This window comes from Parambassis ranga, unplaced genomic scaffold (assembly GCF_900634625.1).
Source record: "Parambassis ranga unplaced genomic scaffold, fParRan2.1 scaffold_22_arrow_ctg1, whole genome shotgun sequence".
In the NCBI taxonomy this organism is placed as follows: Eukaryota; Metazoa; Chordata; class Actinopteri; family Ambassidae; genus Parambassis; species Parambassis ranga.
This window is the reverse complement of record NW_021144778.1, coordinates 3,384,405-3,456,493: the sequence shown is the minus strand read 5'-3', so window position 1 is coordinate 3,456,493 and position 72,089 is coordinate 3,384,405. Positions and strand designations below refer to the sequence as shown.

The 72,089-nt window shown below is 44.6% G+C and overlaps 6 non-coding genes across 6 annotated transcripts; 3 read left to right on the top strand and 3 right to left on the bottom strand.

Annotated features, from left to right (window-relative positions):
- The first annotated feature begins 21,213 nt into the window (after nt 1-21,213).
- Nucleotides 21,214-21,286, top strand: trnav-cac (transfer RNA valine (anticodon CAC)). The gene has a single exon. It is a non-coding gene; the product is annotated as a tRNA-Val (tRNA).
- Nucleotides 21,287-26,249: 4,963 nt separating this feature from the next.
- Nucleotides 26,250-26,322, bottom strand: trnaa-agc (transfer RNA alanine (anticodon AGC)). Its single transcript has one exon. It is a non-coding gene; the product is annotated as a tRNA-Ala (tRNA).
- A 5,319-nt stretch (nt 26,323-31,641) lies between these two features.
- On the top strand, nt 31,642-31,723 carry trnas-aga (transfer RNA serine (anticodon AGA)). Its single transcript has one exon. It is a non-coding gene; the product is annotated as a tRNA-Ser (tRNA).
- Nucleotides 31,724-32,245: 522 nt separating this feature from the next.
- On the top strand, nt 32,246-32,328 carry trnal-cag (transfer RNA leucine (anticodon CAG)). The gene has a single exon. It is a non-coding gene; the product is annotated as a tRNA-Leu (tRNA).
- Nucleotides 32,329-36,941: 4,613 nt separating this feature from the next.
- trnaq-uug (transfer RNA glutamine (anticodon UUG)) lies at nt 36,942-37,013 on the bottom strand. Its single transcript has one exon. It is a non-coding gene; the product is annotated as a tRNA-Gln (tRNA).
- Nucleotides 37,014-43,311: 6,298 nt separating this feature from the next.
- Nucleotides 43,312-43,383, bottom strand: trnap-ugg (transfer RNA proline (anticodon UGG)). The gene has a single exon. It is a non-coding gene; the product is annotated as a tRNA-Pro (tRNA).
- Nucleotides 43,384-72,089: the final 28,706 nt, after the last annotated feature.

The window sequence follows — 72,089 nt, the reverse complement described above, 5'->3', positions numbered from 1 at the left end:
AACAAGACATTTTTCTCTTATTCAAATGTTCCTTCTGTGCAGCGACTGTCTGGATAATGGGGGACAGCTACATCCGACGTGGTGGCGAGAGAGCTGCAGCCACAGTGGGAAACGCCCTTGGGGTCAACAGGACCACCATCTACTGGCTTGGGTGTGGTGGTCTCAGGTGGAGTGATTTCCTCTCCTTCTTCTCCAGGTCCCTACGAGGAAGAGCAGTTCCAGACGTCCTCCTCATCCACTGTGGCGGGTCTCAAGTGTCAGGCTTGTCGCAGCGATGAAGGAGGACCTGCACCACCTCCACCTGCAGCATCCAGCTATGAAAATCATCTTCTCTGGGCTCACTCAGAGGTGCAGGTGGAGGGGTGTTGCCAGTCCTGGTAACATAGACAAGGCCCGCAGGTTCGTGAACAGTGTTATGGCTGCATATGTCTGTTCAGTTGGTGCACACTTTGTGCATCACACTGACGTAAAGTATGACTCCAGGGCTGTTTTTGCGAGATGGCGGACGATAGGGGACATGACATTTTTTTAAAGAGTTTGGCCACGGCCATTAAAGCCCAACTTCAACAGCAGGAAGTGTTCTGTCTGACAGTTTGCCTGCAGTTTAACTTGAGTCAAAGGACTTTCAGGCCTCAAAACAGCCCACAGTGTCATATTTTTTTAGCCATAACGCTGTTCATTTCTGTTTACCAGTTGTGCTCTTCCTCACTCCCACACTCTCTCCCATTCCCTCTGTCCTTCTCTCATACAACGCTAACATACCACTCATATATGCATACACTGTTTTTGTTCATTGTTATATATGTTAGGTGGCTGTGTGTTCTTATGTATGTGTTCAGGATGTTTTAGGTGGACATGGCAAATGCAGAGGAAAGACAAAAGAACAGGTCTGGCCTTAGACAGCTGGTTGGAGCCTGCATAAACGGGGCACGGCCGGTTGAATGAGGTCCGACAGATCAGGCTTTTCTCCCGTCGACACCTGTTGTGTTCAGGTCTGGGGCTACTTGGTTTTGTTCATTGCTGTGTTCCATATGTTCAGATGTGTTCTCATGTATTTTATGTGCTGCACTAACATATGTTCAGAATGTTCAAGATGTTTTAGGTTTCTGGGTGTTCTGGGAGAGTGAGACAAAGAGAGAAGAAAGTGAGGTAAATGTGAAGTTATTTTATGTTTGTGTGTTATTAGACAATGCTGTGCCTTGTACTCGTTAACTTGATTCCAGTTTTGATGTTGTATTCAGTCCCAGAGGAGGCTTCTCAGATGGATCGTCACAGTTTGTTAAAGGGGAAAAAACATAAAGATAAGTATTTTATATTAAAAGTTATTCACCAGATCACTTACACAGAACTGTGCACTGATGCAATTGTTTGTTTTGTCTTTGCTGAACAGGAAGCTGAGCAAAGGATACCAGGGACCCAGGCAGCTACACTGTGGAGCAGGAATACCAGCTGGACTTCCTCTTTGGTCCAGGTACATGTGTAAATGTGACAGGAGGTTGTTTCATGCTCAAAATGTCCCATACACACAGTAACATTCATTTCTTTAAATGTTGACATGCATATTTATAGGACTTGAGGAGTCCCTGAAGATTGATCCAGGCCTCGGAGACCTCATCAGCAGCTGTTGCTCATAAACAGCCAGTAAGTTTGCAGACTGTCATGGCAGTTGTGATAAATGTGAGACATTTTGTGCTGTTATAATACTGTTAGTGATTTGAGTTTTTTGTGTGTCTTTCTAGAAAAACCTGAAGACCACCGTCCTTCTCTCTTCTGTCTTCTTTCTGTCCTGTCTGCCTCTTCTCCTCCTTTACCCAGCCGGCTCTCAGCAGGATGGTCCCCCGTTATGAGCCAGGTCCTGCTCAAGGTTTACTTCCTGTTAAAGGGGAGTGTTTCCTTGTCGCTCTTTGCTTGGGGGTCAGGCTCTGGGATTCTCTGACGGGCCTAGGTGCCTCATGACTAAAGTTAAATTGTAATAGTAATTCTATATATTATACCAATAAAATTATAATTTGAACATTGTACTTGTCTCTTTTTGAATATGAATGTGTGTTTCAGGGAAATGTTTGATCTCCAGTAATCATAATGTTGTGGTTTAAAACATAAACCTATATATTTGGTAAGATGTTAGTCAGAAACATTATCTCTCAGTGATCATCCAGTATTCTGTTAAGTTTAAAGAATCTCCATTCAAATGAAGCCAGGTGACACATGAAAAATTGACATTTATCAGATCCTCAAATGATGAAAAAATGTACTGAAGCCTATTGAGAGGACAGTGTGCACGACGCCCAGAAGATCTCCAGTTGGTGTTTACTGCAAATCCTGTCTGAGACATGGGAAGATCATGAAGCAGCATCAGTGGATTCATGACAAGACGGTGGTCCCCCTGGGAAGCACATGGATGGCTCAGCCAGCACAGTCAGAGGTTGGATATTGGTCAGATATGCAGGTGCAAACACTCTATTAAACACTAGTTTAATACTAAACAATAACCCTGATAGGAAACAATAGTTTGGTGGAAATAAAGGCAGTCTGGCATACCTTGATGCAGAATCTGTATTACAGTAAGACATGATTAGCTGTAAATCCGGTTACAGTCCATTTTTATAAAGACATTTTCTTACATTCACACTGTTGTGGATATTATGGCTTTGTTTTGTTATTGTGAACACTCATACAGACCACTGTCAATTTCAAATCTGAATCTACATCTGACAGCTTTTTATGTCTTTTTAAACAGTGGAAGAAAACAATGAGGGACACTGGACCAGGCAGAAAGTCCAGGGGACAGGGAGGTCACATGACTGCAGGGAAGTGTGGAACTATATATGGTTATGTATGCACTGACATGATATAAGAGCACATATGTACTCATTGTATATGCTTAGGAAGGAGGTTTACATTACTGGAGCCCTTTTGTTATGGTGAAGGTGGACGTAAGATAAAGTATCCAACAGAGAAGGGATATACAGTGTTTCACAGTCATAAATAACAGTTAGACCAAGTATTATAATTGGTAGGTGGGAATAACAGGGCAACATGTCCCAATATGGGAATACCAACGAAGGTCTTGGAAAACTGTATATCTATTATGCAAATGTACCTCCACTTTTCAATAAAACGAGCCTGTGTCCAGGAGAGGACAGAACACTTATGGAGGAGAGTGAAGCAGACTGAAAGGCCTGGGCTCACTAAGTGTTCTCCCTTTGCAAAGGCGAAACTATACACTAAGTGTATTGTCTTTCACTCAATGTTCTGATCACAGAAGACGGACGGTGACGATCCGGGGTGACCAGGGAAGGTCACGACAGAAGACAGCAGAATTCCATCTGGTGAGAGAACGTATAAGGATTGAGGTGAATGTTGTGTCTCGTTGCATTTGATCAGATGTTGTTGGCATGTTTCCTTTACAGTGTTCATCAAAACAAGGAGACGGTCTGACAGCAAGACCACACTGAAGGAGCCAGTGAACCACTGCAGAATCAACAGAGGCAGCATGACAGTGAGACCTGAGGTAACATGTCTGCTGGATCACTGGCATACATCAGGTACAGATTACATTACAGGATGAGATTTATTTGGTAGCAGCACAGAAACACAGGGATGGCTCAGGCAGCACAGAGGTTGGATGCAGTCAGGTGTAAAGTTGGTCTATGTTTGAAATACAGGCTTTGTGCTGTTTTTATATGGAGTCTGCATGTTGGCGTGTTTCACCATGTTCATTACTACACATGAAAACTCATAGGAAACAGTGGTAACATTGGCAGCAGTGTTAGACCCAGGCAGTCTGACAGGCCTTTATACATAATCATCATAACAACTGTAAAGAACTCATAAGAACTTGTACTGCATCATATTTAATCACCATGTCCATCTCTGTGACCTTTCTTGACCTGATGGCAGCTAGAGCTGCAAAGGGAAACAGCCACATGAGACTAGCAGTCTATACAATGTTAACAGGCAGGATGAATGCTGAAATCGTCGCTGTACTAAACAGACATACCTTACATGTGTGAGACATTCTGAGAGGGAGAGCTCCTGTTCTACAGCCTACTCCACAACTGAGGCTAGCTAGGTACGATACTGACGAGTGTTGACCTCGTTTAGCTGGTCAGAAAAATAACAGAATGTAACTTACAGCGACAGATTCACAGTAGATGTCCTCAATAATCTTAATCCACTGTAATAGAATACAAGGACCTTATTCATCACACAGTACATAACTTTCTCACAGTATTTCATTGTTTACTGTAATTTTCCACAACAAATGTGGAACAGCTCCAGAATGAACACTTTATAAACAATCTGAAATCTTCACTGACACTGATGTGGACAGACTGAGAGTGTCTCTACCTGTGCTAGAGCACTGACAAAATGCCAAAGTGATCAAACATCAGGCAGAAAGAATGAGAGCAGAGAACTGGTCTGTGGTCAGCACCAGCAGAACCTCTCCTTTATAGGGGCTGTCTTGATCACTGCCTCTCATTTACACCTGTGTCTGTTCCATTTGCACAACAGCAGCTGAAACTGATTCACAATCAGTGTTGAACTGGACAGGCTGATTTCAAAGTGCTGCTTCGGACAGTTTGTCAGTGAGGGTGTCAGTGTCAGACACTCTCTGTCTCCCAACAACCACAGCTGCACATAAAAGCCTGGACTGAGATATAACTGACTGAGGCATGAAGAAGACTTTAAGCTTAATTAGGCGGGCAGGGCTGTTACAATGGTGACAGGCTGACACACAGAGGCATACAAAGCAGCCATATTTGTAGTCTTTATCAGACTTTAAGCACTATATCTGTCATATTTATCATCCTTCAGCTGTATACTACTTTTCCACATTCAAATCACACAGCCTGTGCTTCTTATAAGCTTAAGATATTATTCTAGCCTCAGACCCTTCATATGGTATATTTCCAGGCTATTCTTTATGGATTCTTACTGTTCTTGTTTTTAGCATCCTCTACTTTGCAAAATAAAAGAGCTCCATCCGTGCAGATTGGCAGCATGTCGTTTCTGTCTGCATGGTTGTGTGTTTACATTTCACCACTGCTGTCTGCACACAGAGGAAGGATGTGCATACACACAGACATGTGTGCAGACACACACAGACACGTGTGCGCACATACTCTCACCGTCGGACATGCTAGTTGGATAAACTGAACTCTATGACTACACTAAGCTATGCAACGGTACTGATGCATGTGTTTTTATTTTATTTTTGCCATTGAGATATGCTATTTACATCCCGCTCTGTAAGCATTGATGCGACTATAGTGATGTGTTGCTCGTGAACGATTCGTTCGATATGAACGAATCTTTTATATGAATCGGGGTAACGAGTCCCCTCAGTGAGTGATTCGTTCTTTCGCTACATGGCAGGCAGCCGCATAAAGCTCAGTTGGCAGGACAGGAAACAGATATGATTCGTTCCTGAGTCGCGGTAGCCCCCGGATCTTCGTTCTGTTGTCACGTGACGGCCAAGCCACTCAGGCTGTGTGCCAATTGGCCAGCAGCAAATGATCAGCAAAGGAACTTGCGACTCGTTCACAGATCGTTCATACGAATCGTTCATACGAATCGTTCATACGAATCGTTCCGGATTGCTCATTTGTCACGCGAGAGCTGAAGCTCAGCTGCGGGGCTGTGGACTCAGAAACAAACAAGGAAATGAATGTCTGATATCTGACGCTCCTCAATTTGTCACGTGACACCAGGCAAACGCTATGTATTCATGAAATTATAATTAATGGTCTTTGCTTGTTGTTGATGTGTAGTGTTATTGTGTATATAATGTAAAGTGTGTTTGTAAATAAATGCTTTCTAAAATGACATCATGTTTTGTGTTATACTCTGCCATTAAATAATAAATATAATAGTACATTATCCAGTCATGAAATCATATGTAACCAAGGCTGCTCAGGCTGCACGGATCAGAGCTGTAGATTCGTTCTCCTCCTCGTTCTCGCTCATCGTTCATTTGTCACGTGATAGGCTGCTCAGGCTGCACGGATCAGAGCTGTAGATTCGTTCTCCTCCTCGTTCTCGTTCATCGTTCATTTGTCACGTGACAAGCTCCACAGGCTGCACAGATTCGTTCTCGTTCACAGCTCATGTGTGTGTGAAGCAGTACACTCTCGTTCATTTGTCACGTGACAGCTACCTAGTCACTGTGGCACTGTTAAACAACACTGGCAGGGAGGATGCAGGACAGAAGTCACTGTACCGTGGTGTGTATTTGCCCTCTTATGTTTTCACATGCTTTGAATTGCTTGTGGTAGTTATACTTATTATACTTTGTCCCATATCAATGCGCGGCACTATACTACAGAGGGACACGGCGCCACCGGCTGTAAAAATGAACGAAATGAACGAAATGACTCACAATAAGATTCGTTCACGTGAGGGTTCGAGAGTAACTGATTTGAGTCAGTAAGAAGAGTCGAACCTCCCAACACTATGCGACTAGCGGCAGCTTTGTGCATGGTTGGACGCAGAGTGCTGTGGGTCTCTGCTGCAGCTGACGCTACAGTGAGAGTGACCGGTTGTGAATGCGTTGAGGCGGGGGAGGAGCTCACGGCCACTGCTTGTCGAGGACTGACTGCAGAATGATTTCAAGTCACCAGAGAGAGTCACTAGTTGCTTTTGATTAAAAAAAGTTTGGAAAGCGCCAAATGTAGTGAGAGAGACGTCAAGTTGCCAACACTCATCTCTATGCTGTGGTAAAAACACCTCCCTGCATTACTTGATGCGCATGTCCACAACCGAACAGAACACGCGCCCTGAACTGGATTTTTTTCCTGAACCGTCCCACCCCTAATATGTATGTATATATATTATAAACAAGATATATATATATAAACAATGTAAATACTATAATATAACATATGAAGACAACAATATATAACAATATAAAGATTATAAACAATATATATATTATAAAGAAGCAAATGCATTTTTCAAACAATATTCCTCGAAACCTGAGCACTGAGCACCTGAGAACTCACACACACACACACACTTTGAGCTAGTTTGGTCTTTGTAAGAGCTAAAAACAACATACTTAAATAACATATTTATTGGTGTTTGTGTGTAAATTCGTAGTCTGCAGTTAGTTAAGTTAAAATGCCCGCAGCCTCTTATTAAGGGAGGCTGAAGATAGGTCCTATTACTGTGCAATAGGACCAGTTCTGGGACATCAGTCAAAAATGGACCTCATGGCAGAGTTTGAACATGCTGTGCAGGGAATGGAGTGGGCTGAGGTGGTCTCCACTCTTGAGGCAGCCTTACATGACCTCCTCTACCCATCCCCTCCTCTTCCTTCTGCTGCCCCTTGCTGCATCCTATGCCCAACCTCAGGGACAAGCTTATGTGTTTGAGCAGCAAACTCCACCAGCTGGCAGAGACAGCTAGCCAGGGACAGGTAAGACACTGAGCACAGATCAGGGATTTATGTCATCAAAAGTATGAGCCAAATCGTCATCTTTGGCCTCCAAAATTAAAATTGGAAAAAGCTATGTAATTAAAAATTTAGTGATCAGCACAAGCTCACCCAACACCCTGCTGTGTCGAAAAAACACAGTCATCTTTTGCTGCCCTCCTGTTATTGTGGATGGCCATCTGGAGGAAGAGGGCAGGAAGACACTGCAACCACCCCCACCAGAAGTCACTACAGCAGATTTGATTGCTCACCCTGAGCAATTTGAGTATATTACCACATCTGGACATGTCACAGCTGTAAGTTTCTTATGATGGCCTCCTGCCAATCTCACTGAAGCATTACCTTAATATTGATTTTGCATCCATATGACTTCACATCATATCTGGCATCATCATATATTTTAAGTTTAACCCTTGTCTGTCACATTTAGCTGCATCCTGTGAGGGAGTATAAAGGGCAGCAGGGTGGAGGTGTGCCCATGAGGCGACTAAAGCTGAGGGAGGTAGGGAGCTGATGATACTTTAACATATTTAACTCATTTCCACTTTGGTAAAGTGTTGATGTTGATAAACATTCTTAGTGATTCAGTTTATTTTCAGTAAAGAGGTTAAAGCGAGGCAACTGGACTTAGAGATTCTGGAAGATGTTCTGCTGCTCCTCCAGCTTCATCAGTTGCTTCATCACCTGTTCAGAACTAAACAACCTCTTTCATTATAGGGCACACAGGAAGTTACTGTGCTGTTTTGGAGGGAGGCAGTCATGACCCCACTGTCAATTGGGGTCCCCATCACCATCACCCAACTTAAGGGGAAGTACAGCCCGGACTACGGCTACTTCCTCCAAAGCACCCACTTCACTGAAGTGAAGGTGAGTGTACTCACTGTAGGAAGTAAGCTATGTGTGGCTTTCCAAAGCAATTAATATTCATATTTCCTTTCTTCAGCATTCCTTGGAACCCATAGCAGTGGAGGTGGAGGGACTCCGCACTAAAGACAATGGAGACATTGCCATCTTAAGCCTCCAAAACATAGTTTGTTGTTCCTCAGGCAGTGTGGACTAAAGACCTGCCCGAGGAACTGGAGGAGTTCCCAAAAACTCTTTTTTGGAATGAAATCCTTCATACTCTCCACCCTCTGTACCTTTCCGTTGCTGTTGGACTTTCCCCCAACCCACTTCTTTTTCCCCCAATTAATTAACATAATAACTACATAATAATTACAAACATAATTTGTATATAGTTTCTGTTAATAATAAAATGATTGTTGAGTATTACAAAATATAATAATAATTGGATAAAAATTGTTTGCTGGTTATGTCAATAAAAATGATTGTTGTTTCAATTAATGCATATGATTACATTTAAATTATTATTATTATTATTATTATTATTATAGGTCCTTCGTGTCCTTAATAAATAATAAATAATTCACTTTAGACTCTGCAAAGATGTTATAATGTGATGTCGCACTTCGCGTCATCGTGCTTCTACTGACGTGCGTCGAGGGTGAAGACCGTCGGAGTGAGAGCTACCTTCGATCAACCGGAAGTTTTGTGGGCCATTCAATGAACTAGAAAACTAGAAAATGCTACGACTTCAGAGGAGGACCACACTCTTATAAATGTGCTATATAAATAAAGCTGACATTGACATTGACAAGAGCCAACTGATGCAGGTTCATGGCCTTCATTCAAATAATGTTTATTATTATGACTAGCAAATGATCCAAATATAAAACTCAGCTACAAAGAAATATGTATAGAAAAAATATATATAAAAAAAACATCGAAAAGCATCTAAACTAGATCATTTAGGTGACGACATAATGAAGTCTCCAATTTCCCAGTGTCCGTGAACGTCTCATTCCACATGAACGCCACAGCAACGAACCTGCATCAGTTGGCTCTTGTCAATGTCAATGTCAATGTCAGCTTTATTTATATAGCACATTTATAAGAGCCCACCAAAGTGCTTAACATTAAAATACATAAAATAAACTCAAACTGATAAAATACATAAAAGAAATGAACTGCAGTAAAATACAATAAAACAAAGATACAACAATTTTTTGTCCCGGTGAGAAGGCGAGCCGCTGCGTTTTGGACCAGCTGCAGACGGTGAAGCTCTGACTGTCCAATTCCAATATACAGGGAGTTACAGTAGTTTAAGGGAGAGGTTATAAAAGCGTGGATGACTTTCTCTAAGTCACTCTGACTAAGGTATGGCTTTACCTTAGCAATAAGCCTTAGTTGAAAGAAGCTAGACTTGACCACTGAGCTCACCTGCTTGTCCAATTTAAAAGCACCATCCATAATCACCCCGAGATTCCTTGCATGAGTTTGTATGTTTGGCGCCAGTGGGCCAAGGGAGCTGGCAAGGACCTGGACTAGGTCGGGGCGACCAGACAACCTCAGTTTTGTTTTTGTTTAATTTTAGAAAGTTTAGGTCCATCCATTTCTTAATATCACTCATGCAGTTTAGCAGTGATTGGAGGGAATCTTTGGCAGAAACTCTAAGTGGCAAATACACCTGCTTATCGTCAGCAAAACAATGGAAGGGGATGCTGTGCTTCCTGAATATGGACCCCAGGGGTAGCATGTAGAGAGAGAACAACAGCGGGCCCAGAACCGACCCCTGGGGCACCCCGCAGGTCAGAGGGGCCACTGAAGAAGAAAACTGCCCTATCTGAACTGAAAAGGATCTGTCTGTTAGATACGATTCAAACCACTTTAGGGCAGTGCCTTTTATGCCAACATGGTGCTCTAAGCGAGCCAAGAGAATGGCACAGTTGCCAGAGTCACGGGTGAGCAAGAGATCATTAAAAACTTTTAAAAGAGCAGTTTCAGTGCTGTGGAGAGGCCTAAAACCAGATTGAAACGGTTCACAGACATTTGCTGTTTTTAAAAATTCTTGGATTTGAGTAAGAACAGCTTTCTCTAAAACCTTTGAGATAAAAGGGAGCTTGGAAATTGGTCTAAAATTTGTTAAAACCGAGGGGTCTAGGCCTTTTTTTTTTTAAAAAGAGGCTGCACCGTGGCATGTTTAAAAGAGGATGGAACAGATCCAGAGCTCAGACACAGATTTATAAATTGTAAGCTAAAAGTGTCAACTGTGCAGAAGACCTCTTTAAAAAGACAGGATGGAATGCTGTCAGATTGGCAAGTGGCAGGCCATAAATTTTTAACAATCTCAGTGAGGTGAGATAGTGAGACAGGCTCAAATTTGTCAAAGACAGCGGAGCTGGGAGAAAGAGCTGAGGGGTCCTGGGCAGACTGAGAGAGCGGGTGTCCAAATGCTAAAATTTTATCAATAAAAAATTGCTTAAAAGCCTCGCACAGAGTAGGACATACAGACAGCATCACATGGATTCACCAGAGAATCAAACACATTAAAAAGAACCTGAGGCTTATGAGCATTTGCAGACACAAGTGCGGAGAAATATTCTGTCTTTGCAGCTTTAACAGCCTGCTGGTATGATGTGAGATCGTTTTGTAGGAGATCCCACAAAATTTTAAGTTTGTCCTTTTTCCATCTCCTCTCTGCCTGCCTAGATGCGCGTCTGAGCACACGAGTGGACTCGTTGAGCCAAGGCTGTTTCTGCGGCCTTACAGGCTTGAGAGTCATGGGCGCGATTGAATCCAAAATCTCAGAGCAAAGTGAATCAAACATCATTACACAATCATCCACACTGTGGCTGCTAAGATCAAGGGAATATAGAAAGGAGTTTTTAAAAGCAGCGGTAAACCGCTGGGGAGTTGAGGGGTTAAAAACACGGAGACGGCAAACGGGCGCGGTGTTCATGGTGCTGGGTGCAGGCACAGAGAGGGAGAATAACACAGGTAGATGGTCAGATAAGAGGGAGTGTCCGATTTCAGTTATCTGTACATCCAGCCCATATGACAACACAAGATCCAGAGTGTGGCCTTTCTCTAGTGTCGGCACCAAAACGGACTGCGTGAGATTAAAAGAGTCAATGGCACTCAGAAAGTCTCTGACCAGAGGTCTGCTCTCACAGCAGACATGCACATTAAAATCACCAACAATCAGAAAGTGATCATATGACACCCGAGTGACACCCGACACAAAGTCCGCAAAGTCCCGAACAAAGTCTTTGTTAATTTTTGGTGGCTGATAGACCACCGCACAGAGAACAGTCACGGGGAGCTTTACCTCGAAGAGTTGCAGCTCAAAGCTGGAGTAGCTGACAGCCGGAGATTGTTGGCAGTGGAATGAGGATTTAAATATCGAAACCAGTCCTCCTCCTTTGCCAGTGGTACGTGGGGAGTTAAAGTAATTACATCCAGTGGGGAGCAGCTCCGAGAAAGGTACCAGTTCTCCTTCACGTAGCCAAGTTTCCGTCAGGAACATAAAATCCAGTTTACGCGAGGTAAAGAAGTCGTTCAGGAGAAAAGTTTTGTTGGTGACGGACCTCACATTCAGCAGCGCCAGATTTAAATTAAGAGTGCCAGTCGAGGGTGAAGCAAGCTTCAGTGAGCGGAAATTCTGATGATCCACACCACTTCTACCTGTTCGTGGCCGCCGGCTGGCAGGAGGCAGCAGCAGCTGAGCGGGGTCCACCAAACAGCCGACGCCGTCGTAGCTGTCGACCTCCGGGAACACCGGTTGGATCCATCGGGCCCTGATCGCCAGTGAGTGTAAAGCAGGATCATCCAGCAAAAGCAGATCACGACCAGGTACACGAGCAGATCTCAGGAGAGCCTCGATCCTCACCCGGACGCCACCGCGTTTCCCCCGTCTCCTTCGGCGTTTCTTGCGGGTGAGATACACAGGAGGGCGCCTCAGGAAGGCCAGTATTTCCTCAAGGAACAGAGGAGAGCTAGTCACGGGGTCAGTTTTAAGCTGATTGCAGAAGCATCCGACCTCAAGCAGAGTTTGCCGATCGTATGTGAGAAGCGAGAACACCTCTTGACAGCACAGGTAAAGCAGTATCCACATGAAAAACACAGAGCACAGCGACAGACGGCCAGCAGCAGAACACCCTAGCACCATCTTGCCACGTCACAGAGTGCTTCATGAACAAGGGTGAATGTTACACATGAATGTTGGCTGTAGTCACAGCTTGATGTTGTGACAACTTAACATGGTCTGACTCCATGTAAGAGTCCATGTACATGTACAACTCTTACACATGAAAAACTCAGGTGATGTAAAGAACACACAGGCATGGTCATAGCGCCTTCGATGTAATCATTAAAATCCTAAATAAGCTGTGTTTGATTACGCTACGGAGCCACACACACATTAAGCCAGATGCACCTTTCAAAATAAAAGCTTGCGTCACTGCATGGCCACCCCTAGACATTGCATGTATTTGTTTGTAGTGAGCTTATAGGCTACTTTGTAGGCAGGATGTTCAAACAGAATTTGTTCCAAAGGTTTTCTAATTACAAGGATCAAGGGTAAACCTGTGGTAAAATAACCATAGTGCTACAAGTCCTGCTGATAAGTCCTCAACCAATAACTATCTGTGTGCAATTTCCCCAACAAGTTCCACCTTGTAAGGTACAGATGGCAAAAGGTATATATATATATATATATATATATAGGTAAACCATGATTGCCTACTTGTGGTGAGTTTAGTGGATTTGAGAAAGAAAGAGAGAAAGAAACAGCAATTTAGTTGAGAACACAGATAGTTAAAAGTAGATTAGTAAAACACAAGACATAGGTAAGTGCAGTTTGTTGAGGTAAGATATAGTCAGAGGTAAGTGCAGTAGTTTCTTGAGGTAAGAATTCAAAAGTGTAGGAAGGGAAAAATGAATCCCCAAATGGTTCAGGAAATTGAAAGGTTTCTGAGACATAATGCTTGTCCTGTGGGCTCTTCGGCAAAGAGCCGGTTCATTATCCGGAGAAGGTGTGAAAATTACTTAATTAAGGGTAAGTGGTAACTATTGTTTTATTTTCTATTGTAAATTACAATTTCATTAAAAAAATAAACGGAATCATCATTAGATGAGCAGCTCCACTATATTCGCCGAAGACGAAAGCAGGGAGAACACCTTGCAAAAGTTGTTAAGTCACCTGAAGAAGCAAACCAGGTGTTCCAGGATTTGCATGCTAGTAAGCATGGTGGCCATTGTGGGATGGAGAAAACCTATGATGCTATTGCACGTAGATATTACTGGCCTGGTATGGAAAAAGACATACGTAATGGGTTACTTTTTTTTTTAATCTGTATTGGTAATTTTTAATTTTTTTTTTTTTATTCACCCCATACTTAAATTATTGTAGATATTTGAGTGTCCTGAATGCCAGGCCAGAAGAAACACTACGAAAATAAAGAAGGCATACATCCCCATTGAGGTGACTGCATTAAAACATTTAACATATTTCCAATTGAAGCCATGTCCATAACTAGACTTTTTTATGTTTAAGAGCCACTGGGACTACTGGGCATGGACCTTATTGGCAAGCTCACACCAACAAAGAAGGGCCACCAGTACATTTGCATTATGATAGATTACTTTACGAAGTGGACAGAGGCGTATCCACTGAAGACCAAAGGAGCAGTGGAGGTTGTTTACTGAATTATGGACTTCTTTTATAAATTTGGTGCCCCAAGAAGGCTTTTACCCGACCAAGGATGTGAATTTGTCAATCAGGTAACACCACTTGTCATGTTATCTGCCCCTATTTTCAATGATAAGTTTTGTCTCAGTATTATTATTGTTAATCCAGATAAACTATAAGATCTGTGACAAGCTGGGAATAAAGAGAAGCTTGTGTTCACCCTACCACCCCCAGACCAATGGCTTGGTAGAGACAATGACTGGGACCATTCAAAGGTATGGTTTTATAATGTTTGTGGATTTTGTGTTACTTTTTGCAATCCTGTAACTGTGTTTATCTTTGATCTTACAGGACTTTGAATAAACTAGTTGGGGAGAAACCTGAGACTTAGGACAGCCACCTGCAGTCTTCTTTGTTTGCCCTGAGAACAAAAAAAACTCAGTTCTCACCTTATTGTCTAATGTTTGGTAGGGAAGAAAGATATCCTACTGAGATTCCAGAAGAGTATGAGGTGTGTTCTCAATACATGTATGTGGTGCATGGTACAGTAATCCATCAATCTGGTTTACCAACATTGTGATATATTTCCTCTCAGGTAACTGATAGCATCGTGGAGAATGTGTTGGGGCATGAAACACTATCTGCAGGACTAAAAATACTTAAAAGAAATTATGCAGTCGCCCTGGAAAACACTGAGAGGGTCAGGGCTAAAGTGAAGCGGAAGAGGGAGGAGACAGGGCAGGAGGACAAGTTTGCTGTGGGAGATCAGGTCATGAGACAAAAACATCCGTCAGGAGCAAAGGAAGGGGGGTAAACCACTGCTAGGGCCCTTCACAATAATTAAAACTGAATATAAAAGTGCTGACCACAAGAACAAGGTGGTGCATAAAGTCAACATTGACCACCTTACCAAATACACACAGCCCACACCCCGCATCCCCCACAAATGGCCTTCTTCATCCACACTTTCAGCATCACCATCCACTATTTCCTCCCCATACAACACTACCCTCTACCTCTGCTCCACCGTCATCCAGCCCTGCTCCTCCTCTATCAGCAATGCAACCTGATTCAGTGGAAAGTGGTGATTATGGACTTTCAGTGTTTTGTCTGTGCTGAGGTCATTACAAGTATTTTTTTTATTTTCTTCCTACAGTAGTAAATGAAATTTGGGCTGGGAAAAGCCAGAGATTTTATGGAGCAAGATGGGCCCATATAAATTGTTTACACAAAACCTACAGGAACACCTTGGACCCGGTAAACTTGTGGAAAGAGAGGTAAGCAAAAAACGTGGCATTGGACAATGTTTATTTTATTTTTTTAGATCATCAACATTTCTTAATGTTTACTGCAATATCGTTATATACTCTTTGCAGGTGACCTGTGGCAGCTTTTTGACAATACTGTAACTCAGGGCCGTGGACAGTCCAGTGCCAAAGCAGAGGCTACTGTTCAAGTGCAAAGGTATCCTGCAGAACTGAACATTCCAAGGCAACAGGACCCTTTGCTCTACTGGCACACTCAGAAGCATCTATATCCGCACCCGTACAAACTGGCAATTCAGATTCTGTGCACACTAGCTTCTTCGGTCCCCTGTGAGAGGGTGTTTTCCAAGGCTGGGGAAGTTTATCAAAAAAGAGGAATCGCCTGAGCCCAAACACTTTGATATCACTATTGTTCCTAAATAAAAATCAATAAAAATGCCCCCTCCCCCAATCACCCAGTAACACAAGCACTTTCATAAAATGTATAAAAAATGTTAATATACATATAATAACTAACAACAATAATATTACAAATATTAATTAATGCACATTTATCTATACCACATTACCACACAATAGATGTATTTACTTTCTCTATATCTTTACAATACCTCATACAGAAATTCTGACAACCCTTAGAACACGTTCCATTGACAGTAAAAACTATGGACAGAGCTTCCGTGGGAGCTTCCGTTTGTTTCTGAAGAGCCATTCTGAGGCTCGGTGGGAGGTTCCAGGACATGCTGACCGCCACCATGTTGGCAGTGTCACGTCCGCCAAAACTACAAATATGGACAAAGAGGGGGAGGAAACTCGTGCTGTGATACGACAACTGTCTGTCACTCAAGCGGCAACGCCCATAATTATGTGTAATTTTAAGTCTGAATACAATTGAAAGGAGTGAGTTGTAAAAAAATTCACCCCCGATACAGTTGACACTAAAAGAGAACCTATCATCTGAGACCAGAGTGGTTTTTTGTACCAGGCTGTAAACATGTTCTTTTCTGCTGTGATGTCGGCCATTTTATCATGGGAGTCTATGGGAAATTACTCGCTTTGGAGTCAGGAATTCCAGCATGTGCAGCTAAAAGTCCATTTTCCATCCCTCAGCAGGTCAGAGGACAAGGAGAGAACAAAAGCTGAACTAGGAGACAAAGAAGCTAAAAAAAGAGATTCAAACAAAAGAGACTCATTATTTTCTACTAAAGGAACAAGAAAACACATCAGGTTTTCTAAAGGAGCAACAACAAGCAGCAGCCCTACTAACAAAAGGACAAATGTCCCTCTGTGTCTCATCTTCCCTCCTTTGTCCTTTGTCTCCTGATCAGCAAGTGGAAGCAGGTGAGCTCAGTCAGAGAGGAGGACTGGGAGTGTCTGGAGGAGCACAGGAGAAGAAGCAGCAACTACCAAGAGCCCTGAGCACAGTGTTCAATGAGCTTTTTACCACAATCATGTTGCTGCTGGTAACAAACACATGTGCTTAATGGGTAAGGTGGGAGGAGGCATGAAGAAGAAAGGCTTTACTATGAAGTCATCACTGTGATACATCACTGTGAGTTTAATGGAACTTATTGGAGTCTTAACTCATAATGAAAGAAGTGACAGAAACAGCAGGTGAAATTATAAACTACCAAAGTATTAAAGAAAAGGTCAAGGGACCCAAACCTGGACAGACTGCATGCTGAAGACACTGAAGGAACACGGAACAACAGGTGCAAACATAGAAAGCTCTGAAAGTGACAGTGACAAAGGACAGCACAAGACTTGGACACACAAGAGTTAACAAGACACAGGTGACAACAATCATGGCGGAGCAGCTAACCAACAAGGAGGGAAACACAAGAGGAAGGAAAGAGTCCTTTCACAATAAAACAGGATATCCAACAAAACAACAAAGTACATGCAGCAGGAAGATGGAGGACTTAAAGGGAAACAAAGCTGACACAGCTGGCGTCATGACATTAGTAACAGTTCAAATGCAGTAAACATGCTGCAGACATGTGTTCATAGATGAAGTCAAACATCAAATGTGCTGTCCCATTCACCTAAATGTTACTAAGAAGAGGACTTCCTGCTGCTACTTAAACATGATGGTCTGCTGTGGGTCATGTCTTTGTTCTGCACGTGTACAGCTAACATCTCCAGTGTTACACAAACACATCATGTGCTGCTTGACTTGTTCCATTCATGGTAGGAAAGCATGTGGAAGTCACACATGTCAAATCTGTGCTAGTCTCCCTTCATTCAGCCCATATGAAGACAAAGAGTCTGCAGGTCCACGAAGTTATAATTAACTATCATTAAATAACAAGAACTTATGATGCAGCCAGCACATTTATACCATGAAGACCCCTTTAAAATAATACACCTCAAAAACTGGTGTTTTCATCTGCCAAAAAGTGACTGTGGCCCCACAGTGAGTCCAGGGGCTTATTTCTGCCTCAAAAGGACTTGATTTCACTCTGGTCTGTGATATTTGACTGACTCCTGGCCTTTGTTCCTCTCCCACAGCCCCCCACACTCTTAGCTTATCACAACATCAAACCACTTCACACCCACACAGTGACACTCATCCCCCACCCCCACCCCTGTCCTTCACAGCAGCCCAGGTGAGAACAGAACTCAGGAAAACCAAGACAAGGAAGGCAGCTGGACCAGATGCCATTAGCTCCAGGCTCCTTAAGTCCTGCGCAGACCAGCTGTGTGGAGTTATGGAGCACATCTTCAATCTGAGCCTCAAGCTGGGGGTGGTACCACAGCTCTGGAAGACCTCCTGTGTGGTACCAGTGCCTAAAACACCGCACCCCAAAGACCTCAGCAGCTACAGACCAGTGGCTCTGACATCCCACCTCATGAAGACACTGGAGAGACTGGTCCTGAGACACCTCCGCTCCACAGTGGGCTCCTCAATGGATCCACTGCAGTTCGCCTACAGGCCTAATGTTGGAGTGGAGGACGCTGTCACCTTCCTGCTACACCGAGCTCTTTCTCACCTGGAGAAGCCCGGCAGCACTGTGAGAATCACCTTCTTTGATTTTTCCAGTGCTTTAAACACCATCCAGCCGGCGATCCTGAAGGACAAACTGGAGCAGACAGGGGTGGACCACCTGCTGTCAGAGTGGGTCAGGGACTACCTCACAAACCGACCACAGTTTGTGAGAGCCCAGAACTGTGTGTCTGACCTGCTCACCTGTAACACGGGTGCCCCTCAGGGGACTGTCCTGGCCCCCTTTCTCTTCACCCTCTACACGTCGGACTTCAGACACAACACTGACGGCTGTGTGCTGCAGAAGTTCTCTGATGACACTGCGATTGTTGGTCTCATCAGAGATGACGATGACGCGGAGTACAGAGGACTGACGCAGAACTTTGTTGACTGGTGTCAGCGAAACCACCTCCTGATCAATGCAGGGAAAACCAAGGAGATGGTGGTGGACTTTCGCAGACGACACTCAGCCCCCCCCTTACCGGTGAACATCCAGGGAATGGACATTGAGCAGGTGGACTCTTATAAAATACCTGGGTGTTCACCTCAACAACAAACTTGACTGGACTCACAACACAGACGCACTGTACAGGAAGGGCCAGAGCAGGCTCTACCTGCTGAGGAGACTGCGGTCTTTTGGAGTGAAAGGGGCACTCCTGAAGACCTTTTATGACTCTGTGGTGGCATCAGTCATCATGTATGGTGTGGTCTGCTGGAACAGCAGCATCACTGAGAGGGAGAGGAAGAAGCTGGACAGAGTCATCAGGAAGTCCAGCTCTGTCCTGGGCTGCTCTCTGGACTCAGTGCAGGAGGTGGGTGACAGGAGGGTCCTGGCAAAACTAACATCCATGCTGGACAATGAGTCCCACCCCCTGCAGGACACCCTGTCAGCCCTGCAGAGCAGCTTCAGTGGCAGACTGCTCCACCCTCGGTGTGTGAAGGAGAGATACAGAAGGTCTTTCCTTCCTGCTGCTGTCAGACTGTATAATAAACACTTCTGATAGGTGCAATACTCAATACAATAAATTATCTATTTAGTTTTTGATGCACTCTGTACAGTTTATATACCATTTCTACCTCCACTCACCTGTGCAATAACTGTTAAATATGTAAACTGTTTATAATGTATATATCTTTTATTGGTAGCCTATTTTATAATGTATATATCTTTTTCCTAACTTATCCCTTGCTGTCTGTATGCCGTTGCAAAAATGCAATTTCCCCATTGTGGGACTAATAAAGGTTTCTTAATCTTAATCTTAATCTTAATTTAACAGATTATTGTTGAATCCTGGAACACTTCAAACAGACCGGTGCTGTTGGTGGACTGACTTGCAGCCACCCTTTCAAATATCTTAGAAATAAAGGTGAGGTTGGAGATCACAGCAGTTTAGAAGCCTGTGGTACTTAACCACAGGTTGATCTGGCCACACCTGTGTGAAATCAGCCTGTCCAGTTAGGATCAACACTGATTGTGGATCAGTTTCAGCTGCTGTTATGCAAATGGAACAGACAACAGGTGGAAATGAGAGGCAGTTATCAAGACAGCCCTATAAAGGAGAGGTTCTGCTTCTCAGGAGGGTCACACCCTAATACAAGACCACTTCCTGCAACAAATAAACTTCATGATTCAATGTTTAGCTAATGCCACAGCCACAGAAAGACATTTCTCCCAGCTGCTAGACAGCAAGCCTTATCTAGACATGGAGGACAGTTTCCTCATGGAGGACAGTCTCCTCATGGAGGACAGTCTCCTCATGGAGGACAGTCTCCTCATGGAGGACAGTGATATGCAAAGTGTTCAATCTTTGTTGACACAGTTAGAAGAAATCTTTGCACATATCTTTACCAATGTCAAACTAAGAAGAGCATGCTCTCTCTCTAGGCCTACCTTGTTGGGGGGTACAAACAGGACCCATTGAGCAGTTTCCCCCTCACCCTCTGACCTCTCCTCTACTCTCCTTAGTCTGGATCATACTGGGTAATATCGTCTCATAATCTGTGTTTACTGTCTTCCTCGTAGTTTTGTGCCTCGCTCTCTCTCTCTCTCTTTGCAGGTCTCAAGACCAGTTTGTGGTCAATGTGGACACCCAGGTATTTGTAGCTGTCCACAATGTCCACGTTGGTACCCTTGATGCTGACCGGGTTTGGGAGTGTCTGGTGCTTCCTGAAGTCCACCACCAGCTCTCTTGTCTTTGTGACATTCAGCTGCAGGTGGTTCTGTCCGCACCACTCCACAAAGCTGTCCACCACACTCATATACTCCGCCTCCCGACCTCTGCTGGTCTACTACATAACTAAATAAATTATGTATTGTACACCGGGGGCTGAGTGTCGTCTGCGAAAGTCCACCATCTCCTTGGTTTTCCCTGCATTGATCAGGAGGTGGTTTCGCTGACACCAGTCCACAAAGTTCTGCGTCAGTCCTCTGTACTCTGCGTCGTCGTGGTCAGTGATGAAACCAACAATCGCAGCGTTGTTAGAGAACTTCTGCAGCACACAGCCGTCAGTGTTGTTTCTGAAGACCCACAGTTCTGGGCTCTCACATATTGTTCAGATTCAGATTTAGATTCAGAAAACTTTATTTGTCCCTGAGGGGCAATTTAAGGCACAAGTGAGCAGCTTGAAATATAAGACACAGTAAAATAGAATAGAGAATAGATACAAATAAAATATAAAATATTAAGTATGTACAGGTTATCAAGTCATAAATGTTATCACTATCCAAATGTCCATGAACAATGTAAACAGACTGTAAAGTGGCTGAAGTGCAAAAGTAAGCAGTAAACAGTAGTATTTGTATGTGCAAATTAAAGCTATTGTGGTCAGTTTGTGAGGTAGTCCCTGATCCACTCTGACAGCAGGTGGTCCACCCCTGTCTGCTCCAGTTTGTCCTTCAGGATCGGCGGCTCTCCAGGTGAGAAAGCTCAATTTAGCAGGAAGATGACAGCATCCTCCTAATAATACTTACTTTAAGACATGTTATATGTGAGTTTCTGTAGTGTAGTGGTTATCGCGTTCGCCTCACATGCGAAAGGTCCCTGGTTCGAAACCTGGCAGAAACACAACATTGTTTTAGGGACAACAGTGGCGCAGTGGTATAGCAGGGTTGTCTAGTAACCGGAAGGTTGGTGGTTCGATCCCAACTCCTCCCTAGTCACTGTTGTGTGTTCTTGGGCAAGACACTTCACCCTAGCCTGTGGCGCACCTTGCTAGTCATTGTATGACACTGCCGTAAAGAATTTCCCTCTGGGATTAATATAGTATCTAAAATAAAAAAAAAAAAAAAATATAATGTGTTATGGGTTTTTGGTGGTCATATATAGGTTTTACTTGTTGTGTGGGTGCGGAGTGGTGGGATAGTGATGTGACTGCTTTTAGCGACACTGACTTCATTCATAACATGCAACATTCATAACTTCAGAATGACGAGAACCTTTGAATACGTCTGCGAGCGCCTTTCTGTGTCACTTTCACAGCAAGACAGTCTACATCTCCCTCATCTGTGAGCCGCGCATTGGAGTTGGGCTCTACTTCCTGGCAACAGGCGCTTGTTGCTAACGACACAGCTTGTCTGCCCGCTCCTGTGTCGCAGAATTGTGACGCCTGTCGCCTTTTACTGACGCAAAAGTCGGATATATGCCGCATAGCCGTTCAGACTGAGGTCGCATTGCAAAAAAAAGTATCTGATTTAGGACCACATATGAAAGTGGCCTGGGTCGGATATAAAAACATCGGAATTGAGCTGTTCACACTGTCATGACAATATCAGATACAGGTCACATTAGTGCAAAAAATTGGGATTTGGTCACTTTAGCCTGCAGTCTGAACGTAGCCCAAGTGGCTCCATCAGTTCTACTGAACTTGACCAGATGAAGCACATCAGACTTGTTAGGTGTAAACAATTAACTCTTTTAACTGTTGTTATGTCCTCCTGCACTCCATCCTCTGGGGCCATGATGTCACCGGCACCCAGGCAGATGTTGTGCAGGCAGGCACAAGCTGTTATGACCTGTAGAAAAGAAGAATTACTTACATGGTATTCACCATTTGACAATAAGCAATATTTCTCTCATGTAGTGACATACCTGAGGCACAAAGGTGTGGTGCACCTCCAGCGCTTGGAGGAAGATGGCTCGCCACCATGTCTTCATCATTCCAAAGGCACGCTCTATGATGGAGCGTGTCCTGGAATGATGGCTGTTGAAGCGCTGGGCTGCCACACCTTGTGCCGGCTGCTTGTAGGGTGTGATGAGGGGGAGTGAATGCTGGAGACATGGGTACCCGCCATCTGCCAAGATGAAGTGCCCTGGAGGAGGGTAGATGCCACGCCTGTACAGTGGGCTGTGCTGGAGTACTCTGGAGTCGTGCACCGACCCCGGCCAACCCACGTACGTGTCAATGAAGCGGCCCTGATGGTCACACACTGCCTGCAATAAAATGGAGGAAAACAGTTTCCTGTTGCGGTAGCAGTGACCATCAGGGCCGCTTGGAGGCTTGAGCCTCACATGGCAGCCGTCGATTGCTCCAGCAGCTTTGCAGAAAGCTCCGTGTCTCGCCAGCCCTGCAAACCCCTGGGTTACTGCCGCCAGGTCTTCTGCGGTCTTGGGGAGGTAGATGACCTTGTGGCGAATAGCCACCACCTCCCCAGTAACCCGATGGACGATGCAGTGAACAGTGGAGCGAGGCATCCCGAACACCCTTGCCACCACTCTGTAGGATGTCCCACTCGCCAGCCAGAAGAGGAACAGCAAGGTCTCTATTGTGGCACCCCATCCCTGTCTTCTTTCCTGGTGTAGAAGCTCCAGCAGCACCGCCAGGGACTCTCTGCTCAGCCGGAAGTCTTGGGTGGTGTCATGATTGTTAAAAAGGTTTGTAGAACAGGGACGTGTACATTTATACGGCAGTAAATCCGCCCTGTCTGGAGACATGAGGGTAAGAACATGAGGATTAAACTACAGCTATTGATTTACAGCTGATACAATTCTATTGAATGTTAACAGTTCTTACACATTTAACTAATTTAACTAAAACACATTTCAAGTCTTACAAATGAATAAATACATATTACATTAAATCATATTTGTCAACTACTGTTTATATGGCAGGCATTTGTTCAGTAACTGGTATATTAATTATTATCAATAGTATGGGTTATTACAGCAGCGGGTTAACGTTACCTCTCCACTGCGCTCTCCCAGCCTGAAATAAACGAGTCGGCGCTGATTTCTCTGCTGCTGAAGCCACCGCTGAAGCCGCCTCTCCTCTTCCACCAACAACGTAAATATTAAACAAAACAAAATCCAAATCTCGATCTCCATTTCCATCTTTCGTTTTTCTGCCTTTTCGTGTCTTTCCTCTCTTTTCTCTTTTTACTCTGTGTTCGTCTGCTGTCGTCTGTCCGCGTTTGTTTTTCCCGGGCTTGGGGGGCAGAACTTGTGACGTCGCGCCACAATCAGGAAGTGCTTTGAAGGCTAGACCGTCCCATTTACCAATGGTTGAGAATCCTCCGGAGGATCCTCCTCAGGAGGACGCGGCCTCCTTAGACCGCATAGGCTGTGTCCTCCGAAGGATGCAGACCCTGAATTGGAACACAGCTTAGATCTTTCCAAATAAAACAGGAAGCTAGAGACAGAGAGGAAATGAATCAAAGCATGATGAAAGCAAAAGCAGGAAGAAGACAAAGAGTCATTTTCAAAGACAAATGAATCCAAGAATCAAAGAGGAAGAAGAAGAGCTAAAGCTTTCCTTACATGGAACTTTCAATACATGAACATCTTCCTATGATCTTCCAGCATGTGCAGCTAAAAGTCCATTTGACATCCCTCAGCAGGTCAGAGGACAAGGAGAGGAACAAAACCTGAACTAGGAGACAAAGAAGCAAAAGAGACTCATTATTTTCTACTGAAGGAACAAGAAAACACATCAGGTTTTCTAAAGGAGCAACAACAAGCAGCAGCCCTACTAACAAAAGGACAAATGTCCCTCTGTGTCTCATCTTCCCTCCTTTGTCCTTTGTCTCCTGATCAGCAAGTGGAAGCAGGTGAGCTCAGTCAGAGAGGAGGACTGGGAGTGTCTGCAGGAGCACAGGAGAAGAAGCAGCAACTACCAAGAGCCTTGAGCTTAGTGTTCAATGAGCTTTTTACTACAATCATGTTGCTGCTGGTAACAAACACAATGTTAATGTAATGGGTAAGGTGGGAGGGAGGCATGAAGAAGAAAGGCTATGAAGTCTTGATACATCACTGTGAGTTTAATGGAACTTATTGGAGTCTTAACTCGCAATGAAAGAAACGACAGAAACAGCAGGTGGAATTCTATTAGTAACAGTTCAAATGCAGTAAACATGCTGCAGACATGTGTTCATAGATGAAGTCAAACATCAAATGTGCTGTCCCATTCACCTAAATGTTACTAAGAAGAGGACTTCCTGCTGCTCCTTAAACATGATGGTCTGCTGTGGGTCATGTCTTTGTTCTGCACATGTACAGCTAACATCTCCAGTGTTACACAAACAAGTCATGTTCTTCCACTGACTGAAACATGAAAAATAAGAGGTCACACATGGCTCGTTGGTCTAGGGGTATGATTCTCGCTTAGGGTGCGAGAGGTCCTGGGTTCAAATCCTGGACGAGCCCTGATGTTTAACTTTATTCCATTGGAGACCAACTCCTTGTTGTTGACACTTTTCAGTTCCTCTCTAACTACACACAGCTTTACAAAGCTAACAAAGTTCTATTCAGACTCATCCCAATCCAGAGCAGTTGTTCCACAGTAACACCTGCAGGAGGACGTCATCACCCAGTATGTGACCTGCACTGTGAGCTGTAAGGTCTTATACAGACAGGTGTGTGTCTGTCCTCATCAAGTCCAATCAGTATCATCAAAGACAGCTGGACTCAGATGAAGGTGTAGAACCATCTGAAGGACGATCAGAAGAAATGGACGCACCTGAGTTCAATATATGAGAGTCACAGCAAAGGCTCTGATACTTAGGACCATGTCATATTTCACTTTCTCTTTTTAATACATCTGCAAACATGTCAACAACTCTGTGTGTTTCTGTCAGTATGGGGAGCTGTGTGGAAATTAATGAGGAAAAATGAACTTCAATGATTTTAGCAAATGGCTGCAATATAACAAAGTGAAACATTTAAGGGGGTCTGAATACTTCCTGCACCCACTGTACACATAACAAATGAATGTGACTGAAACAACAGCTCTGTGTGTAATATAAATATACAAACTAATGTGATTTGATCAGAACATTTTAAAAGACAGTGATGACCTGTTCTTATTGTCTAAACAGGAACAGTTGAAGCACAGCTTGCAGCCCCTGTATCTCAGGCTTCTCAGCTTCTCTTCAGATGTTTGGACGTTTCTGCTGGAACCTCTCATTTAATGACTCACATTTAGAACTTCTGACTTTATGTGGAGGAGGGATTGATTTTGGAGTGAGGAGGCTGCAGCCTGCGATTCCACCACTAGATGTCAGCATTGCACAGCATTGGTGGTTCAGTTCAGATTGAGAGAATGCAAAGAGTGTACAAAGCTGTCATCAAAGCAAAAGCTGGCTGCTTGGAAGAATGTCAAACATCAAACATATTCTGCTTGGTTTAACACTTGTTTGTTTGTTCACTACATCATTCCACATGTGTTCCTTCATAGCTCTGATGTCTTCAGGATGAATCTACAATGTAGAAAGTCATAAAAACAAAGACAAACCACTGAGTGACTTTTGACTGGTACATTTAAAATGTCATCATATGTCCTAACCAGCAGGGGGAGCACTGATCATAAACTCTCTGTCTCATATGTTATTGTCATGTGTTTTTATGGAAGATGATGCTGACTGTTGTTTTCTTGCTTCTCTCTGTAAACAGCTTGTAAACAGCAGCTTCCCTGAGAGGAAACTCAGCTAATAAATGATGCTGTAACCTCTGGGACTTGATCTGCTGGGTGGGAGTCCACTACATTATCCATCCATTCTCATCCATCCAGTTACACCCTCCCTGTTAAAATGCAGGCTGGAGGATGCGGGCATCGATCCCGCTACCTCTCGCATGCTAAGCGAGCGCTCTACCATTTGAGCTAATCCCCCTTTTACAAAGGGTCAATTGCAAGTCAATCAGGACTCACTGCACTACATGAAGTGTACTAGTGAAGTATTGGAAGCATCAGACTTTTAATCTGAGGGTCCAGGGTTCAAGTCCCTGTTTGGGCAGAACACTTTGTACTCCCTCTTGCTTGTACTCCCCTTCCCTCTCTGTTAATGTGCTTGGACAGAGCTCTGTGAACAGCCAGCCTCTTTGTGTCTTGCCCTTGTGCAAGGTGTCAATGGTCGTCTTTTGGGCAACTGTCAAGTCAGCAGTCTTCCCGTGGTTGTGCAGCCTACAGAACTAGACTGAGACCATTTAAAGGCCTTTGCAGGTGTTTTGTTCATTATCTGGTTAGAGTGGCTCCAGGTGTCTTCAATGTTGAACCTTTTCACATATTCTCATTTCCTGACATACTGAATGTGGGTTTTCATTGGTTGTCAGTTATAACCATCAAAATTAAAAGAAATAAACACTTGAAAGTAGAATATCATCAAAAGGTTGATTTATTTCAGTAATTAATGACTACAGCTGGACCAATGAACAGACTGTGGACTTCTCCATAGACTGATCTGTGTAGATAGGACACCAGTATTACTGTCCAAACAAAAGGTTCCACTGAGATTTGAACTCAGATTGCTGGAGTCAGAGTCCAGAGTGCTAACCATTACACCATGGAACCTCCACTATATGTAAAACTGCCTGGAAGAGAACCAGAGACATGTCTTGTCCACTGAGTTTTAAAGGTCTTAACCACTAGTCTTAAGTTGGAATGTTTATGACACCATCAACTGATGATCCTGTGTCTAACTGAAGTGAACATGCTCCTCAGCAGCTGAACGTCTCCCTGTGTTCTTTCTACAAACATCATGGTGACATCATATCAGTAAACCACTGGATCCTTCTGGATACATGTTCAGTGGAAGGTACAGTCTACATATCCTGGGAGGAGTCCAGAGCTGCAGCTGCAGGTGGTGTCAGTATCCAGCTCTTCTCACTAACATGGTCTGCAGTGAAAGGTGATGCTGGTTGTTGAAATGTCCATGTAACATGTACTGGAGCTCTGTCTGGGCTCTTAATGGTTAATGATGTAGTTCCTCATATTTCACTGCAGTAGAAGATGGAGATGTGCACTTATAACAGCTTTGCTTTCCCACATCCTGATGAACAAATGTATTCTTGGCTTGAAGGTAAAACATTGATTTCTGCACATGATGCAACAAGAAGAGGGGCAACAGTGGGCGTGGTTACAAAGTCCTTTGTCTGACATCACATTAACATCAGTTTATTTTCTACATCAGATGCTGAAGCTCCTGGAAGAGAGCAGCTGGGTGATTGACAGTTTATCCTTCATCAGCAGGAATGACTCCCTCACCTACAAGGTATTGATGAGCTTTACTGGGATGTGTTTTATCTTATATATCTATCTTATCTTATCTTATCTTTATTTAACCAAAAGTCCAAACGGGCGGAGAAGCGGGTAAAAATGGAAAGACCCGGTTAAAGAAGAAAAAGGCATTGATTGAGGATGCTGCCAAATGTGCAAAGCTCACTGACATATTTTCAAGAAGACAGACAGAAGAGGCGAAGGGTAAGGGACATATATCGGTAGGCCCAATCATTTAGTTCAAAACTAGCATACATACACTACCGTTCCAAAGTGTGGGGTCACCAGGCCAGTTCTACAGCTTCTCTGATCAGATAACAGTTCAGCTGTGCTAACAATAGTTTTCTAATCATCAATTAGCCTTTTTAACACGATTAGCTAACACAATGTAGCATTAGAGCACAGTGAGTGATGGCTGCTGGAAAAGGGCCTCTGTATACCTTTGTATATATTCCATTAAAAATCTGCCTTTTCTAACTAGAACAGTCATTTACATGTTAACAATGTCTAGACTGTATGTCTGATTACTGATTATTTTAATGTTCTGGTGTGGACTCTGGGTTTTCTTCTGAATGTTGATGTTATCGTTTACTTTAAAGCAGTACGTGATCCTGAGAATAATGTTACTGAATGTAGTAGTGTTTATCCAAGTAGAAGTCATGATGTGCTGTTTAGTGTTCTGTATTCAACATTCACCTTCTTCCTCCCCCTTTGTATTATGTCCTTCTGCACTGTCAGCATTCTTCATGTTTTGAGGAACAGGGTAACAGAGAGCTCAAACACTCAGAAAGTGGAGCACAGGGCCACCACTCTGGTCCTGGCTGTCCTCCTGGTGTTCGTGATCTGCTGGCTGCCAGGCCAAATTGCAAGAGTCCTACACTTGTTTCTTTTATATACCACTAAGGATGAGTGTCTTGTTAAATTATTGCGCCTCATCAGAGTCTTTTCCTTCTTCTTGGGCATTTTCAACAATGCTCTCAACCCAATTCTCTACGTCTTTCTTTCCGCCGAAAAATTAAGGAATTATTCCAGCAGTGCAGAACATAAACAGCAACCACAAGACACACTTCCACATATACAACAGACATAAGTAACAGTTGATGGTGCAAGATTTGGATTTTCCATTAGCTTTCCATGTTCATGATGTTTAATGTCCCCAACAACCATATAACGTCATTGCAGGCATCCTTGTTAAAGTAAATGGCATCATTAGCAAATAGGACTACATAATAAAATCCACTAAAGGAAAGCTGCACTGTAGTGTAACTGTGAAGCCATAATGGACAGCAAGTACAGTTGCTCATTGGATGAACTCAAATTGTGCTCTTGATCTGCATCTGCTACATTTTTGGCATCATTTTTACAAATGGACATATGGATAAACGTTGTAACAGTCTGCCTAAAGTAAACGGAGTGTTACTATTAAGCAGGGACTCTCCCGTGTTGTACTCTATTTACCCTTGTTGCATAATACAGACCACAGACACATGAAATGAGACTGTTTCGGTTTTATTAACTCAAAATCATATTTTCTTACATCCCAAATAACACTGTAATCCGACCCATATTTACAAATAAATGTCCCTTCTGTCCCGAACAGGCAAACAAACAAAAAACTCCTCCTGGTGAAACCCACACGGGATCCTCTCTCTCCCTGGGCGATCCTTGTCCATAAAAACAAATGGTTATTGTCCGTATTTTTTTTTCGAATGAGACGGGTCCCTCTTACTCTCCCCGTTTTCCTTCTCCTGTCTGCCACCGCTGTCCTTCACGTCTCTCTCCTTTCACCCACAGCATGTCAGCTGGCAAAATAGATCACCCGACCCCCGCTGTCCTCTGACAGCGGGGGTCGGGGGACAGCGCCGTGTACCACAACAATATAAAATACAATATTACAAAGAATGCCGTAGCTTTAAGCGGCATTAAGGGACAATGTTTATTTACAGGAAGACATTTCTATATGGCAATACACCATAAAAATCTAAATTAAAAAAATTACTTATGTGGTAGTGCTTAAAACGTGGGTGGAAATACTTTGATTCTCAGGTTTGGTGTTTAAACACTGCACCTTAAATAACATTAGTAAGCACCGAGTGGCAAAAACAAAATCCACTTTGTGTAACGGTCGTAACTCAACAAATCTATCAATCTATAAAAACGTCAACACAGCACAAGAGTTTACATGACACACAAACTTAAAATAGTGTCACACGGCACTGTAGCAAGTGTTTAATTACCGTACCATTTCTCGCTAGCTAGTGCAGAATGAATGACGACCGGTATGCGCCATACTGATTCTCTGCTCCAACATTTCTCCACCGTGATTGGTCAAATGTTGGAAATGTTGGACAGTGGGGAAGAAATCCGCTAGCTGATTGGGTGCACCTCCAGGAATTGAAGGCTTGTGATTGGCTCTTGTGTCCAACATTTTCCAACATTGTACGGACGATCCTTCGCCAGCTGGCGTTCAGGTCGCAGTCTCCACTGGAGGCGTGGGTTCAAATCCCACTCCTGACAGTTCCTCCTCTGGAGGAGAAATAAGTTTTCATTTAAAACGCTGACTGATCTAACCCAGACCACAAAATCCAATTGAATGATTTCATCTGTTATGATAATATTAAAGGTAACAGCTGAGACGTTAGACAAAACTTTCAGGGGTTCTTCCTGTTTTTTCTTGTCACTGTTGCCCTTAAGGAGGTTCAGTCTCTGGCTCTGATTGGATGACGTCACAGGCTGCTGTCAGGTTAGGGATTTAAGTCCGGAATTTTGTCTACCATTCTGGAATCCTGTCTACCATTCTGGCATGGATGGATGTCTATTCTGGTATGCTGCCGCTCGTTCTAGATTTCTGCCTTTCAATCTGGAATGATTTCTTTCATTCTGGAATGCTTTTCATTCCAGAATGCTGTCTTGCTGACTTTTGTCCCGGAATGTTGCCTTCCATGTCGGAATGCTGACTTCCATGACTTCACAGGCCGCTGTCGGGTTAGGGGTTTAATTCCGGAATTTAATTCCGCAATCTGGAATGATTTCTTTCAATCTGGAATGCTTTTCATTCCAGAATTCTGTCTTGCTGACTTCTGTTACGGAATACTGACCTCTGTTCCAGAATACTGACTGTTATTCGGGAATTCTGCCTATCCTTCCGGAATACTGATGTCTATTCTGGTATGCTGCCACTTATTCTAGATTTCTGCCTTTCATTGCGGAATTTTGACTTTCATTCCGGAATGCTGTCTTTCATTCTGCAAATGTGCTCTTCATTCTGTTATGCCGATGTTTGTCCCGGAATGTTGCCTTCCATTCTGGAATGGTAACTTCCATTCCAGAATACTGGACCTCATCTCAGGGCATCACAATAGTCAGAATGATTCATTATGTGGTGACCATGAATGCAGATGAAAACTCTCATCTCTGGCTCAAGACTTGTTGAGATAGCACAGAGACACTCTCAGTCTGTCCACATCAGTGTCAGTGAAGATTTCAGATTGTTTAAATAGAGAAGCAAGAAAACAAGTCAGCCTTATCTTTCACAAAAACACATGACAATAACATGTGAGAAAGAGAGTTTTATGTTCAGTGCTCCCCCTGCTTGTTGGGACAATTGTAGAGCACCTTCCTAATAAAGTAAACAGCGTAGAATGGACAGTGAAGGCTTGTAGTCTCAAACCACCATGTGATCGTGAACACAGCCGGCTTGGAAGCAATTCAACTTGTGCCATGTTGGCACGTGAGTACTTGCTCAGCTGTCAGCAACTTTCTGTGATAGCTGTCTGTCAAACGGAGACTCTGGTCGGCGCAGATTTACCTGCGAATGAAATGGAAAACAAGTAAAGGAGTGCCAACACTAATCTGGACAGGACAAACTGGACAAGACCATGCACTCATGGACAGAACCAACCTGGGTCGTCAGAATCTTCATCGTTACCTTTTGCCGGTTGTTGTGGCCGAGTGGTTAAGGCGATGGACTAGAAATCCATTGGGGTTTCCCCGCGCAGGTTCAAATCCTGCCAACAACGGTTCTTTTCATCTCCAAGATCACTTTATGCCCCTCCATCGTTTACACTTAACAAGTCTGATGTGTTAACAACGAGCTCTATGAAAAAGTTCATCTTGACCAGTCAGAGTGCTGCCATTTATATTGACTGTCTGAGGACCAAACCCTGGCACAGTCCATCTGACACTTCCAAAAACTATCATTTTAAAAACGCTGGACCGAGAGCAACTGGTGTGCAATGAGGAGGCAAAGGATAAAACGTCCCAGCACATTTCAAACCCAGTTTCACCCTGAGGCAGAGACTGCTTCACCTTAAGGACAAAACACCTGGGAAAGGCAGATCTCAAGGTACTACAATAGTCAGAATGATTCATCATGTGGTGACCAGATGAAAAATCTCATCTCTGGCTCAAGACTTGTTGAGATAGCATAGACAGACACACTCTGAGTCTGTCCACATCAGTGTCAGTGAAGATTTCAGATTGTTTATTAAGTGTTCATCCTTGAGCTTTTCCAAACTTGTTGTGGACAGCACGCTTTTCATGTCAGGATGGCCGAGCGGTCCAAGGCGCTGCGTTCAGGTCGCAGTCTCCACTGGAGGCGTGGGTTCAAATCCCACTCCTGACAGTTCTGTTTATTTCCTCTGGAGGGGAAATAAGTAATCATTTAAGACATTGACTGACTTAGATTCTAACCCAGACCACAGAAGCCAATTGGATGATTTCATCTGATATGATGAGACATTACACCAAACCTACAGGGGTTCTTCCTGTTTTTTCTTGCCACTGTTGCCCTTAAGGAGGTTCAGTCTCTGGCTCTGATTGGATGACATCACAGGGTGCTGTTAGGTTAGGGATTTAAGTCCGGAATTTTGTCTACCATTCTGGAATCCTGTCTACCATTCTGGCATGGATGGATGTCTATTCTGGTATGCTGCCGCTCGTTCTAGATTTCTGCCTTTCAATCTGGAATGCTTTCTTTCAACCTGGAATGCTTTTCATTCCAGAATGCTGTCTTGCTGACTTTTGTCCCGGAATGTTGCCTTCCATGTCGGAATGCTGACTTCCATGACGTCACAGGCCGCTGTCGGGTTAGGGGTTTAATTCCGGAATGCTTTTCATTCCAGAATGCTGTCTTGCTGACTTCTGTTCCGGAATACTGACCTCTGTTCCAGAATGTGTGCTTTTCGTCCAAGGCGCTGTGTTAAGGTTGCAGTCTCCACTGGAGGACAATCCTGAGACAGAAACTGGTACACCCAAAGGATAAAACTCCCAGGGAGAAACACAGCGATGTCATATATGCAGTCCAGTGCAGTGAGGAATGCTCTTATCTGTACATTGGAGAAACTAAACAACCACTCCACAGGAGAATGGCTCAGCACAGGAGAGCCACCTCCTCAGGACAAGACTCAGCTGTTCACCTCCACCTCAAAGAGAAAGGACACTCCTTTGAGGACAACAATGTTCACATCCTAGACAGAGAGGAAGTCAAGGAAGCCATCTATGTTAAGCTGGAAAAACCTTCTCGAGGTGGTAGCCTCATCTTTCTACCACATACAAAGCAGTGATTTCATCCATTCCCAGGAAGTTTCACTCCAAGTCACATGCTAACAGCAAGAACAATGGGCTGTCTACCAGCAGTCTCATAGTTGTTAGCCAGTCGTTAGACACACCTGGCACAGGCAGCCAGATCATCACAGGTAATTATGGAAACATTTAGTGCTATTGTTTGTGAGTTTTACCCAGACCACCCATTGAGGTCTGCAACCACCCACTGAGGTCTGCAACCACATATAAACCATGTTTCCCCACCAACAGTTAGAACCGATGAAGCTGCTTGGATGAGCAGCGAAACCTCTTCAGGAAAACTCTACAAGTCCAGACGCCTTGCTTCAATCTTCTCTACAAACATGCCAAAGCAAACAGTTTTTACCAACAATGTTACACACTGAGTTTTGAAGGTCTTAACCACTAGTCTTAAGTTGGAATGTTTACGACGTGTGAAAAATTGTAATTCACATATTACCCATAGACTCCCATGTTAAAATGTCCAACTTCACAGCAGAAATGAACATGTTTACAGCCTGGTACAAAAAACATTCTGCTCTCAAATGATAGGTTGTCTTCTAGTGTCAATTGTATGGGGGGGGGGGGGGTGAATTGTTTTTACAACTCACTTGTTGTAATTCAAAGTCAGCTTTATTGTCAAATCTGCTATATGTGGTGGACATACAGAGAATCGAAATTGAGTTACTCTTCACTCCATATATAACATATAACTAAAAACTTAAGATAAATATAAAGTGTAAAAAAATGTACCTACAATGAGGGGCACACAAAATACAAGGCACAAAATAAAGGCACAATGCAGTGAGAGTGCAAAAGATGTAGGGCAGAGGGACGCCGATGATCCTCTCAGCTGCTCTCACTATGCGATGAAGCGTCTTCCTGCAGGTGGCGGTGCAGGCTCCGTACCACACAGTGATGCAGCTGGACAGGATGCTCTCAACAGCCCCTCTGTAGAAGGTGCACAGGATGGAGGGAGGGGCTCTGGCTCTTTTGAGCTTGCGGAGGAAGTAGAGGCGCTGCTGTGCCTTCTTGGTCAGGGATGCAGTGTGGTTAGTCCAGGAGTGGTCCTCAGTGATGTGCACACCCAGGAACTTGGTGCTGCTCACCTGCTCCACAGCAGCACCGTCGATGGTCAGAGGGGTGTGCTGACTGTGTGCTCTCCTGTAGTCCACAACCATCTCCTTTGTCTTCTCCACATTCAGGGAGAGGTTGTGGTCTCTGCACCACTTGGCCAGAAGGTGCACCTCATTCCTTTTTCCATTGTTTCATCTCCACCGGAGATGAGACCCACCACAGCTGTGTCGTCCGCAAACTTCACAAAGATGTTGGAGTTGTGTGTTGGCGTGCATTCATGGGTCAGCAGAGTGAAGAGGAGGGGGCTCAGCACACATCCTTGGGGAGCCCCGGTGTTCATTGTGATGGTGCTGGATGTGTTTCTGCCGACCCGCACTGTCTGAGGTCTCCCGGTGAGGAAGTCCAGCAGCCAGTTGCACAGCAAGGAGTTCAGCCCCAGCTGGTCCAGTTTGTTGATGAGCTGCTGTGGGATTGTATTCAGACTTAAAATTACGCATAATTATGAGCACTGGCGCTTGAGCGACAGACGGTTGCCATATCACAGCACGAGTTTCCTGCTTCCACGATCGCCCGCCCCCCTAAACTCCGCTAGTGCTACCCCTCTTTGTCCGTATTTTGAGTTTTGGCGGACGCAACGCTGCCAACATGTCGGCGATCAGAGTGTCCCAGAGCCTCCCACCGAGCTTCAAAGCGGCTCTTCAGAAACAAATGGGCGATGTCACGGAAGCTCTGTCCATAGTTTTTACTGTTGAACTTAAAACACAACATGACGAGGATGGGATTCGAACCCACGCGTTCAGAGCACAATGGATTAGCAAACCATCTTTGAAGAAGAACTTGTTTCTGTCACAGCTTTTGCCTTAAACATAAGCATCTTGTTTGAAGACAAACATTGAAGGCCAGTTTTTGGAGTAGTTGTTTGGTTTCTCCACCCTGCTCTACCACTGAGCCACTGCTGATGTTAGCTTCCCTTCTGGACTGCTGACTTGCCAGAATACTGACTGTTACTCCTGAATTCTACGTATAATTCCAGAATACTGATGACTATTCTGGAATGCTGCTGCTTATTGGCACAGAGGCAGCTAATAAACTGAAAGTTGTACCTTTTTCAGATGACATGGTGAGGAGGAGAACAGAAGATCTCTCAGCTGACATTCAGGCACAGCTGCTGGATAGACTGCGATCATGTAAGAAATGTTCCTTTCAGTTGAATGAATCGACAGAGCAGAGCATCTCCAGTGCTGCTCAGTTGATAGTTTTGGTGTGCTATCCCTGGAAAGGAGATATTTTGGAAGACTTTCTGTTCTGCAAGTTATTGCGCAGATAAAGTCTGTCAATCCAGAGATTAAAGCTGCTCACTGTATGCTGCTGAACATGAGGATCACTCTGAGGGGCGATGGCTGTCGCAATGGCTGCAGCACAGAGCTCAAACTGTACCGACCAGCTCAGAGGAGAAGAAGAAGGAGCAACATCACATCAGGAAGGCCCTGCAAACCTGTGGCTATCCCAGCTGGGCTCTCATCAAGGCCAAAAACAAGACCCACAGACAACAAGACAAAGACAACAACTGGCTGATAAAGAACATTGTCACTGCAGAACTGAAGAAGCTACTCGGGGGAGTGTTGGTCCCACTTAAGATTCAAATTTAGGGTGTTTTCACACTTGCTCCCTTTCGGCCCTCTAAACGAACGCAGATCGATGACTCAGGATTTTTTGCTCTGTTTAACTCTAACTCTATTTTCCCTGAATGTGCAGTAATTTACCCAGAAAACACAGGAGAAAGCCGACATTCTGCTTCAAGTGAAAACTACCCAGAATTCAGTGCAGTGGACCTGGTGTGAACAGAAAGAGGACTAAATTACATAAAACCAGTGACCCTGACATGATTTGAACATGCAACCTTCTGATCTGGACTCAGACGTGCTACCATTGCTCCATGAGGTCTGTTCACAGCTTCTGCTCTTCCAAGGACTCAGTTTAGCATGACATGATCAGCTTGATGTTCATATATGTGTTACACATTATTACTAGATGAGCTGCAGTGAAACATCCAAGCGACCACGTCCCAGCACATATCAGAGATGCAGAACAGATGGAACAGTCTTATGGAGTGATGGAGGCCATGAAGCCTCCTAAAGCTTTGAATGGAGCTGAAGTCATGATGCACTGATCTTTCTTTTATATAATAATGTCTCATAAGTATTTGTTATAATATTGCCCCAAAAAGTCAGCCACACTTGTGTGAAACCAGCCTGTCCAGTTAGGATCAACACTGATTGTGAATCAGTTTCAGCTGCTGTTGTGCAAATGGAACAGACAACAGGTGGAAATGAGAGGCAGTTATCAAGACAGCCCTATAAAGGAGGTATTTGTTATAATACTTTAATAAATTATGTCTTCAGCTACTTTTATACTCCTTATTAATTCTAGATTAAGGTGTCATTCAGGAGAGAGATTTAAATTCTATCTTTATGTAACTTCTCCTTCTGATACACTCTGATAGTTATTCAGTTACAACATGCTGACTGGAAATCTGCAAAGTGAGCCCTGAATTTTTAGAGAGAGTAGAAAGGACACCAGTATTACTGTCCAAACAAAAGGTTCCACTGAGATTTGAACTCAGATCGCTTGAGTCAAAGTCCAGAGTGCTAACCATTACACCATGGAACCTGCTTCTTGTGGATCTTCTCCTCCTCTACCTGGCTGACTGTCAGCAGTTTGACATTGGTAAAGATATGTGCAAAGCAAGTCATACATTCTCAGACTCTGGATTCCACTCTGGATGACATTAGTGGCAAACTGTTAAAATACAGTCCTTAATTTAAAGTGCACTTACCTGCATAGTGTGCTAAGCAAGCTGCTAAAATATGCACTGTCACTTTCATCTTTCAATTCTGAACATTTGTTTGTATGTTTTTTTGAGGTTTTTCACCTGATCTGATCTGATCTGAACCTGATTCTGACACTACAAGATTCAATAAAGCAAAGCAGAAATAAAGCGATGACTGAGTGGAGTCCAGTTGACCTTCAGTCACAAAGAGTCATCCTTTCAAGTGGAAACACTGCAAAACCATATAACACTGGACAATGTGTCTAGAGACTACTCTAGAAACGCCCAGAGGAGGAGGTCGCAGGCGGAGCGGAGTGAGGGAGTTTTGGAGGGAAAGAGCGTTGTTTGAATGAGGATAATCTGTGCCTCTTTTTCGTTTTTTCGTTGGACTAATTAAAGTTTTCGTTAGGAACAGTGTTTTCCTTCGCTCCCCGCAGTCGGCGGACTGTCGGGGAGTAGTTTTTTGTTCGTTTTTCGTTTTATTTTTCTGCCCTCCATAATTTGGAGGGAAAAAGACTGGAATGATGGACAACACGGAAATAGGACCACGGAAAGGAGCCCCCGATAAACCCTTGGATAATGGACAAAACAGAAGAGCAACAATGTCGAGAAAAGAAGGAAAGGATGGACAATCAAAGGAGGATAAGGTAAGAGAAAGAACAGAAAATGATGAAGGAAGGATGGTCGGGAAGAGGGCAGACGGCCAGGAAAAAAAGAGGTCGGAGTCACAGAAGGAGGGGAAAAAAGAAAAAGAAATTAGTTATGAGAAAGATCTAACAGTTCAGGTCGAATTAAAGGGAGAAGAGATTGTTTCGCCGGTGGAACTAATACGGTGCATCAGACTTATGTGTGGGAATATTTGTGCCTGCCGAGGCACCGCGGCAAATAAGTATGAAATAACAATGGGGAGCCAGGCGGGTAAAAATAAATTGATCGACGGGTTTAAGATTGGAAACACAACAGTAGAAGGGAAGGAAATAAGCAACGACGAATTGGTTGTGTCTTTTCTGGGTCTGCCCGCTTATGTACCAGATGAAGAGATTTTAGAAAAACTAGAATCATGGCGTGTGTCAGCGGTGTCGCCCATAAAGCGTCGTATGTGGCCGGGGACGAGGGTGGCGGATGGGACGAGGTTTGTTAAGGTAAAATTCAATGAAACAGTGCAGTCACTACCTTATTCTGCAAGGTTCAGTACAGCAGCAGGGCCGGAATTTTTTCGGGTCATTCACGACCGGCAGGTCCGCGTATGTAGGATCTGCATACAGCCCGGCCACATCGTGAGGGATTGCCCAGAATTTTTTTGCAATAAATGTGGGGTCCAGGGGCATTATGCCAGGGAATGCACCAAAAGACTGGAAAAATGTCAAATTTGTTTTAATAAAATGGACAGTTGCATATGCGCTGAAAATAGCAGTGAGGAAGAAATAAACATTTATATAGAAAGGGATGATGAGTCTTGTATGGAGGAGGACGAGGCCCAGGAGGATGGGGCAGAGGAGGCTGCAGCCTGTATGGCGGAGACAGAGAAGGGCCAAGGCTGTCTACCAGCACGGCCGACGGAGCAAGAAGCGGGTGGGCTCACACATGCGCTCCCGGCAAGGGAGGGAGCTCAAAAAACGGGCTCTGCTCCTGAGAGGGCGGGGGGGGCAAGTGAAGCAGGCCCTGCCCTGGATCCTGTAGCATTTGGGAAAATGAGCGCGCCCGGAAGGGGTGGCGCAGGGATCAGTGCGTTGGCAGCCGTGGATGGGGGGGAGGCGAAGAGCCCTGCCCGGAGGCTGCCAGGTGGTGAAGAGGCTCTGTCACTAGGATCCAGCCTGGATGACGTTTCTCTATATGCCGGCTCCCAGGAGCTTGAGCAAAGCACCATAAAAGATGGTTTTGTGAAGCCCACCCTTCGCTCCAGTAAGTCTCTGCTGGCTGAAAAAGCCAGGGCAAGAGAAGCCGTCTCTGTGCCCACCTTTCTGGGACATAGGGTGATCTCCTCCGACTCTGACCTGGAGAGAGAGGCAGGGCAAAAATTATATAAGAAAAAGATGCAGGAAGCAAAGCAGAATAGGCACGCTAGGAAAAAGAAGTAATACTGTTACATTAAGGTCTGCCTCCATCTTACTTCTAGCCATGATCACTATCACATCTTTAAACATTTCTGGAGCAAGGACAATAGAAAAAATACAGGACATAACAAACAACATACACACGGATATTCTCTGTATGCAGGAAGTAAGGTGGAGCGCAGACCTATTAAAGGAAGTAAAGAAAATGTGGAGAGGAGAAATATTTTATGCCCCTGGACCCTCTCTGGCAGCGGGCGCTGCTGTGCTGATCAAACCGGGCCTCCCTCACGATGTGGCCTGCGTGCACACCGACGGCGGGGGCCGGTTGGTCGTGGTGGACCTGAAAGAGGGCAGTAAGGATTTAAGATTAATTAATATATATGGAAACAATGATGAAAAGGGAAGGAAAGATTTAATAAGGGAAAAACTAAGCAAATGGGTATCGAGGAATTGCATCATAATTGGGGATTTTAATATAATAATGGCAACAGAGGATACGGTAAATATAAATAATAACAAATTAAAGAGTGACATGAGCAGACAAGAATTACTAAAATTAATGTCGGAATATAACTTAATAGATTTATGGAGAGTGCTAAACCCGAGAGGTCGTGACTACTCCAGGAGACAGCTGGTGAGGGGGAAGCTGAGACAATCCCGAATAGATTTGGTACTGGCGTCTCCTGGAGTAGTCACAGAGGTGGACACCGTTGATTACATGCCTAATAGGTGGAGCGATCATTCCCTGCTTCAGGTTCGCATGAGAGGAGCGGGCAGGCCCAGAAACGGAGGTCTGTGGGTTTTAAACAATAAAATCTTAGAAAATGAAAATTTTAAAATAAAGATTAATTCTTTTCTAAACGAAATAAAATATGAAATAACGGAAACCGAAGATTTATTGAAATGGTGGGAGGGGGTAAAAAATAGGATAAAAAAACTCTGCATAAACGAAAGTAAAAAGAGAAAGTGGCAGGAAAAACAGGAAGAGAACGAATTATTAGAAATAATAAAAATTGAAACGAAAAAAATAGAAGAAAATCCGGATCGAAACACAATCATACTTGCAACAGCGCAGGCAAAATTGCACAATTTAACGGCTAACAAATGCAAAGCAGCAGCAATAAGAGCAAAAGCAAAATATCTAGTGGAAGGAGAAAAATCAACAAGTTACTTTCTGGGGTTGGAAAAACGAAAACAGGAAAACTCTTTCATAAAATCGGTAGTAAACAGTGAGGGAGAAATAATAACGGATCTGGGAGGGATTTTAGAAACGGCGCAGAATTTCTATGGCAAATTATTTCAAACTGAAGAAACAGATCAGGACGAAAGGGAAAAAAACATAAATTACCTGGAGAAAAAGTTAGACGAAGCAGACAGGGCCTTCTGTGACTCCGACCTGACAATACAACAAATCACAACAGCCATAAAATCATTAAATACGGGGAAAAGCCCAGGATGGGACGGACTGACAGCTGAATTTTACCAAGCTTTCAGTCCAAACTTGGCCCCCATCCTGGGCCGCGTTTTCAACGAAATAGAAAGAAGGAAAACAACAACGGGGAATTTTGCAAAAGGGATAATAACATTAGTGTATAAAAAGAAAGGGGATAAAAACAAACTAGAAAACTACAGACCAATAAGTCTTTTAAATACGGATTTTAAAATAATTGCGAAAATCTTAGCAAACAGGCTGAAAAGGGTTATTGAGGAGGTGGTGGGTGAGACACAGGCATATGGCGTGCCGGGCAGAGACATTTCTGACTCTGTCCTGGCCGTCAGATGCCTGGTCAAACACATGTGCACAACGGGGGGTTTTTTATTGAGTGTAGATTTTGAAAAAGCTTTTGACCGTGTGGAGCACACCTTTCTATGGCGAGTCCTAGAGAGGCTGGGCTTTGGAGAGCGGTACATTAACTGGATCAAAACACTGTACAGCGGAGCCACCAGCTGCGTCAAAATAAACGGCACGTGCACAAGTGCGTTTCCGCTGAGCAGATCGATCAGACAGGGCTGTCCGCTGTCTGCCATGCTCTTCACCCTGGTGACAGAGCCTCTGGCGGAAGCGGTCAGACGGAATGTAAATATTAGAGGGATTAGAGTGGGAGAGTCTGCGTGCTGCAAGATTGTGCAGTACGCAGACGACACAAATATCACGGTGGTAGATAAAGATAGTGTTAATGAGGTGATGGGCACGATAGATTCGTTTTGTAAAGCATCGGGTGCAAAAATGAATATTAATAAAACACAAATAATGATGTGTGGGGGAGCACAAAGCATACACAACACATGGGGGTTTCAAAATGCGGGAGAGGAAATAAAGATATTGGGGGTGTGGGTGGGGAAAGATGAAGGGAGAGCAAATCAAAAAAATTGGGACATTTTAACAGGGAAAATCAAGAACATAATTAACCTGTGGAAGCAGAGACAGCTGGGGATAAAAGGAAAAATAACTGTAATAAATTCACTAATGATGTCCACTGTAAACCATGTCCTGGCTGTCTGTCCTCTGTCCCCGCAGCAGGAGAGCAACATTAACAAAGCCATCGGCAGCTTCCTGTGGAGGTCTAACATGAACCAGGTCGCCCATGACGTCATGATCCAGCCCGAGGACAGGGGCGGTCTGAGACTAATAGACATCGGATCCAGGAAAAAAGCTTTAAGGATCAAAATAATCAAAAAACTCTTAGAAAACAATAACCTCATCTGGAAAAATTATATTGCAAAGGATCTGTGTCTCGGACCGCCCTTGGACCTGTGGGCACTCTGCCAGAGGCGTTCACCAAGGAGTGTAGGAGTGGTGGACCCTCTGGCGGAGGAGATCATGACGGCGTGGGCTGAGCTGAGGCCTCTGCTGGAAGCAAGGGTCGACGGTGTCCTCCAGGCAGCGGCGCAGCCCCTCTTTGACAACCCAGATGTTACCTGGGGAGGGAGGGAGGTGGTCTGCGCCGCCATGGAACGAGCTGGTTTAGTCCGGCTTGGGGACATTGTCGACCCGGCCGGTGGCATAGAAGCTGCGGGGATCCTGGCCATCCTAAGGAGGGAGAAAATAGTTTTTAGAAAAGGAAAAATTCTGGATGTGTGTGATAAACTGGCTGCCTCTGTCCCTCGGCGCTGGTTACGGTTGCTGAGGGGGGGGAGGCAGCCAGGAACAACTAACCGACTCTCTTGTGAGTTTTATACTCGACAGGACCAGAAAAGTCTACAAGACATCACCACAAAAGGGCTATACAACATCTTCACACGGAACAAGAGGAGACCACCAGCGGCTGACCAGGCGTGGAGGAGAGTTTTCCCTGGCCTCCGGGGGGACAGGATCTGGGCCACACTCAGGGGCGGCGTGGCCCCTGGGAATGTCCTCACAATGGATTTCAGACTAAGGCACAGAAAGATACACCCGGGAATAGTGCTACACCAAATAAACAAAGAGGCATTCAGCAGGGGCTGCGCCGTCTGCGGGGCAGCCGAGGAGACTTTGGAACACCTCTTCCTTGACTGCCCCGCCATCGGCGCCACCCTGAGGAGGCTCAGAGACCTACTGGAGGCCAGGGCGAACGGCTACTGGGAGCAGGAGGAGGAATGGAGACTGTTCTTGCTGTTCGGGGAAAAAAACAAAAACAAGAAAGGACAAACAATAAGAAACACGGCAGGACTTTTTGCAAGGCATGCAATATACACATCCAGAAACACACACAGGAAATCTAACAACCCAGTCGCACCATGGGGGGTGTTCAAAAGCACTTTTCAATTGTATATACGCACCATGGTGATGTGGGACAAGGGAAAGGTGAAGGAAGCACTCTTGGAGGGGCATAGTTTATTTCATTTGGAAGAGGGTGTAGTATACTTTAATTTTTGAAGATTTTGTTTTTTCTATTTCCTGTTTTAGTTTAATTTTTGAACTTGAGATAAAAGAATAAGAGTTTTCTGTTTAGTATATTTTGAATGTTTCTTTTTGTTAAATTGAAATAATGGTATATCATGGTTTGACTTTTCTGTAAATATTTTAAGGAAATTTTTGATAATAAAAGATAAAAAAGAGTCAACAACAAGGAGTTGGTCTCCAATGGAATACAGGTAAACATCAGGGCTCGTCCGGGATTTGAACCCGGGACCTCTCGCACCCAAAGCGAGAATCATACCCCTAGACCAACGAGCCATGTGCGACCTCCTTTTTTTTCATGTGTCAGTCAGTGGAAGAACAACACAAAGCACATGTTCTTCTTAGTTTGACATTGGTAAAGATATGAACAAAGATTTCTTCTAACTGTGTCAACAAAGATTGAACATTTTGCATATCACTGTCCTCCATGAGGAGACTGTCCTCCACGAGGAGACTGTCCTCCATGTCCTCCACAAGGAGACTGTCCTCCACGAGGAGACTGTCCTCCATGTCTAGATAAGGCTTGCTGTCTAGCAGCTGGGAGAAATGTCTTTTTGTGGCTGTGGCATTAGCTCAACATTGAATCATAAAGTTTATTTGTTGCATAACAGGAAGTGGTCTTGTATTAGGGTGTGACCCTCCTGAGTAGCAGAACCTCTCCTTTATAGGGGCTGTCTTGATAACTGCCTCTCATTTCCACCTGTTGTCTGTTCCATTTGCACAACAGCAGCTGAAACTGATTCACATCAGTGTTGATCCTAACTGGACAGGCTGGTTTCACAGTCTTTCCTCGTTCTTTTATCTTTTTACCTTGTTGTTGCCTAGGTAAGTGCAGAGTTCATGCACATCACCACCTGCTTGTCCCGGAGTTCATGTCTTACCTTGACTCTGAAAAGAAGTTGTTCTGCCAGAAAGGAGGAGCAGCAAATTCTGGCTGCCACTAACCAGGGGTGTGTATAATTATTAGCATAGTAATTGATGCCTCAGTAGCTGTGGATACACACTACAATGTTATTTACATTTAAAACATCCTTCATTGCAAATATTTGAAAACCACATTACATTAAATATTGCGAAAACCTTTATTTGGGGGCAAACATTAATAATAGGTGACTGTGTGGAGTTTGCACGTTCTCCCTGTGCCTGCGTGGGTTCTCTCCGGGTGCTCCGGCTTCCTCCCACATTCTAAAGATGTGCCAGGTTAATTGGTCACTCTAAATTGCCCGTAGGTGAATGGTTGTCTGTCTGTGTGCTCCCCTGCGATGGACTGGTGTCCAGGGTCAGACCCCGCCTCTCACCCAAAGCTAGCTGGGATAGGCTCCAGCCCCCTGTGACTCTGCACTGCAGGGGCAGCAAAGAAAAATTCAGCCTCTTTTTACAGTGATGTGTTTTATACAGTGTATTTACTGTTGTGCTCTCCAGAGCAGCACCAGCACCATGGTGGTTCAGCCTTATTTCCAGCCCCCACAAGTACATATAATGTAGTGGCAACTGAAACATATGAAAGAGAGTCCTGTCATCGTGGCATGACGGAAACATGGCTGTGGCAGCCATCACACAAACTAATCTGTTGTCTCATGGAGAGCTGTAAGCCCTGCATGAAGGAGGGCTGCAATGAGCTTGATAAACCTGCCTCCCTGTTGAGCTCCCTGGCTGACCTGAGGGAGACAGAGGGATTTATCACTGTGCAGGGCAAAGTGGCACTTTGACTTTGCTTTGGTATGAAATGTGTTTATTATAGAAATGTGACCACCATGTGTTTCAGATTACTCCAGTAAAAATGGTGCCCTCTGGAAGAGACACTGTTCCCATGGGGGAATGGCTTCTATTGCTGCAGAGATAAAACCTGAAATACCTCCGATTAAATGCAGCATCAATTTACAGACATTTCCTAGTTTTCTACAGGACGCTCATAGACAGCAGGTTGTAATGTGGATGGAAGCAGCAGCATCGCCCATTGAGGTGAGGCAATTAAAACTAACCCACCTCAAATACAGAACATCTCAGTACAGTGGAAAACTTCACACCAATCAATGTACAAACTGAGGTAGGCCCACAGCATTCTCATCTTCACAGGACCATTTGACTTCCTGTCTGGTTACTGCTGAACAGACAATTGTTAGGTTTTTGTTTGAGGCGTGAACCCAAAAGCAGACTGTAGACCAGACATGCCCAATGTCCGGTTCCAAAAATAACCCACAATAGGTGAAATCCGTTAAGTAGTTAGCTTTATTTTTTTACAATTATTCTAGATGTTTTAAGGCTGTAAACCACTCACTACACACTTTATACTCCTTTCTCAGACAGGCATTAACATGTTCACATTTTCTCTCTTGTTTAAACTTTCGTAGAAAAATAAGTCCAGTGTTATAAAAAGAATCCAAAGATGAAAACCTGTTTTCAGTATTCTGCACTGTACAGGAGACACGGCACGGAGGAGATTGATTGACACTGGTCTACAGACTATCCGGATGCAGAACACAATGCACTGTAAAAAAAAAAAAATCTACGAAAGTGCAAGAGGTGAACCGGGTTATAGCGAGGGACCACTGTAATGCAAATAAAATGTTATTTGTTGATTTGTTAATAAAGTTTCGATTTAAATTTCACAACATAATTTATTTGCATTCAATTTATCTTTTTGTTTTTTAACCATCATTTAATCCAAGTCATGAGGCAGAATCAGAAGCCTAGATATCAGAGGCATAATACAAAGGTCCCATCCCAAAGCAGAATCTAGTCTGAAGACCCAGACTTCACCCATAAGGTCTGCATCATCCACAGAAACATCAAATCAGCTCATCACCTTAAAAATACAGGGCCAGATCCACCAATCATTATAGGAAAAACCACATTAAATCTGGCCAATTTCATTAAACCAGCATCCCCCACTGACTACACAGTTGTTGCTAGAAGGTAATGCTAAAAATTGGGAACATACTGCAACTCATACAACACTATGAGGAAAGCATGAATAATGAGATTCAAGATCTCTCAGAGTTCCCTAACCAAGACTGGGAGGGGATTGCCACTGCCTGGGCCAAGAAAAACTTGGGCCACAAAACTTGGACTGAAACCAGAGACTATAACAGAGACCAAGTCCTTTCTGAGTCCAACTTAAGAACACAGGTTCCTCCCCAGACCCAGCATGGCACACACCTCCAGAGGGCTGCCCCCACACAGAGGACCACATGCTCCACCACACCTGTACCTCACTTCTTCCACCTCCTCAGACCACTACCACAACTACAGCCACAATAACTGTGGGAGAGGGGGACAGGGCTGCTCTCCAGTCCAGTCCACCCAGAACATTTGAAACCCTTCCTCCTCCTCTGTTTCCTGGCGTCCCTCATCCTCTCTTCTCCTCTCACCAGGACCCACTGATGCATGCTAAACCCTGGAGGGAGCAGAGAATCAGCAGCAGACACATACAAGTGAAGGTCACAAATGAAAGTGGAGCACAGCAAAGCAGCTTCACTGAGAACAGTGAGCTGGCACAGGATCCCTCCTCTCAACCTCCACTTCAGGGAGACCACTGCTTCCCAGATGATCATCACTCAACCAGCATAGGACCGCCTGGAAGATAATCAGCCACCTATGACTCCACTAATGATGACAACCACACCAACCCCTTCCAGAGCCAAGAAATACAGGTGGACAGCTATCCAGGAGCCACTTTCCACCACGCCGAGGCCATCCTAAGGAAGGCTGCCATGACCACAGACATTAAAACATTTATTCTTTCTTTTGGCCTTAACAACAGGAAACAGAAAACCAGATCCACCACAATTAAACAGCTGCAAGGGACTCTCAGAGTAGCCAGAAACAGGTTTCCAAATGCTACTGTTCTGGTACCCATTATTAACCTTTCTACTGCTCTTCCCAAACAGGACCAGCTCAACATGCAAATTTTGAACAGCTACATTGCAAAAAACTGTGATTTCATCCCACAGCCGCCTACTAAGGATTTTGAGACAAAATCCATTGGCAGGACAATGCACAGTGAAGTTATAAGGAGTTGATGTTTAATGGCAAAGGGTTGACAGCTACAACTTCACTACAACTAATTGTTGAATTAAGGATATGATGTAAAAGTGTTACCATTTGATGGATCAGGTTTACACAGATTTACATGTCGCATGGCAAAGACTACTGCTTCTCCAAGTCAGCGAAGAGGAGGATGGCGGAGCAACGTACTGAGGTTGTCACACCACAGTACCGGCAGGAGTCTGGTGTGGCTGTTGCATTTCTGTTGGTGTCAGCACTTTTCTATGTGTTTGCATTTGCAAATACAGCTCCTCTTACTATGTAGAGGAGCAGCGACATGTTAGGTCTCCAGGTTCAGCAATTTTGGAACAACTTCTGACACAAAGAGCCAGACTGCGTCGATGAGGCTTCTGATTGGCTTGCAGGCTTTCTCCTCCGCCACCCACAGGCTTGGCGTAGTTATGATCGCTCTTGGGAGCATATTTATACGGGTTAATGTAAACATGTGCACAATGTTATTTTGGAAAACGGAGGGAAGGAAATATTTGTTTTTCAAAATACCCGGCTATGTGTCAACAGGGTCTAAGACAGGAACAAAGAGGACACACAGAGTGGGACACAGACACACTGACCAAGGACCAGGAGAAGCTCGGGGATTATATACACAAGGACACAGGTGAGAACAATCAGGGCGGGGCAGCCAATCAACATGGAGGAACAACAAGAAGAAGCATTTCGGAGTGCGCATTTTAAGGCCGCTTACGTCACAAAGCTGCACGAAGGCTGTCTCTATTTGCCAAAATTTGGAGGGTCCTTCAAATGCGGCCTCCAAATGCGTCCTCCTTTTGCCTGAATTCGGAGGATGCATCGCTACCATCCTTCGTGGCCTTACATATCCCAAGATGCTTTGTGGGCCTATTTTTTTCAACAGTACAATGACGGACCAAGCGAGCGGCACCGGCAGTAGTGCCGAATTCACATTTAAATGTAAGTGAAGAGCAGTAGTTTGAAGGATTTTTAAAATGCTAGTAGTGATAGCGGCATTAAAAAAATTATAGTTTTATATTTAAAAACATTACGTCCTGTTGCTACGAGGCGCTGTAAACGTAAACTAAACCATTTACTGTAGTATAGTATAAAGCATAGTTCACTTGAGGAGCAATATTATCGTTATTAGATCAAATGGTAATTTGCCTGTTGACAATTGACCATCTCTTTACAGGAGCTAAAAACACAGCCATCCTCAGCTGGAGGTAACTGTTGAGTGATAAACCTGATGCCACACACGTGAAGCTTCACATATCTGTGATAGTGTGATCTTGTGTGTTTACCTGTTGTCTTTTGCTTTTCTTTTGTTCAGAACAATGCTGCAAAGAATGGGCCTGGAGGGCACAGTGGAGCCCCAACAGGCCAAAAAAAATGGGACAACTAGAAGAAGAAATAATGTGCAGGTTTGGATAATGATAGGGAAACTACATATGTTGCATATGTTGTCCATAACTGTTCCAAAGTAGTTAAAATGCTCTGTTGTTCTCGGTGTGGTCATATAGCCTACACCTTAAAAACACAGTCCTTGTGCCGGTCCTGTTGGCATCAAGCCTTCATCAGAAAATCAGATCAGATCAGATCTTTGTTTCTGCATCACCCATTTCAGAGAGCACATTAAACTCATAAAAATATATATTTTATTATATATATATTTTATATATATATATTTTGAAAGGATTTGATTCTTCAGCATTGAGCTGTGTGAGTGCTGCTATCAGGAAATCAGAGTTAAACAGTGAGAGCAGAAATCCCCCAGAGGGCTGGACCTGACTGCTGTCCTGATAAAGACATGAGCAGAGACATGAGGAGGACTGTCTGGAGGACACACAGAGTGGACATGGGTCACAGAGTGCTGCTGCTGTTTGTGTCTCTGCAGCATGGGCAGCTGCTCCTGCTCCACTCGTCACCGGCTGATTGTTCACACCTGTGATCAGTCATCAGCCAATCCTGCTGCAGCTTCCATCTAGTATATGTGTCCAATGGAAGCTGAGCAACATGTCAGCTACACACATAGAAACACTACACATAGTTTGTCAGCATGTATTATAACAATCCCCTTTTCCTCCTTCACCCGCTATCAGCAGGAAGGTTCTCCCTTTTGAGCCGGGTCCTGCTCAAAGTTTCTTCTAGTTAAAAGGGTTTTTTCTTGCCACTGTAACCCAGGTTATTTGTACTTATGATGTATTTCTTTTTTTCTTTCTTTTTTTTCATTACGTACATTTTCCGAGTGTGCCTTGAACGCAGCACTGGCGAGCTTCCCGACAGGCATGGCCGGTGTTCCAGTTTAACTGGTGATCAAGTTGTCTGGTGATATATGTTTATATTCCATGTAACCAGATGTGCTTGGTGATGGCCTCCGCAGATTCGTCACAATCCGAGACCACTCCTATGCTGTGTGGCCGTCAAATGTTGCAAGATATAGATATCCACATTGAATAAAAACAGCCGTCCTGTCCATGCCATGCACAGAAAATAAAAGCTTGCGTCACTGCATGGCCACCCCTAGACATTGCATGTAATCGTTTGTAGTGAGGTTATAGGCTACTTTGTAGGCAGGATGTTCAAACAGAATTTGTTCCAAATGTTTTCTAATTACAAGGATCAAGGGTAAACCTGTGGTAAAATAACCATGGTGCTACAAGTCCTGCTGATAAGCCCTCAACCAATAACTATCTGTGTGCATTAAAAGCCTAAATAAGCCGTGTTCGATTACACCATTGAACCACACACACATTCAGCCAGATGAACCTTTCAAAATAATGTTTATTGTTGTAATGATAGCTTCCATGTTACAAACACACTACACAATAAAATGTGGCATCCACAGGGGGTTGACCTATGCAGTCCCAGTGGAACCACCTCCCACACAGTGTACACTCGATCTAAGAGAAAAAAACATGCATGACTGTTCCACAATCAATATCTTAAATTCCATTTAGAAGTGTAGAAGAATGTCCTTACCCATTTAGCATGTGCGTCATGCGTACCACACATTTGACACAGTTCAGAGAGATCATCTGTTGATGAGAGATATTGATTATATTTCCTGAAATAAACACCTGTAATACGATATAAACCAACCTGTTTCATTGAGTAGCCTTTGGGCTATTTCCATTCGCTATTGTGTGATTTGCTCCTCAGAAAAGGGTTCATTCAGCACCTCTTGGCCCAAAACCATATCTGCCAACGTAAACAAATATGTAGATGTAGGACCATTAACTAGGTCAGTATAAGTTGTATATAAACAGATGACAACACATCCGCTTACTTTACACACAACCCCACAGGAAGTTGCATCCTGCTGACTTGGATGAGCAACTGTACTACAAGCTGTTGGAATCAATGTACATAAGTTATCCTACTTTTACTTCATTCTATATGAGTTTATATGAGTTACATCTTACTCTTTATGTGTGCATAATGATCTAAGTATCTTGCTGTGTGTAGTATCATTTAACCTGTTGATTTATGCTTCTATTTGAGTTAACCTAAATCACATGAGTGTTTTCTATTTGAGTTAACCTAAATCACATAAGTGTTTATGTTTGAAGGTATGCTTACTCTAGTTGAACTTTGACATGTCTATACAGCATGGTATGTGCAGCTTAACCACTTTACAACAGGTCAAGACTGGAGAAAGAACAGAGGCCGAAGATGACACACACACACTTTCACACAGAGCTTGTTGAAGATGTTCAAGGACATCGTAAAACGAAACTAAGATTTGTGATGCATGAACCCTTTGTCCCTTAGTAAACTATGTATTAGGGCGTTCCCAACTAATAAAAGGCTTGGAGAACCCAGAGCTGCTTCAGAGTGGCGTGGGAGATTGTAACTGAGCAGTCTCTGGTCACTCTCCTTGCAAGTAAAAGATATCTAACTCTCTGTGTCTCTTTTGTACAGGTTGTGTAATACAAATGTTTGGGGTTTGAACCTAACATTTAATTGGTCCTTCGAGCCGGATTCCAAGATACCTGACGATCCCAGCGGACGAGGTGAGATCCAGAGAAAGACAGTGGCCACTGCTTGAGACCCTTTCCGGGACTGGTCCCTCCCTCGTGGGCTGGGGTCCGATGGTTGACGGAAAGTCCAGGAGACACAGACGAGTGTGAGTATAGATTTCCTTAAAAAGGGGGAATGTGTGAAAGACGCGCGCAGTAAAAGATAAGAAGTACAAGAGGATGGTGAAATCCTCTGTGTGTTGACAAGAGGATAGTGAGATCCTCTGTGTGTTGAAGAAGTGACAAGAGGATAGTGAAATCCTCTGTGTGTTGAAAAAGTGAATAAAACCGAATAAAATCAGGTCAAGTAAAAAAGTCCGCAGGAGGGTAGACTCCCCTAGTTTAAAATGACTAGTTAAATTCTACGTAGGTCAGCGGAACCTGTTTGGCAACTGTGTTAAAATTAAAAGTAAAAAGTGAAGTGCACGTTCGAACAAAAAGGTGTGAAAGTGAATGTGTGAATGGAAACATAATTACCACTAGGTAATTATATTTCATATAAAACAACAAGACTCAAATGGTGAGCCTTTGTGGATGCATGTAGGCAAGAAAACTCCACCTGAAAAGGTTGAAGTGAGTTTTACCACAAAAGGTTGTTGATTGCCATCTTGTTGAAAGAAATCCAGTGATAGAATACAGCAGGTATTAAGACCCACTGGATCCAACATCTAGATCAAAATGGGGAAGGGGCAAAGCAAAACCCGACAAAAGTTAATTGATGAGTTAACTTGTAAAGATTGGAAAATAGTTCAAAAGGCAGATGAGGCCGCGATAGAACCGTTAGGTCGTTGGATAAAAAAGTATAGTTTTAATGGTAAACTATCAACTACTGATGTAAAAGACCTACAACTCAAAATTAGGATCAAATGTAAAGATGATAAAAATAAATTGAAAAAAGAAGGTTATGAACACACGCAGGTCTGGATCAAAATAGCAGGACAGCGTGAGGAGGGTGAGAAGAAGGCGAGACGGGAGAGGGATGAGAAAAAGAAAAAAGGGGCAGCAGGCAGTGACAGTGTAGGAGAGAAACAGACATTGATGTTTCACAGGAAGGAGGATGATGAATTTAGTGGGCCATATGCAGAGGCTAGACAGCTGTTGCAACAACAGGCTGAGGTCTCCGCTCCAGACACACACATAGCAGCGGGGCCACCAGGGGGGCCACCCAAATACACACCTCTTGCAAATGCAATTTCACAGCCCAGCTACGCACCTCCTGTATTTGAAACTCCACACACAATGCTGACCCGTTCAAAAGGCCGTGTAGGAGACTGGTCAAAAGGCTTAACAACCGGAATACAAAATATGTTTTCTCCGAAACCAAAAATACCTGATTTCTCACAAGAGAGAGAAGACACAGATGTTTTCCCTCTAATAGAATTACCTAATCCACGCGCAGGCCAGGAGGGTGAGAGAGAGGTGATTAGAGTATTCAGAACTTGGACTCAAAGTGATGTTAAAAAAGCAGTTGAGGGGATTCCACACCCTAAGGAGGATGTTGAGGAATGCATCACACAAATGGAAAATCTGCGACAATCATATCATTTAAATGGAGCAGAAGTTCAGCAAATTTGGATGACCTTAACAGGTCCTGACTGGTTTTATGTAAAAGGAAATTATTCCCCTACTGATGCACAAAACCAGATTCATCCTCCTGAGAGTGGGGAATTAAATGGAAATGTGAATCCGCTTTTAGACCGGATCAGAAACAGATATAGAAGGAGAGCAAATTACACTGAAATTGGAAGGTGTAAACAAAAGCCAGAGGAGCCGTTTGAGGAGTACAGAGTAAGGATGGAGAAAATTTTTAGAGCGCACAGTGGTCTAGTGATGGATGACGCTGATGATGGAGCTTATAAACAACAGCTAAAAAACGCTTTACACTCAGGCTCACTACCAGAGATTAGTGGGTGGGTAAGTCGTCATTATATAGGCATGAGCGGGGGAACACTCGCAGAGTATGTAAATCATGCCCTGCATGCGGAGAAAGTCATTAGCAGCAAAAAAGGAAAAAAGGAGTTGGTCTTCTATCAGGAAGAAGAAGAGCCAGCTGTGTTTTATCAACAAGCCAGAGGTCGAGGTCGCGGACGCGGTAGGGCCAGAGGCAGAGGAGGTTTTAGGTCACGCTCAACTGATAACCCCAGAGCGTGCTGGTCATGCGGAAAGGAAGGCCACATAGCGAGAGATTGCAGAAGCAATCCCTCCCCCCACAGTCACGGGACAGCATGACTAGAACATACACAGTTAGAAGGAGAACCTGAGGAAGAGGTTGATGAAGGAGAGGAAGTGTTAAATCTAGAGGATTTGTTTTTTGAGGAGAAAATAAGGCCAGAGATCACTATAATGGTACAAGGCACTCCAGTTAAATTTCTTTGTGACACTGGAGCGTGCAGGACCACAATTAGAGAAAAGCTACCGCACCTTTCATTGGGCCCTAATTATTCTACTGTACGATCAGCACAAGGTGCTATTAAAATGGTTCAAGAAACAGAACCTATATGGCTTAGAGACCCGAAAGGAAAATCATGTCAGCTATCAGTTTTGTGGCTGCCAGAATGTCCAGTAAATTTGCTTGGAAGAGATGCCTTAGTTTCTCTAGGCCTAGCCATTGTACCAACACCTGAAGGATTAAAAATGATCAGACAGAAACCAGATGAAGTATATGTAGTGCAAGGGACAGGGAAACCTAATTACTACTATACACTTGACGTTCCTAACAGGCAACCCATTTCTATGGGAGATTCTCTTATGAATGAAGGGAAAGGAGCGGTGAGGCAGGTTCAGGATCAAATGTCACCAAATGATTTGCATATCACCATGTGGTACACTGACCACGTTGATCCTAAGTATAAAGAACGTTTGGATAAAGTCACACCTGCTAAAGTGACAGTGACATACTTGTATTCTGATGGTATGGCAAATGCTGCAGCTGCAGTCACTGTACCAGATCAAGTTAAGACTTTGTACAGACAACACTGGAACCACATGCACATCTCGCTATGTAAACACACACATGCTAGATGGAGAGATCTCGGACAGCTAGTGAATAGAGGAGAGAAAGCTTGTGATTGGACAGCAACAGGTGTAAACACCTGGTATAGTGATTCAACTGAACTGACCAGAAAAGCATTATTCTGGACTGTGACTGTCCAAGCAGGAGTACATTTGGCTGAAACTGAAAAGTGATACATTTTCTTCACTGATGAGCAGGAAAATTTATTGAAACAAGTTCCCTCTGAACTATGGTCACAAGGACCCACGGATGTAGGACTAGTGAAACGAGCACAACCGGTAATAATCAGGCCCAAAACAGAACATCGTCCTAGAATAAAACAGTATCCTTTAAAGCCTGATGCAATGGAAGGAATAGAACCGGTAATTGAGGATTTAAAGAAAGCAGGTGTATTGATAGAATGCGCAGACTCCCCAGTGAACACGCCTATTTTTCCAGTGAAAAAGGCGCCTCCATCTACAGGGTGGAGGATGGTTCAGGATTTGATAGCAGTGAATAATGCAGTAATTCAGAGGTCTCCATGCGTAGCAGACCCACATACACTATTAAATTCACTGAATCCAAAAGCTAAATATTTTACTGTGATAGACATAAGCAATGCATTCTTTTCGGTACCAGTGCATAAAGATAGCCAATTCTGGTTTGCATTTACTTTCAAAGGGAAAAGATACACATACACCAGGTTGCCTCAAGGTTATTGTGAAAGTCCAACTATCTATTCACAAGTAATTGCTTCTAGTCTTTCCACTTTTGAACCTCCAAGTAAGAGTCAATTGCTTACTTATGTAGATGACATTCTCGTGGCGTCAGAAACAGAGGCAGGCTGTAAAACGGACACGATTGCATTGTTAAAACATTTGGCACAAGAGGGCCATAAAGTAAACAAAAGCAAACTACAGTTCTGTCAGGAAAAAGTAAAATATTTAGGACACCAGTTATGTACAGGGGGGAGAACAATACTGGAGGAGAGAAAAGCTGCAATTCTACAAGCACCCAAGCCACTAACAAAAAAGCAGATGATGTCATTTTTAGGTTTGACTAATTATTGCCGAAGTTGGGTGCCGAATTATGCAGAATTAACTGCACCATTGCAGTCTTTGATGTATAAGGAAGAATTGAAAATGTCTGACAGCCTTAAGTGGACAATTGAAGCTGAAAATGCTCTGTGCAATTTAAAACAGGCCATGGTAAGCAGCTGCACATTGGCCTTACCAGACTACCAAAAGGAGTTTGTGCAAATGGTAGATTGTAAAGGATATTTCATGACCTCAGTTTTGACACAAATGCATGGAAATAAACTCAGGCCAATTGCCTACTACTCGACAAAGTTGGATGCTGTAGCATGTGCATTGCCTCATTGCGTGAGAGCAGTGATCGCTGCGTCATTAGCTGTAATTTCAAGTGCAGACATTGTACTTTTTCATCCGTTACTTTTAAAAGTCCCTCATGCTGTGTCTGCCTTATTATTGCAAACCAAAATGACTTTTCTCTCCCCGGCCAGACATTTATCCTGCATGTCCATTTTACTCTCACAGCCACATCTAAAAATAGAACGGTGCACAGTGCTTAACCCGGCTACACTCGTGCCCACGGAAGGGGAGGGGGAGCCTCATGACTGTGAATCTCTATCAGAACAGACAGCTAAGAGCAGAGCAGACTTAAAGGATATTCCTTTACAGCAGGGACACACACTGTTTGTTGACGGTTCTTCTAAAAAGGATGATAAAGGAAAAACAAAGACAGGCTATGCTGTCGTAACACAAGATAAGGTTTTGAGAGCAGAGGCACTCCCTCAACATTTTTCTGCACAAGCAGCAGAATTAGTAGCTCTCACTGAAGCTTGTAAATTAATGAAAGACAAAATAGCAACAATTTACACTGACAGCCAATACGCATATGCAACAACTCATACATTTGCGCAACATTGGAAAAATAGAGGCATGATAACATCTACGGGAAAACCAGTAACACATGCAAAACTTCTTTCAGAACTGCTACAGGCTATAAATTTGCCGAAAAAATTAGCCATATGCAAATGTGCAGCACACACAAACGGGACTGATCCTGTTTCGAGAGGAAATGCATTTGCAGACAAAACAGCAAAAGAAGCCGCGCAGGGTGAAATCCATGTTTTCAGTATGTCAGACACTAACTTAAACCATGACATACTACGTGATATGCAACAACAATCACCCAACCAAGAGCTGGAACAGTGGAAACGAAAGGGGGCACAACTAAAAGAGGGAATATACACATGACCAGAAAATAAACCAATCCTACCAAAAAATCTATATAAATGGGCCGCTATATGGAGCCATGGGCAAACACATGTCTCCACAGGGGGGATGTTGAGCTTGGTAGCCAGAAAGTACACAACATATGGATTCAATTCCTATTCAAAAAATTTTTGCAGAGCATGTTTGATATGTGCAAAACATAATGCTCAAGGCAATTTGAGACCAAGAAGAGGACAGTTTCCAAAACCTAATTATCCGTTCCAGCACATACACATGGATTTCATAGAACTAAACAAAAGTGAAGGTAAAAAATACTGTTTAGTCATAATTGATTCTTTTTCAAAATGGATTGAACTATTTCCTACCAAAAACCCAGACGCACTAACGGTAGCGAAAGCTTTGTGTAAAGACATTATTCCTCGCTATGGGATTCCAGAAAAAATCTACAGTGACAACGGTTCTCATTTTGTAAATCAACTAATCTCTAACATAGGCAAAATGTTTTGTATAGATCTAAAACACCATTGTGCTTATCATCCACAGAGCGCAGGGTTGGTAGAGAGAATGAATGGAACAATAAAAAATAGACTTAAAAAATGTATGGAAGAGACAAACAGACCATGGACTAAATGCTTAGATTTAGTAAAGTTGTACATAAACATTACAAGTACAAATGGACTAACACCTTATGAAATTCTGTTTGGCAGACCTTACAGATTGCCTTTCTTTCAAAATGTGTGGGAAACTGATGACGAAAGTACTTTAGCTGACTACATGAGAAAAATGCTGGAGCAACGAAAAGAGGTGTTTAATCAGACCGATAACGATGATACATCCTCTGTGTTCCCACAGGATGACCAGCTAGTAGAGCCAGGAGACTGGGTCCTGATAAAAAGTATAAAGAAGAAACATTGGCATTCACCTAAGTGGGAAGGCCCGTATCAGGTACTTTTAACAACTGGCACAGCAGTGAAGGTTGCAGAAAGGAGTACTTGGGTTCATTTGTCTCATTGTAAGAAAATAATTAAACATGAGTAAAATAACTTTTATGTTTATAGCGTATGCAGTTGCTGTCATCCTCTGTATTGTAGTGTTAGTGCTGTGGTATTTGGTGTAGATTAGTGACTTCTCAAAACAGGCACCTCCAGAGCAAAGGCCGACTACAAAGGGGGCCGTAACCATAGGTTGCTGTCGTCTCAAACCCGGTGAAGATTGTCCACCACTCTGGGCAGGTGATTTAGGAGGAGTCTTAGGAATGTTGAAAAATGGTGTTGACCCCAGCACATAAGAGGATGGTAGCCGTAGCAGGAGCAATTGGACTCGTTGCTATAACTATAATCTTGCTATGGGAAAGATATGAGACACTATCAGCTAAGGAAAAGAGAGCGATCGACTTTGTTCCTGTACACCCATGCTCAGAAAAATATCGCCAACCTGACTTCAACCCAGAAGTAGTTTTGTGTTACAACTCTGTAGCTGTGAGCCAGACCATTGTTATTCCTAGTTCCGCCTTTCAGACTGCAGTTCATCGTTCACAGCCAAAAGACTATTTCGGACATACATTTTACCTTGATTGTACTCCCTATGGTAGGTCACCTATGGGTGACAGCGGGTCGTGGGGTACAGTTTTTAGATCCACTGATCTGAAGTGGGCTCCAAATTCCTACGGATGGGCTGAGTGTGCCCAAGAATTTAAGAGAATCATTCCTACTCTGATGGTCACTAAAGACAGTGTAACATTAAAGGTCAAATCTGGACATGTACTCTTAGACAGAGAAAACTGTAGACGAGTATACTTGTGTGCCTGGATGTCAGGTCGTGATCCATGCTGGATTTTACGATTATGTTCCCTTCTGAGTACAGGGCAGGACACGACTTTCAACAACACGGAGGGTAAACTCGTTGTGGCAGGAGGCCAACCAAGGACAAAGACAATCATCATTAAGGAGGAAGATGGTGAGACGGATGAATGGTTCAAAATTACTACTGGCATTTCAGGATTTGAGAATAATTGGCTTTTAATGGCAGAACAAGCTGCCCAAGCAACACAGGCAGATTGTGTTGTGTGTTTGAGTGCTAGACCACTCCTACAGGTTGTACCTTCAGCTTTGAATTTGACATGCCTAGTAAATGTAATGAGCTATACTACTCCGTCAGCAAAATGTTCCTTTTGGGATAAAATTCACCCTCTAACTCCACCTGAAAGGAAAAAGCCTAAGTTTTCTAACAAAGTAGCTGCAGGAAATTTCACATGTGTTAACCGTACAGGTACAGGTAAAAGACTGGGAAGACTGAATGACACACAATGTTATGCTGTGGAAACTGTGGGTGAGCACTTCAAGCCAAAATCCCGCAGCGACATCTGGTGGTGGTGTGGAGATGACAGATTGTTTGATGTATTACCAGCTAAAACCACAGGACTGTGTGCTTCTGTAACATTGATTCTGCCTGTATCCCTCGTTCCTCTCTCAGCTACAGATTTAGTTGAGAATGTTAAAAGTGTGATGCCTCATCATTGGATCCATACAGCTAAAAGGAGATCCACTAGGTCTTGGCAGGGTGATGACCCGACATACATAGACAGCATCGGAGTACCCAGGGGCGTCCCAGATGAGTATAAACTGGTAAACCAAGTTTCTGCAGGTTTTGAATCTGTTTTATGTTGGTGGTGCACTATTAATAAGAATGTAGACCGAATCAACTACATCCACTTTAATGTGCAGAAATTAGGAAACAAAACTGAAGAAGGTTTTTCCGCTATTCACGAGCAGCTTTCCGCTACCTCTTTAATGGCTTTCCAAAATCGTATTGCTGTTGATATGTTGTTGGCAGAGAAAGGTGGAGTCTGTTCCATCTTTGGGGACCAGTGCTGCACGTTCATTCCGAATAACACAGCAGCTGATGGCAGCCTTACCAGGGCTCTGGAAGGCTTAAAATCCCTTAACAGCAAGATGAAAGACCATTCTGGAGTGGACACATCGCTGTGGAACGGTTTTGGAGACATGTTTGGCAAGTATAAACAATTGGTGATGTCCATCATCATGTCTATCGCTGTATTTGCCGCTATTCTCACCTTATGTGGATGTTGTTGCATTCCCTGCATTAGAGCATTGTGCACTAGAATGATAACCACCGCCATAGCACCTGTTAGAGCAGAGATGCGGGAAGTGTATGCTCTGTTACCTTTTGTTGTAGAAAATCCGCCGGAGGATGAAGATGAGGATGACGATGACGAAGACATCCATGGACCGCCACCTTACTGTGGTGGAGGGGTTTGAGTGCCCAGATGATCCTAGGAGCTATGTTGTCGGGGGCTTAATGCCCCCAGCAGGGTCTCCCAAGGCAAACAGGTCCTGGGTGATGGGCCAGACTAAGAGCGGTCCAAAAACCCCCTTATGAGGCAAGTAAAATCAAGGACCGTGACGTCGCCCGGTATGGCGCAGCCGGGGCCCCACCCTGGAGCCAGGCCCGGGGTTGGGGCTCGAATGCGAGCGCCTGGTGGCCGGGCCTTTCCCCACGGGGCCCGGCCGGGCTTAGCCCGAAGCAGCGACGTGGGGCCGACCTCCCATGGGCCCACCACCGGTGGGAGGAACCGTAAGGGGCCGGTGCAGAGTGGATTGGGTGGCAGTCGAAGGCGGGGGCCTCGGCGACCTGATCACCGGACACAGAAACTGGCTCTGGGGACATGGAATGTCACCTCGCTGGGGGGGAAGGAGCCTGAGCTTGTGCGGGAGGCCGAGCGGTACCGACTAGATATAGTCGGGCTCGCCTCCACGCGCAGCTTGGGTTCTGGAACTCAACTCCTTGAGAGGGGTTGGACTCTCTTCTATTCTGGAGTTGCCCATGGTGAGAGGCGGCGGGCTGGTGTGGGCTTGCTTATAGCCCCACAGCTTAGCTGCCATGTGTTGGAGTTTTCCCCAGTATGTGAGAGGGTCGCCTCCCTGCGCCTCCGGGTTGGGGAGAGGTCTCTCACTGTGGTTTCGGCGTATGCGCCGAACAGCAGTGTAGAGTACTTGACCTTCTTACAGTCTCTGGGAGGGGTGCTGGATGGCACCCCAACCGGGGACTCTGTCATCTTGCTGGGAGACTTCAACGCCCACGTGGGCAGTGACAGTAACACCTGGAGAGGCGTGATTGGGAGGAACGGCCTCCCCGATCTGAACCCGAGTGGTGTTTTGTTATTGGACTTCTGTGCTGGGCATGGTTTGTCCATAACGAACACCATGTTCGAGCACAAGGTTGTCCATCGGTGCACCTGGCACCAGGACACCCTAGGCCGGAGGTCGATGATCGATTTTGTAATCGTGTCAGCCGACCTTCGACCTTGTGTTTTGGACACTCGGGTGAAGAGAGGGGCTGAGCTGTCAACTGATCACTACCTGGTGGTGAGTTGGATCCGTTGGCGGGGGAAGAGGCTGGACGGGCCCGGCAGGCCCAAACGTACTGTGCGGGTCTGCTGGGAGCGTTTGGCCGAACCCTCCGCTAGGGAGATCTTCAACTCCCACCTCCGGGAGAGCTTCACCCAGATTCCGAGGGAGGCTGGAGACATTGAGTCGGAGTGGACTATGTTTTCCACCTCCATTGTCGATGCAGCTGTCCGAAGCTGCGGCCGCAAGGCCTCTGGTGCCTGTCGTGGCGGCAATCCCCGGACCCGGTGGTGGACACCGGAGGTCAGGGATGCCGTCAAGCTGAAGAAGGAGTCCTATCGGGCCTGGTTGGCTTGTGGGACTCCTGAAGCAGCTGATGGGTATCGGCAGGCCAAGCGTGCTGCAGCAAGGGCAGTTGTAGAGGCAAAAACTCGGGCCTGGGAGGAGTTCGGGGAGGCCATGGAGGAGGACTATCGGTCAGCCTCAAAGAGATTCTGGCAAACCGTCCGGCGCCTCAGGAGGGGGAAGCAGTACTCTGCCAACACTGTATTCAGTGGAGGTGGGGAGCTGCTGACCTCGACTGAGGGGGTGGTTGGACGGTGGAAAGAGTACTTTGAGGGCCTCCTCAATCCCACCAACACGCCTTCCATTATGGAAGCGGAGGCTGATGACTCAGTGGTGGACTCGTTCATCACCTGTGCTGAAGTTGCCGAGGTAGTCAAAAAGCTCCCCGGCGGCAAGGCACCGGGGGTGGATGAGATTCGCCCTGGGTACCTTAAGTCTCTGGATGTTGTGGGGCTGTCTTGGTTGACACGCCTCTGCAACATCGCGTGGCAATCGGGGGCAGTGCCGCTGGACTGGCAGACCGGGGTGGTGGTCCCTCTTTTTAAAAAGGGGGACCGGAGGGTGTGCTCCAACTACAGGGGGATCACACTCCTCAGCCTCCCTGGGAAGGTCTACGCCAGGGTACTGGAGAGGAGAATTAGGCCTATAGTCGAACCTCGGATTAAGGAGGAGCAATGTGGTTTTCGTCCTGGCCGCGGAACACTGGACCAGCTCTATACCCTCCGCAGGGTGCTGGAGGGTTCATGGGAGTTCGCCCAACCAGTCCACATGTGTTTTGTGGACTTGGAGAAGGCGTTCGACCGTGTCCCTCGCGGCATCTTGTGGGAGGTGCTCTGGGAGTATGGGGTCCGTGGCCCTCTGCTGAGGGCCGTTAGGTCCCTGTATGGCCGGAGCAGGAGTTTGGTTCGTATTGCCGGCAGTAAGTCAGACCTGTTCCCAGTGCATGTTGGACTCCGGCAGGGCTGCCCTTTGTCACCGGTTCTGTTCATAATTTTTATGGACAGAATTTCTAGGCGCAGCGAGGGACCGGAGGGGATCTGGTTCGGGAACCATAGGATTTCATCTCTGCTTTTTGCAGATGATGTTGTCCTGTTGGCTTCATCGAGCCGGGACCTCCAGTGTGCACTGGGACGGTTTGCAGCCGAGTGTGAAGCGGCTGGGATGAGAATCAGCACCTCCAAGTCTGAGGCCATGGTTCTCGACCGGAAAAAGGTAGTCTGTCCTCTCTGGGTCGGAGGAGAGTTCCTGCCCCAAGTGGAGGAGTTTGTGTATCTCGGGGTCTCGTTCACGAGTGAGGGAAAAATGGAGCGGGAGATTGACAGACGGATCGGTGCAGCTTCCGCAGTAATGCGGTCGCTGTACCGGTCTGTTGTGGTGAAGAAGGAGCTGAGCCGGAAGGCGAAGCTCTCGATTTACCGGTCAATCTACGTTCCTACCCTCACCTATGGTCATGAGCTTTGGGTAGTGACCGAAAGAATGAGATCGCGAATACAGGCGGCCGAAATGAGTTTCCTTCGAAGGGTGGCTGGGCGCTCCCTTAGAGATAGGGTGAGAAGCTCAGTCACCCGAGAGGAGCTCGGAGTAGAGCCGCTGCTCCTCCACATCGAGAGGAGCCAGCTGAGGTGGCTCGGGCATCTGGTTCGGATGCCTCCTGGACGCCTCCCTGGGGAGGTGTTCCGGGCATGTCCCACTGGGAGGAGGCCCCGGGGAAGACCCAGGACGCGGTGGAGAGACTATGTCTCTCGGCTGGCCTGGGAACGCCTCGGGATTCCCCCAGAGGAGCTGGAAGAAGTGTCTGGTGAGAGGGAAGTTTGGGTGTCCGTGCTTAGACTGCTGCCCCCGCGACCCGGCCCCGGATAAGCGGTAGAAGATGGATGGATGGATGGATGACGAAGACATGGCTGTCTTCCTACCTGACTGAGATGATCCATCCCTCTGAGTGTACCATTTTATACTGCATGTATGAATTTGTGACCGAAAATCTTAACCAGAAGTGGTCATTGAAGGATGTAACATAAAGCAGTAAAAGTGAATAAACAGGAGGGAAATGTTGGAATCAATGTACATAAGTTATCCTACTTTTACTTCATTATATGAGTTACATCTTACGTCGTTATATGAGTTACATCTTACTCTTTATGTGTGCCTAATGATTTAAGTATCTTGCTGTGTGTAGTATCATTTAACCTGTTGATTTATGCTTCTATTTGAGTTAACCTAAATCACATGAGTGTTTTATATTTGAGTTAACCTAAATCACATAAGTGTTTATGTTTGAAGGTATGCTTACTCTAGTTGAACTTTGACATGTCTATACAGCATGGTATGTGCAGCTTAACCACTTTACAACAGGTCAAGACTGGAGAAAGAACAGAGGCCGAAGATGACACACACACACACTTTCACACAGAGCTTGTTGAAGATGTTCAAGGACATCGTAAAACGAAACTAAGATTTGTGATGCATGAACCCTTTGTCCCTTAGTAAACTATGTATTAGGGCGTTCCCAACTAATAAAAGGCTTGGAGAACCCAGAGCTGCTCAGAGTGGCATGGGAGATTGTAACTGAGCAGTCTCTGGTCACTCTCCTTGCAAGTAAAAGATATCTAACTCTCTGTGTCTCTTTTGTACAGGTTGTGTAATACAAATGTTTGGGGTTTGAACCTAACAAATGGTTAGCACTCTGCACTCTGAATCCAGCGATCTGAGTTCAAATCTCAGTGGAACCTTTTGTTTGAACAGTTATCCTGGTGTCCTTTCTACACAGTTTAGTCTATGGAGAAGTCCACAGTCGGTTCATTGGTCCAGCTGTAGTCATTAATGCACTGAAGGCCATGAAGGAGGCTGTGGTGCTGAATCCTGCTGCTTGTGCTGGATGATCCAGTTATAACATGGAATCCTCTGCTGTCCATGCTGCTATGTCCTGCTAGTACTCATTATTCAGGAAACAAGAACAAGTATTAGGGAGTGCTCTCAAGTGCTCTCTAAGCAAAATAAAATAGCTTTGTTTCTATGGTGACCCCACAGGCTGCAACAAAACACCACTACAGGTGCTGGTCATATAATTAGAATATCATCAGAAGGTTGATTTATTTCAGTAATTCCATTCAAAAAGTGAAAGCTGTATAATGCAAACATTCATTCCACACAGACTGAAATATTTCAAGTGTTTATTTCTTTTAATTTTGATGGTTATAACGGACAACCAATGAAAACCCACATTCAGTATCTCAGCTGGATGGATGAGGATGGATGGATAATGTAGTGGACTCCCACCCAGCAGATCAAGTCCCAGAGGTTACAGCATCATTTATTAGCTGAGTTTCCCCTCAGGGAAGCTGCTGTTTACAAGCTGTTTACAGAGAGAAGCAAGAAAACAACAGTCAGCATCATCTTCCATAAAAACACATGACAATAACATGTGAGACAGAGAGTTTATGATCAGTGCTCCCCCTGCTGGTTAGGACATATGATGACATTTTTAAATGTACCAGTCAAAAGTCACTCAGTGGTTTGTCTTTGTTTTTATGACTTTCTACATTGTAGATTCATCCTGAAGACATCAGAGCTATGAAGGAACACATGTGGAATGATGCAGTGAACAAACAGTGTTAAACCAAGCAGAATATGTTTGATGTTTGACATTCTTCCAAGCAGCCAGCTTTTGCTTTGATGACATCTTCACACACTCTTTGCATTCTCTCAATCTGAACTGAACCACCAATGCTGTGCAATGCTGACATCTAGTGGTGGAATCGCAGGTTACAGAATCAGAAATTACTTTTTTTTATCGTCGAGGGGAAATTCTTGTTTGTTACAGACAAATAGAAGAAAAGATAATTGAAATATGAAATAGAAATATTGAAATACCTAGACAGCATTTAAATCCCCGAGTTGTATCTAAAGAACATATTTACTATTGTGTAAAAACCTTTACACAGTAAAGAGCCTGACATGAATGTACCAGTATGAATGTATAGTGTCTGAGTGACTGTTACAGTTCAGAGTTCAGTAGTTTGATAGAGACGGGCCGGAATGACTTCCTGTCTTCTCACCTGCTCTGTGGTGAAGGTGATCGGTGGAGGTGGGGAACCAGTAATTCCCAGGTGATGACTGTCAGCCGAGGGGTCAGAGGACGAGGTGCGAGCAGGGCCATCTGGATGAGCTGTGGGAGAAGAGAGGGCGGGTGACGTGGCTGGTCGTCGCTCAGCTGCTGAAGAGTCGTTAGCAGGCTGAACTGGGGTCACTAAAAAAACTGATTCAGCTCATTGGCCCTTTGCATACTGCCATTAACTCCACCCCTGCTGCTCCACCTGTAACCAGTGATGGTCCTCATGCCACTCCACACCTCTCTCGTGTTGTTTTGCTGAAGTTTCCACTCCAGCTTCCTCCTGTACTTCTCCTTGGCCTCCCTGATTTTTATTCTCAGGTCCTTCTGTGTAGCTCTCACCTCCTGCCTGTCGCCCGCTTTGAATGCCTTCTTTTTTCTGTTTAAAATGGCTTTAATGTCCTTAGTCACCCATGGCTTGTTGTTGGGGTAACAATTCACTGTCCTAACTGGAACAACACTGTCCACACAGAAGTTTATGTATCCAGTGATGCACTCTGTGATTCCATCAATGTCCTGGCTGTGGGGTTCACAGTGCCTGCCAGTCAGTCACTTCAAAGCAGTCCTGAAGTGTTGAAGCCTCCTCATTCCAAAATCAATCCCTCCTCCACATAAAGTCAAAAGTTCTAAATGTGAGTCATTAAATGAGAGGTTCCAGCAGAAAAGTCCAAACATCTGAAGAGAAGCTGAGAAGCCTGAGACACAGGGGCTGCAAGCTGTGCTTCAACTGTTCCTGTTTAGACAATAAGAACAGATCATCATCTTCATCACCCTCAATAAGAACAGATCATCATCTTCATCACCCTCAATAAGAACAGATCATCATCTTCATCACCCTCAATAAGAACAGATCATCATCTTCATCACCCTCAATAAGAACAGATCATCAGCTTCATCACCCTCAATAAGAACAGATCATCATCTTCATCACCCTCAATAAGAACAGATCATCATCTTCATCACCTCATCACCTCTCACCAACCTCCCTTCATCTGCTTGGAGCCGCAGCCAGGCGGTGCCAGATCGTTCATATGGTGGCATATTAGTCATTCATTTATTGCCACATGTTTTCATTGAATGTTACATGTATTGATTTAATTTCTGCATTGTGGGTCAAATAAAGGTTTCCTCCATTTTAATTCATATTGATTCAGTTCACGCTGTGTTTATGTCTCCTTGTAGCTGACAGCAGCAACAACAGGGCTCAGTCTGTTTAACCACTGGATGTAGTGAAGTTTGTAGTTATCCAGAGAAGGACTGTGTGCTTTATGATTTGTATCTTAAGAGGAGATTTGCATATTAGGGATGAAATAAATACAGCATGAAATATAAATAAATAAATTGCAAATGTCCCTTTCGGGGCTCCATAAATGTTAATCCTAAAAAAGGAACATCCAGTGTGGACTTGCATACACAGTGAACATAAACTGCTATAATAACAACTTTAAAAACAATCAGACTAATTCCACTGTGATCCTTAGTAGCATTATCCGTAATAAGATTGTCAGTGAAGAAAACAAATATAAACACACACACACACTCTTCTCCCAGCTCTTATAAAGACATCGTCATGGCAGCAGAGTCCTACCGGAGCTCCAGAGAGACACAAACAGCAGCAGCGCTCTGTGACCCATGTCCACTCTGTGTGTCCTCCAAACAGTCTTCCTCAGGTCTTTATCAGGACAGCAGTCAGAGGAAAAGGCAGAAAGAGCAGCGCTGATAAGTCACATGACTGATGCACTGACACGCTCTCTAGTCAGCTCTTCCACCAATCAGGCGCTGCCTCGCTGCTCATGCAGCCAATCAGGTTGTAGCAGTACATTTAAAGCTTTCCTCTCTCTGCTGTCAGCTGTCATTCCAGATCACCTTTGAGAGCTGCTCTGGAATGGTGGATGGATCTGAGTGGTGTTTTGGAGCTGACTAGAGAGAGTGTCAGTGCATCAGTCATGTGACTTATCAGCTCTGCCCTTTCTGCCTTTTCCTCTGAATCTTTTCATCTCATCAGTGTTCCGACCTCATACGTCCTGCATCAACATGAAGCTGCTGTTTATTCATGCATTTCTAACACACAGCTGACAGGTCCGTCACTCACCTGCAGTAAGGTATTGGATCTGGACTGGAAGCTGAGTGAGGAGAGAAGCATTCTGAAGGCTTCCAGTGACTGACGTGTGGATGTTGAATCTGTCTGAGTCCAGTGTTCAGCTCAGTCCAGCTGCTGCACACAGTGAGGAGCTGTGACTGCATCCAGCTCATCCTGCTATGAACTGTGGGTCTGAACTTTGGGGTCGACCCTGCAGGATCCTGCAAAGGCCCAACAGCCTGTTGCACTGATGCACAGGAAGCCTTTCCACAGTTGAAGCAGGCAGTGTGTGTGTCTGAAGCAGTGTATTGTGTGTCTGTATATGTTTGTGTGCATGTGTCTGTGTGTTAGTGTGTGTCAGTGTCTATATTGTGGCCCTGTGTTGGCCTCTCAGGGAGTGTTGTGTTGTTGCTGCTGTCTCTCCCCTGTGTGTGCAGGAGGTTGCTGGGTGGAGCTGATCCTGAGCTTATGCAGCTCTCCTGTGCTGACGAGCTGGAGACGGTTTAAGAGTTCCCAGTCTGTTTGCTTCACTCTCTCTCTCCCCGTCTGTCCTACTAGGAGGGCTGCTCTCTCTCCAGCCTGCTGCAGGCATGGCGGTGTATTTTGTTTGCACATTTCCTTGTTTGTCAATTGTTGGTATACAACTACTGTTCTTTCTTCAATAAAATGGTCAAACGGTTAAAGTTGTGTTTGTCCTCCCCAATGTGTCACACTTTCTGAGCCGGTGTGACAATAAATGTGTGTGCATGTCTGTAAGAGTGTGTATGATTGTGTGTGTTGGTGTGTGTGTTGCGTCTATATGTGTGCACATGTCTATGTGTGTGTGTGTGTGTGTGTGTGGTCAGCCTTCATCCTTTCAGCAGAGCAAAGCTGTATCAGTGTCTCATCCAGGTCTCAGCTCCTCAGGCTTTCTTCAGAAGAGCTGTCACTGTTGGAGTATCTGTTGCACAAGTGCTGCACATATCTGATCTAAGTTCTTTCTGAATCCTCACATCTAAAGTTACAGAGAACTTTTACAAACTCCCTTCTTGTTGGCTGCTACAAGCCGACAGCCTCCACACATCAGAGGCCTGCACACCATGAGCTTCCTGCACTTCCTGCTGTTGATGACAGCTCTCTCTCAGATTGGGAGATTAGACTGATGTGACTGTGACATCATGACGTCACTATTCAGAGCCTGCTGTTTAACATGCTGCTCACAGAGAGACAGAGACAGCAGCAGCACTCTGTGAGCCAGGTCCACTCTACTTGGAGGAAGTAAAACACCTCATTTCATCAAGATGGAGACACTGAAAGAACACAACCAGCAGCTGTGACACATCAGCTTTTCCTCTTAATCTACTCAGTTCATGGATGTTCTGACACACGTCCTGCCTCGTGCTTCAACAGGAAGACTCATCAAGTTGATAGCAGCTTCAAAATAAGTGTGTATAAGTATTAAAACACTAAACTGTGACTTCAGTGAGTCTCCTTTATTTGAACTGATTCATAAAATGATCATAAACACATGACAAATGAAATCCATTCAAACTCTGAAGTTCACCTCATCATATCCCAGTTGCAGACAGAACAGGCCCCCTGAGTGACAGCAAAGCAGTGAGCCCCCTGCTGGCGATCAGCTGCATGTACCAGAAGCAGACAGAGATTTCTGATATGATGTTAAAGGTGTCACAGAGGAGGATCCGACTGTCTGACCTCTGATTCTTCTGTCAGCATCAGACACATCACAGTTTGATCAGTTTTCAGATCACACACAGCAGCATCAGTAACACTGAGCAGACATTACACACTCCATCAAACACACACACACTGCTCACTTATAACAGGGATAATAAGTAAAGTTCTTTACAATAAATTCACATTCACATTTTATTATCACTTCACACATGGCACAGTATATATGGCAGAGAGTTAAAGGTGGAATATGTAGTCAGAGTAATACCAAATATTGACACTAGGTGGCAGCACTTCAGCCTCCATCCACTGCTGCACTACCAGCACCACTCTCAGTGCTTTTTGTTTCCATTGACTGTACAACATGATTCAATCCATGTTATTTATATGACAAACTATGTGTAGTGTTTCTATGTGTGTAGCTGACATGTTGCTCAGCTTCCATTGGACACATATACTAGATGGAAGCTGCAGCAGGATTGGCTGATGACTGATCACAGGTGTGAACAATCAGCCGGTGACGAGTGGAGCAGGAGCAGCTGCCCATGCTGCAGAGACACAAACAGCAGCAGCACTCTGTGACCCATGTCCACTCTGTGTGTCCTCCAGACAGTCTGGAAATGAGAGGAGACAGAACATTATCATACATGTTGCATAAGTGAAGTCACATGACATGCACCACTGTAAATAAAGGAAACCACATATTTTTAAGACACTTAGAGCACAGAGCCCAAGAAATAATATAATCTAAAGCTCACAAGACACAAGACGAACAGAACAGAACAGAACAAATACTTTATTTATCCCAAACTGGGAAATGTTTTCTATTGCAGCAGCAATGTACAGGGTCAGTATCATCCTATCTGTGGTAAAAGTCTTTCTCCCCGTCGGGGAATCGAACCCCGGTCTTCCACGTGACAGGCGGAGATACTATCCACTATACTAACGAGGAATGCTGACAACCACCATCTGTCATAGCAGCAGCCACCTGGTGCGGTCATGTGTCAGCTGGGGTGTGACGGAGTGGCTACGTCAGTAACTGTGGGCAGACTGCAGGTGTGTGTGCACCCAGACACACACAGGTCCCAGCTGAGAGCAGCCGGACCTTCCTGTCCTGCTGTCCATCGCTGTCCAAGGTGAACTGACACCACCAGACCACAGGGCCATTATTTATTTAGCAGGAAAGAAGAAGATGCTCTGCAGCATTCAGGTGTGTTAACACAGTGCAGAGAGAGGAAGACATGAACAATGGTGTCAGAGCAGCAGCTGTTGCTGCATCAACCTGGAAATCAAACTGTTTATATATATGCACAAACTGTACGTTCATAAGTCACATGACATGCACACTGTAAATAAAAAGGAAACCACATATTTTAAGACTCTTAGAACACAGACAGAAGTATGAATTATATATGGTTACAATCAAAAATAATTGAATGCAAATAAATGATTTTGTGGAATTTAAATCAAAACCTAAAAACACCAGAATCAGCAAATCACATGTTTGCATTACAGTGGTCCCTCCTATAACCAGTTCACCTCTCACCTTGTTTTTCTCTTACAGCTCATTGAGTTCTGGTCCGGATAGTCCGTAGACCAGTGTCAGTCCATCTCCAGAATGCAGAATGCTGCTGAAAACAGGTTTGATCTTTGGTTTCATTCTGTAATACTGGACTTATTTCCTACGAAGGTTTGAACTCTGACAGTGTTTAAACAGAGAGAACGGAGTTTAAAGTGTGCAGTGAGGGGTTCACAGCCTTAAAGCATCTAGAATAATCAAACATGGAGCTGACTACTTCCAGAGCTCCGCTGTCATGGCTCTGCAGGAGGCCAGCACCTGGTCAGCCTGTTCGAGGACACCAACCTGTGTGCCATCCACGCCAAGAGGCTCACCATCACGCCCAAAGACATCCAGCTGGCCCGCTGCATCCACGGAGAGAGAGCTTGAAGTGTCCGCGGCTCCTCAAACCGTGGACCAGAGAAGTAATGAGCGTCAGTGCTGAGTTACAGCGAGACTCAACTGGTGAAAACACCGAATACGGCGCAATATGGCAGAGAAATTACCAGTGAGTCGGAAAAGCCACAACCAGAAAATGTCTTGATGCAGAAAGATGTGAGACAAGAGTGGTTATCGGTACGACTTCACCTGGCGACGACTGGCCGAGCAGAAGCGGCTACATGCTACGCTGCGGTGGCCACAGTACTTCCAGACAGGTAGGCTGATCACGTATGAGTTTTTTATTATTAGTATGTTTCATCACTGCGTAGCCAGTTTACTCAGCATTCAGTTACTTGTTGAGCTGAATGTTTTGCCAGCAGGAGAAGACGCTGTCCGCTTTCACCAGGCTACGTTTGCTAACGTGATGCTAACGTGATGCTAACAGGCTCTGGTCGGCAGCTTTCTGCGTTTTATGCAGGTTTTATTCCATTTACCAGTTTTTCTGAGTGTCTGTTTAATCGGTAATCAAACGAACTTGACGTGGATACCCTTGTTGTTGTTGGTAAATATGAAAATAATTATTGAAATGAAACCTGAAAATAAACTATTTATTCAAAAGAATTTCAAAGTTGATTCAAAAAGAATTTTGAACTGAAAAAAATCAACATCAAAACAGGTGAACAAAACTTATGACCCCGATTTGGCGCCATAGGAGGCGGTCCTTGAACACACCATGAGAACCGCGGAGACTCAATCCAAGGCAGCTCCTCTGCAGGCTGAATGTTCCGCTCGTGTTTTCTGTGTGTGGATGAAAGAGTCCAGATGAGTGTGGGAGCAGCGCTGCAGGCCGACAGTGAAGGAGCTGCTAGCGGACTGTGTCTCTTCATGTTCAGCTCATGTGGAGCTCTGATGATCTCTGCACTTTGCTGCTGGAGAGAGTCCGCGGCTGCGCAGCGGCTTCTCCCTCTTCTTCCTCTCAGAGATGAAGTCAGACTATCAGAGCTCCATCAGAAGCTGTTTTCCAGCTGAGCCGCATGTTGCTTCAGAGACTCAGAGGACAACCCGACACCTGCTGACGTCACTTTGTCCCAGAGTCCGGCTGTTGCAAGTAACACAACTTGTTCTGAAACAGCTGCTCATCTGCTATAAAGCAGCCATCCAACCTTCTACCTATCCTACCTTC